Here is a 72089-nt window from a genome sequence, read left to right as displayed (position 1 = left end):
GCAAACAAAAGAGTTGAGTACAACCGCTCTGGAGCAATGATTCTTGAACTCCTGACATATAGCTGCCTTGAATGCCAAATGAATGACTTTCACATATATATTGATTTCAGAGAGGAAGGGCGAGGGAGAGAGAGATAGAAACATCAATGATGAGAAAGAGTCATTGATCGGCTGTCTCCTGCACGCCCCGCTACTGGGGAATCCAGCCTGCAATCCGGACATGTGCCCTTGACTTGAACTGAACCCGGGACTCTTCAGTCCACAGGCTGATACTCTATCCACTGAGCCAAACCAGCTAGGGCCCAAATGACTTTCTGATCCCAATCTCCATGCGGCCTAACCATACTTTCATGATGGGCTTATCAATCAAAGTTCTTCTTTACAGACAACAGAACCCATTCTAGTTTGTTTAGATGGAAAAAGAACGTATTAAAGGATATTCGTGGCTCACTGGATGTCTGGCAGAGTTAGAGAGTGGGGCGGGCGAGAGGCTCTGCAGCCTTGAACAATACCCAAATCCCTACTGGTCCGGTCACAGGCTTGATTCCACTGCCTTTGGCGCATGCTCCTGGGAGCATCTCTTTCTCTGCTGCCTCCATGGCTCCATATCCCCTGCCATGCTCTGTCCCCATCACCAGGATGCAGTCCCCCACAGCCATCGCTTCCTTGCTTTCCCCTCCTCCATATTGAAGTTTCATGTTGCCACATCTAATCAGCAGAGCCTAGCTCTGGCTGCAGAGTCAGTCAGGGAAACTGAATTCTGACCTCCAACCTGGTGAGGTAATGCCCCTAACATGACCACTTTTCCTTACTTAGGACGGCTATTCAAGTGATGCTGGGCAGGCATCAGTATGTCCACATCCACCATAGCGAGCTTCAAGTAGTCGGGTCTTCTGGGTTCTGGAGAGACCAAGCAATGGGCCAAGGCTCCTGATTTCCACATGCGGCCTCCCAATACATCTGTGAGTCTCTGATTTTTGCCACCAATGGAACCCAGTTAATGCAAGTAATTTGGCCAATGCAATTTAGCTTGGAAGTAGTGTTTCCTTCCCAGCAAAACTGGATCACAGAAGCTCAGGGTTTCTTCTTCAAAAGGAAAACCCTCAATGGGTCTTTTGAGGGAGCCTGTAAAGCAGGGCCACGTGGAGCCCTCCCAGGAGGGCCAACCCACAGCCACTTCACAGGCCTTTTTACAGAGCTCTACAAATGCCCACTGCGCTGCTGTTTAACCACAGACCATCCCCAGCCATTGACAAGAAGCTGAGTTGCCAGAAATAAAAATAGGGCTCCATGGCAAGGGTCTTCCCACTCTGATACATTTCCTTCAGAGTCTAGAATCCTATAGCTGCCTTTGCCAGGAGTTTGGATTCTCTGACCTCCCTCTTGTGGCTCCCACTGTCTCTAGTCATTCAATAGAGAAATAGTTTTTGAGTATCAGCTATGTCCCAGGCATTGTACTAACACTGGGCATACTCTGTCCCCAGGAAGCCTTCAGACACTAAGTTAGCCAAAGCTTAAATGGAGGGGGTGGAAGGAGGGCAGGAACAACAATGTTCAAGCATCATTATCTAGAAAGAGATGCCTACTTTGCATTTTTAAGCAGACTTATTGATCAGGGTCACTATGGAAGCCAAGGTCTTTGACCGAATATAGAAGTACAGTCATTTTATTTTCCGAACACAGTCTAGCAAAGAAATGTCTCGATTGGAGAATTCATTTGTGTAGAAGTCTTCAAAATATATCACTATTAAATACATTTTGTTATACTTAATAAGTGAAAAGAATAAAATCAGAGGAAATGATGACCACTTCAGAAAATCTAACCAGTGCAGTCAGTTGCATATACACTGAGTGGCCAGATTATTATTATCTCTGAATGCATAATAATCTGGCCACTCAGTATGTGTGTGTGTGTGTGTGTGTGTGTGTACATATATATACATACATGTATATATATATTTGAGGCCCAGTGTGTGTGTGTATACATATACACACACACATATATATGTATATATATACATATATACACTCAGTGTGTGTGTGTGTACATATATATATACATACATGTATATATATATTTGAGGCCCAGTGTGTGTGTGTGTGTATACATATATATACATATATATGTATACACACACACATATATGTATGTATATATGTATACACACATACATATATATGTATGTATATATATGTATACACACACACACACACTGGGCCTCAAATATATATATACATGTATGTATATATATGTACACACACACACACACACACACACACACACACACACACTGAGTGGCCAGATTATATATATTGTATATATATATATATATAAAATATATGTATATATATATGTATATATATATACATATATATGTATGTATATATATGTATACACACACACACACACACACACACACACACACTGGGCCTCAAATATATATAATCTGGCCACTCAGTGTGTGTGTATATATATGTATACATACACACACACAGGGCCTCAAATATATATATACATGTATGTATATATATATATATACACACACACACACACACACACACTGGGCCTCTAATATATATATATATAATGTATATATATATATTAGAGGCCCAGTGCATGAATTCGTGCATGGGTGGGGTCCAGCCAGCCTGGCCAGGGGGAGGGGACATGGGCAATTGGCCGGCCTGCCTGCTGGTCAAACTCCTGGTCGAGGGGACAATTTGCATATTAGCCTTTTATTATATAGGGTATACACTGAGTGGCCCGATTATTATGCGTTCAGAGATCATAATAATCTGGCCACTCAGTGTATATAACTGGTTATACTAGGAAGTCCAGTCTTTGACCAGTGTCCTGCCCCCAACACCTGGGAACCCACCCGTGGGGACATGCAGAACTCCCCTCAGAATATTGACATGTTCCACAAAGCAAAATATGGACTCTGACAGCAAGGGAAATGAGGAAATGTCGGCTCTAGACCTCAAATATTTTCTTCCACAGACCACAGACCTCTTTTCCACCGAGGTGGCAGGTGCCCACAGGGACCACTAGGTGTCGCTGTGAACCTGCGAGAGCGAGGCCTCACGCTGCAGGCACACACCAGCTTGGTCTGTTTTCAATCAACACGTTGTCAGTTTTTCTCCCCGAGGCCCCAGGAGTGTGCTAGGAATTTTGATTTCTTGAGAAATCCTGTGATCCAGCTGCCCTTTGTTGGCCCTGCTCTAGCTGTGCTAGCTCTACCAGCCCCCAGGCAGGGGGATCTCCCGCAAGCGTCTTCAGGCCACCAGCCACAGTGCCACCTCTCTGCTCTTCCTCTGAACACCCTTAGCCACTACCTTACTATCCCTCCCTTTTTGCCTCTTCACAGCCCTTATTCCCGGTGCCCAGTGACACCAATGAGTTCCCAGCTGCTCCGTGCCAAGGGCCCCATCCTAGCAAGGCTTGTCCAAACCCTGGTGAATTTCAAGGCACCTAAATCAGCTCCCACATAAAGCAAATTCCTCCTCACTTCCCCGTTCTGATTCTACCCCCAACCTTGTGCCCCCCCCCCCCGCCCCCAAAGCATCTAGGCAAGGTTTAGTGTTGAGATGGGAGCCACAAGAAGCTAAGCTTCTTACCAGCAATCCCAGACCCTAGTCCCGGCATAAAAGAGCATAGGAGCCACCCTGCTTTCAGACCCCACCTCCCCCTGCCCCTTACTGGGTGTGGGACCTTTGTTCAGGTCCCTCACCCTTTCTGAGTCTCCATTCTTCATAAGTTAAATTAGATAGCACCTCCAGATGCATGTATTAAATACAAAGGACCCACAGTATCTTGCACAGTATAAGCATTCAATAAATGCAAAGTGCTTTTTATTAGTATTACCCGGACACTTTCACAGACACATCAGCACTCACTCAACCAAACAAAGGCATAGCGTTTAGGAGCCTCATTCTCAGGAATCGGTTGGGAGATGGTATGTCAAGGAAACAAAAGCCCAGAGTACGCTGTATTCGGAGATACCAAGTACCAGGGCAGATTCTAACCCTCTCCACTTATGTCAACAGCAATAAAGTTGTTCTGAGCCCAGCCGGGAGCTGTCCTGGTCAATAACCATAGCTTGCTTGGCAAAATGCCCCATAGCTGCCCTGGGGCCTTCCGGAAAGAGGCCGCTTGTGGGTGGAGCCAGCACTCGCTCCCTTGCCCAGATTTGGCACTCCCTGGTGTCGAGCTATCACGTTGCTGCAGCGGGCTTTGTGGGTGCCCACACAGGAGGAATGCTGACCGTGGATGCCCTGCGGCTGCTCTCTGCAGCCCTGAGAATACAGACGCTGGAAAGCTTGGGGAAAGGTGGCAAGAAAGAGCCTGTCTTTTAAAGAGACTTTTCTGGACCACTCAGTGGAAGCTAAATGGCAAAGGAGCCCCTGCTGGCCAACGTTGGTTACTGCAGCCCCTTCCTCTTTGGGAGGAGGGGGCTGTTTCTGAGTGAGGAATCTTGATTTAACGTCTTTGAAAGGCGCTTGGTAACTCATGCTGAGGCGAGACTGCTTTTGTTGAGCAGTAGACAGGTAGGGAATGTGTGTAGAACAGAGGGAAGAAAGAACTTCGCCTTTTATCCAGCCCAAAGCCTTATGTGCTTGGGCTCACCAGGGCTGTGGGAGGACAGGGATCCCACACCCAAGCCAGGAAGAAGAGGACACTCTCAGAGCTTGTACTGATGCTGCACGGGAGAAGGTTTGATTTCTGTGGCCACGAGAAGCCTTGGGCTTTCAGGGAAGAGAGTTACTCCATCCGAGGACTCATCTGAGGGTTCGTCTGACACCTTTCCCCACCAGAACACAAATCAAAGGCCACAGCTGAGCCCTTCCCACTGGAGGGGACACACCAGGTTTCTGTCCCAGCTCTGGGTCCTCCGCAAGTTCCCTTATCTCTCCACCCTCAGCTTTCTCATTGGTAAAATGCAGATAACCAGACCATCCTCAGAAGAGTATTGTGGGGATTAGAGACAGGTAGCAGCTCAGCGCATGTTAGACACACATATTGCAATCCTGAGGTGTGTGGGGGCCTATATGCAGAGGACTCAGGTGCAAGGGAAGAGGCTACTGTGAAGCTCAGTGAGATGGACGAGCATCCAGACCACACCCAGAGTGCTCATGCCAGAGCTGACAACACTGGGGAAAGCTGAATGTCCCACTGTGACCTGGGCTGAGGCATCTCACCTGCCGATTCTAAAAGCTTTTCAAACCCTTAGGCATCGTTGGTGAGAACATATGTTTGCACAGGAACTTGTACATGAACATTTATTGCAGCATTATTCGTAAGAGCCAAAAGGTAGCAACAACCCGAATGTCTATCAACTGATGAATGGATAAACAAATGAGGTATATCCATTCAATAGAACACTATTCAGCCACGAAAAGGAATGAAGGACTGATATCTGCTACAACATAGATGAATCTTTTTAAAAAATATATATTTTATTGATTTTTCACAGAGAGGAAGGGAGAGGGATAGAAAGCTAGAAAAATAGATGAGAGAGAAACATCGACCAGCTGGCCTCCTGCACGCCCCCCACCGGGGATGTGCCCGCAACCAATGTACATGCCCTTGACCGGAATCGAACCTGGGACCCTTCAGTCCACAGACCGATTCTCTAGCCACAGAGCCAAACCGGTTTTGGCCATAGATGAATCTTGAAAACATGATGCTGAGTGAAAGAAGCCAGTCACAAAAGGACAAATATCATATTATTCTATTTATATGAAATATACAGAAGAGGCAAATTCATAGAGACAGACAGTAGATCACTGGGTGCCAGAGCTTGAGAATGGGGAATATCTATTAATGGCTACAGAGCTTATTTTGGGAGTAATAAAATGCTTTAGAATTCAACAGTGGTGATGGTTGTACAACTCTGCAAAACCACTGAATTTTATGGTATGTAAATTAAATCACAGAACAAACAATAAAGTCGTTACCAAGAATAAAATCAAAGACCGCTTAGCATGCCAGCTGGAGTGTGCTCTGACTGTGGACGAACAGATGAGATGGGCAGCGCGGGGAGTGAAGCTCTTATGAGCCTCACCTGTAAATCAGATTAACCAGCTTCCTTCCCTCAGTCCCGCCTGGTCCTGTAGGGGCCACAGCAGCCACAGACTGCTTATGAATACCCCTGACATTAAAGGGCTTCTGAGGACCTGGGCAGGGGGTGCTTACCTCCGAGCAGGCACCACACGGGAAGAATGTAAAACTCATAAGCACGCTTTACCCTGGTCTTCTTTTAAAATTTAAATTCTTTATTGTTTACAGTATTACATATTTCTCCTTTCCCCCCATTGTCCTCTCCCCTGCCTTGGTCTTAAGACTTACAAGAATCATGTTTTTCAAAGCAAAAATTAGGACTGATAATTATGGCTTATACTCATAGGAATGGTAGGACACACCATTTTAAGTAGGGACTGTCTCCGAAAATCTGATCATATGGCTCCAGGTTCCCAGGACACACTCATCTCCTTTTTCCCTCTAAAGAGAGGAGTTTCCTAAGAACTTAGCTTCTCTTGGGAGTCACAGGCAACCGTTTTTCATATAACACGGATCTCCTGGTGCAAGGTGTTTGATCAGAGCTGTGCTCTTTCAGATTGAGAGCTTATCTAATGCGCCGTTCAGGTTGAATGGGGTGCCTGCCACCTTTCCCACTGCAGGGGGCCGCATCCAGACCTAGAAAACACCGGTCAGGCCTGTTTCCTCTGTTTCTTTGAAGCCGGTTTGGAGTCTTGGCAGGAAGTTCGGTATGGCAAAAACTTTACTCTTTACTCCTCCAACACACACCTGACCACCGTCCCCCAGAGCAGTGGATTCCACAGAGGAGGCACGCGGCATTCAGGGAGAGCTGCCCCGTGTGATCTGAAATAGCTGTATCTGGTAATGTCCATTGAGCGGGGCGCTAACCCTGCAGGGCCCCTTTATCTAATTTGGGAAGAGGGCCCAAGAGAAGTCAGGACTCCTCTTACAGCTGGGGCCCTTCTTCTGGAAGGTCCTGCAAGGTTTTCACGCACCGGCTTCCACCATCCTCCACCTCTGCCACCCGGGACCAAGCCACTGCCATCTCATGTCCAGATGAATCCAATAGCTGCCTAATTGGTCTCTATTTCCACCCCTGTTCCCTGCCTCCCTGACGTCTACTCTCAAGTCAGCAGAGAGATGCTTTTACTTTTATTTTTAAAAATTGATTAATTGAATTTTTAGAGAGAGAGAAACATCGATTTGTTGTTCCATCTATCAAATGCACTCATTGGTTGATTCTTGTTTGTGCCCTGATTGGGGATTGAACCTTTAACCTTGGTATATCGGGATGATGTCCTAACCAACTGAGTGAGCCACTTGGCCAGGGCCCAGAGAGATGCTTTTAAAACATAAATCAAATTATGCCACTCCTCTTCTCAAAACCCTGCAGTGACTCCCCACCACACTCAGAGTAAAAGTCAAAGTCCTTACAACAGCTCCCCAGGCCCTCCGTGATAACCACACATCCCCACCCCCAGGTACTCACCCACTTCCCCTGCCTGGAGTCATCTTCTCAGGTCCATAGGCTCATCACTCTGTTCCTCCTACTGATTCTCAGCTCCTCCTTGCCTTGGACTCTCTGCTGGAAGATTCTTCCCAGTTACCTGCATGGCTCTTTCCCCACTTCCACTGCTTCCCTCTCACACTAATGGGGCCTTCCTTGACCATCCTACTTACCATGGCCATCCCCACCCTCCATCACCCTGACCCTGTTCACTTTTCTCAATAACATTTACCACCATTAACACACACACACACACACACACACACACACACACACACGCGCGCGCGCGCACAATCTATCATTCCAGTAGAAATAAACAAGGAACAACCATGTGAGAAAAGCAAAGACTACTTATTCATAGCTCACTATAGCCAGGGAGTCAGCCACTGTCACTTGCATTTCAGCAGAGACTCAGAGGAGAGCAGAGGAATGGAAAAGCCTTATCGTGGAAAGAAAGGAAGGCTCCAGGTGTGCCTGGATTGGAGGCTGTTGGCATGGGGCAGCTGTAGGTGGGTAAGTAGGAAGGGGGCACCCTGGGTAATTGGCTGTGGGTGCATATTTAGCTTTCACTGGTCAATCCTAAGTTGGAAGCAGAGACAAAAATTAGGGAAGCTCTTAATTATATTAATTAAGTTCTGGCCACTTGGGGCTGGTTGTTACAGAAGTGATGCTCAACTTCCTGGAAAGGGGGTTGGTCTCCTGGACAGGTTGCTGCAAGTTGTAGGTCAGAGTTCTATTTCTGTATATGGTCTGGCCCTTGTCTATTTGTATATTCAATGTCTCATCTCTCATTAGGATGCAAACACTAAGAACATTGTTTTATTTACTGCTGGGTCCCCAGAGCCTAGAACCATGCAGGTACTAGTAGGTACTTGGTAACTGTTGTTGATTATCATGATCTTTGTCTGGATCTGGTTAGAAAAGATGTGGCTGCTACATGACCTGAGTAGAAAACCAACTACACCCATGCTTATTTCAATCCAATTCTACGAATGTCTGCTGAGTACTTGCTGCATACCCAAGAGGCTCTGTATTGGGTTGTGGTTATTCATTCCAGGTTACACAGGACAAGTATTGGTGGAAAATGGATTAAAGATCAGAATTCAGAATGCTTTAGTCTTTGCTCAAATTTTCTCTTCTCTCCCACTTTGAACTCATCTCTACCTTTAAGATCCTTCTCTAAGGTCCCAGGTCTCCCATCAGAGTCTGGTCCAGCACTCACTATCTATGAAACTCATTTAGTTCTTTTGTCAATCAGCCTGTTCTCTTCTCAGCTGGTTTATTCCCTTAGAAGAGGAGCCGCATCTTGCACCAATATGGGTGACACATAGGAGAGTCTCAGTGATCTGAGTCTCCCCCCAAATTCTCCCACCTCTGTTTGACCTTTTCCCTGAGCTCAAATGTTTCACTGACCTCAGGATACTTCCATCTTCCCTGCTTCCAAGCTGCCATTGGAGGTGTATAAACAGGATGCTAGCCTGATAACCCTAAGGCTGGGCCCGTGTTTGGGCATCTCAACTATTTTCTGACAATGGCTACCCATTGCGTTTGTAGAAATATTTAAATGGTTCTGAATTATCTGTTCTTTCAGAAAGGAGATTCCAGGTTTTGGTTAATTTACCTTTCAGATAGAACACTCAAGGAACCAAGAAATAAATAGGCCAGGATGGACCTGGAAATAGAACCTTTGGGGATGCTTACGAGCAGGCTGCACCCAGTCTTAGCAGACAGGATGTAAGCTCCTCAAGGGCAGGGGTCTGGGCTGCTGTGTTTACTTATGAGTCTACACTTTGCGCACAGTAGATGCTCCATAAATAGTTTATTGAATGAGTGGGAGGTATAAACACGCACATGAAGTTTGAAATGAGAAACATCAAGTTTTAATAGCAGTCATTTTCTATATTCACTCATTTTGTTGCTTTAATTTTCTCAGCCATCACAAAACACATTTCATAAAAAGGCAAACGATAGAACTACAGATGTGAACGAGGGCTCTGAGGAGCGAGCGTGTCACTGCCCAGTTTCTGTTACTGAGCCACACGTGCTTTTAACACAGACAGAGATGTGGTCCCTGGTCCCTGCCTCCTATTGAGCACACGGAAAGCTCAAACTTGGGAATTCACCACATGGTTTTAAATCCCTCAACAATTAGGGATCCCTCTAATTGTGGTCTAATCCCTGAACGTCTTTGCCCCAATTTTATAATGACTCAAAATCAGACAGGTCAAAATTAGCTATAATAAATTCATTTGTGTGTAAGGCCTTGGGAGAGAAATGGGGGAAATATTTCACAAGATCTGCAATGATCCCTGGCTTCATTTCATTCAGATCACTACATATATATATATATATATATATATATATATATATATATATATAATTGATTTCAGAGAGGAAGGGCAAGGGATAGAAAAACAGAAACATCAAGGATGAAAGACAACCATTGATCAGCTGCCTCCCACACGCCCCCGACTGGGGATAGAGCCCGCAATCCAGGCATGTGCCTCTGACCGGAATCAAACCAGGGACCCTTCAGTCCACAGGCCAATGCTCTATCCACTGAGCCCAACCAGCCAGGGCCAGATCACTTTTATTTTTCCCAAACCTGGTCAATGTTAGAAACCAATGGCCTTAACCCTGGACCTCAGACTTCTGATTTCCACTAATTAAGTAGCCAAATGGGCAAAAGAAAAGGCAGGTTTTCTCTTGGCCAAAGCCTCCTGGTGCTCCCCTGACCCCACGTCTGGAGTTCCTCAGGGTTCACCTGTTGGGGCTGGGAAGACAGGAAGCTCTTCCTGCCCATCACCAGGGAAGAAAGTGAGGTCTTCACGCAGCCCCCAGCCTTCGGGAAGTCCCTCCCTCTCTGCGCTTAAATCTCTTCTCCTGGCCGAGAAGCACAATTCCCTCCAGCCCTGTCATCGCTGAAGAAAGGAGAACAGCTGCTCACCGCCCTCCTTCTAATCATCCTTAATGGGCTCATAAACAGTTATTAGGTCCCCCTTCAGCCTTCTCCAAGCCTCATTCTATTTGCATTGAGGCCGAGAGCTTCTGAGGAAGGCGTTTTACTCAGGGCTCCACAGACTTTCAGAGTCTTAAATGGGTAATCGGCCACTTCACCCACTTTAACCTCCACAAATGAACAGCTCTGCCTTCTTTTGCAAAATTTAAACCTATTCAAGGGAGTTCCCTGGCAACCAACCCTTATTAATTAATCATTGCCTGCTCTAGGCCAAGCATTTTTTGAAATGTTTCTTTTTCTTGAGAAGTCACATTGGCACGCAGGCACACAATAAACCAGCGGCGTCACCCTCTGAATTCTGCATTTGCAGGATGAATCTTGAGTGCCCCCTACCGGCCACTGTGGGGAGTCCCCAAAACTGGGCAGGGGCTGGTGCTCTGACAGACTCTCGCCTGATCCTATCTTGTGGGTGTTGGACTGAGGCCTCTGCCACTGGGGAACAGGACATGGAGGGAAACAGATTGCTCCGTCTCCACGAGTCACACGCTGAAAAGTTCCATTTCCTACCCCATCGTGGTCTGGTTTATTTTCAGGTCACTGCTCACCCCAGCTGCAGGGTTAGCTAGAGCGTCCCACTGTGTCCCCAGTCGACTCCTGGCTCCCTCAATCTCAGGAGGCAGGAGAGGAGCAGGGTAGGGAGGTTGCAAGGTTCATGTGTGTGTGTGTGTGTGTGTTGTGTTTGTTTGTTTTTTGTGTGTGTTTTTTTTTTTTTTTTTTGGCTTTAAGAAAAAAAGTGGCTCTAACTGGTTTGGCTCAGTGGATAGAGCATCCGCCTTTGGACACAAGGGTCCCAGGTTCGATTCCGGTCAAGGGCATGTACCTTGGTTGCGGGCACATCCCCAGCGGGGGGGTGTGCAGGAGGCAGCTGATCGATGTTTCTCTCTCGTCGATGTTTCTAACTCTCTCTTCCTCTTCCTTCCTCTCTGTGAAAAATTAATAAAATATATATTTAAAAAGAAAAAAAGTGACTTCATTTCATGAAAAATTTTAATCTGGATGGCTAAAATTAAAAGGACTGACAACACCAAGTGTGGACAAGGAAGGAAGGCAACCAGAACTCTCAGTCATTGCTGGTGGAAGTATAGAGTGGAGCCACCAACTTTGGAATTCTCAGCAGATTCCAGCAATGGCTCAAGCATGTCCACTCCTAGGAACATGCTCCCAAGAAACATGTTTGTGCTCACAAGAAGACATGCACGAGAAAGTTCACAGGACGAATTTATAACAGTGAAAAACTTAAAGCAGCCTCCACAACAGTGAAGAGAACTGGACTGCTGACCTACAGTACGACACGGATGAATCTCACAGACGTGATATACTCAGCAAGAGAAGCCGGGCACGAAAGGGCACATCTGTGAAGCTCAAATAAGCAAAACTAATCTATGATGATAAAGACCCTCCTGCCTCTGGGAGGAGCCTGCTATCGAGCTGACTACCTTGAATATAAGTTGTGCCTCAATAAAAAAATAAAAGCAGGTGTTTGCTGTGTTTTTTTTTTTTCTTTCCAGAAGAATAACCCACTATCTATTCACCCATTTCTTTTTTTTTTTAATTTTTTTTTTGTTTTTTTGTTGATTTCTGAGAGGCAGGGAGAGGGAGAGAGAGATAGAAACATCAACGATGAGAGGGAATCATTGATTGGCTGCCTCCTGCATGCCCCCTACTGGGGATCAAGCCCACAACCCAGGCATGTGCCCTTGACGGAAACGAACCCTCGACCCTTCAGTCCGAAGGCCGACACTCTATCCACTGAGCCAAGCCGGCTAGGGCTTCACCCATTTCTTTTTCACTGCATGGCTTCTTTTGAAAAAGATTTAAGGTGACTTACAAAGGTGGATGGTGTTGAACTGTATTTATAAATGAAGAATTCTGGGTAATGCTAAAAGGAAGGCAGGAAAAGAAGATGAAATCAGATGTGTGGGTAGTCCTCAGCATTAATATCAGAAAGTTCTGTGTTCTTCCTAGGGATAGACTGAATGGAGCTTCCTAGCAATCAATGGGAAGAAGAAACACAATAATTCCATGTCCAAAAGTTAGCAGCCCAGCTGATTAGAGGCACGGAGACCTGGGGCCAATTTCTCCTGTGCCGTCTCAGAAAAAGGGAACTATGCCATCAAACCCTTTTGTGCTGTTTTAAACAGCCCATTTGGGACCCCGGGTCTCCGAATCCCTTCAGGCCACATTTTTCCTCCCGTGGCACCTCATAGGCTCTCGTAGAATTTAGGGGGAGGCAGCATCCCTCAGAGTGTCGAGGTCCCTCTCTTGCTCTTCTGTGGGACCAGCAAGCACACAGTACTTACTTCCCTGGGTGAGGTTTGGGGGAAGCTCTGCTCTTGAGGGCGGGGTCTCTGTTCTTTGGGGTGCCCGGCCTGCCATCGTCATCGTTTCTGGAACCTGGGCCTGCATCCGCAGCCTGTGCTTGGCCGCTCAGCCCATCTCCTTCCTTGTCGGTGCTCCTCGGTGGCCCGGTCCCTCCCGCGGAGACAGCGCTGCTTGCAGCAGCTCCCTGGCGGCTGGACTCTTTCCAATTTGACATTTGCATTAAGGAACCTTTCCACTTTCTGGCTCCAGTTCTTGAGTTGAATTCATATTTTGCACCAGTAACTGGGGGGAGGGGGAGGAATACAATGACCATGCAAACAAATGACTCTCTCGTCCCCATCTCCACCCCGTCCATCCCCAGCCCCGGAGCAGGTGAAGAATGCCAGAAGGTGAGAATCTGAGAATCGCCGGGATGGAAAGCATGCTTGTGAACAGTGCAAACAGTCCTCACCAGCCTGCCCTTTCCGCGGCTGCGCGGCTCCAACCACACTGGTAGCAAATACTATGCCTCCGGGGGTCGGAAGGTTCAGGGAGTCTCAGGCCGTCTCAATTGCAAGATGAGGAGGCCACATAAATCTGGAACTCCATGGGAGCTTCGGACAAATTAGGTTCACTCCCTAATGGGGTTACCCATCTCATTCTGACTTGTTTTAAAAGACCCCAGAATGCCTGCTATTAAAAGGCATTCACCAAGGGAGGAGGAGAAGACTTTGATTTGTATTTATGTTCGCGTAGCAGAGGTTTGTGGACACAGACACACAAATCTGGCCCCCGTTGAGATGAAGCAGGGGAGCCATTTTTATTGTGTCGGAGCCAGCAGACGCTAATTGACGTGTCTGTTCACATTTGTCCGGTTGGCTCACTTCTTCCTTCTTCCTGCTTCAAACACACAAACACAGAGCGCCGGCTCTGGTTCCCCCCGGCCTTTCCCTCGGAGCTTCAGGCGAGCCCCTGCACCTGCCATCTCCATGCAGCGCGAGTGGCCTCTCCGCTGAGGATCCACCAGCACTTATGCTAATGTGGGCACATTATGGTAACAAGTACCTAATAATAGAGGGAAATTTAATTCCAGCAGCAGCGGCAGCAGCCCGTCCTGGAGAGGAGCCATCCTCCTTCCGAGGACGACCGAGCCCTTTGCATGTGAGCGTGGCAGGGAGCCAGCACACTTGCCTCCTGAATGTGGTTTCCTTCCCTTTATTCATGTCTATAATTGAGCCTTTGTAAGTGGAAGGATGTGTGTAAAGGAGCTAAATTTGGAGCTGATTTCATGGGGGTGAGGAGAGCTCTGGAGGCCAGCTTTACCTTCTGTTTATCTTGCCAACCAAGAAGAAATTCTTGGCCCTGGTCTAGGGAAAAAAAGAAGCCATCCGTCCCATTTCTCCATATCTCTCACTTCCACATAGGATGGCGTTGGAAGCATTCAGAAAGGATCAGGGGTGGAGGCTCAGTCCCAATGAGCATGGGGGGAAAATGGGGGTTCTTGAATTCACCAGTCCCTTGACTTGGTTTGTGATTTAGAAAGGGAGGCTAGACAGTGGCATGGTCCTTGAGTAGGAGCCTGGAGGTGGAAACCCTCTGAGGCCTCACACACGATCACGTGTCTGCAAACCAGCTCAGCTCAGAGCTGGTCCCACTTTGTACTGCAGCCTAGAAGGGTCAGCGCAGTATAGCTGACCAAACGGATCAAAACTGAGGTAAGGGCATGACCTGGAATATGCAGAGCACCCTAATGGGTGGCATTGCCCCTTAGTTACCTGGGTCTGTGGCTTCGCCATCAAAGACAGTGCTCATCTGGATTGTTTGCTACGGAGAGAAGAGAGACAGCTTCCAGCACAACCTCACACACTATCAAGCACAATCCTCCTCCCAGGCAAGGCCACGTCCTCACAGCCTCAGCTTCTTACCCAGGGCCTTCTGGGCACTTACTTACTCGATGGGCACCGTGCTAGATGCTGGGGACACAGCAGTGAACAGGCAGGAGTGGTTACTGCCCGCACAGAGCTTGCAATCAAGTGGAAGCCACTGACATACAAGCACTACAATACGGAGTGAGAAGGGCTAAATGAGGGGGAGGGTGATAGAGGAAGCTATGGGGATGCAGGTGGGAGTGGGAGGAGGACATTTAGCCCAGACTCGGGGGTCAGAAAGCATCCTGAGTAAAAGGTGTCTAAGCTGCATAGAAGAAAGAGCAGAAATGCCACAAACACCGGCTAAGATCTGCCTTGCCTAAGCCCGCTGTCGGGCAGACGTGGGAGGCAGGCACAGATGAGCACCCACGTGCTCCCACCCTGGGCTCTGGCTGTGTCCCTGAAGTCAGTGCAGCGTTGCATCAGGGCTTGGCCTGCCTTGCCTAAGCCCTGTGCTCCATATCTTTCTCTCCCCCTGATCCATTCTCTGTGCCACCCTCTAGGACCTGACCTCCGACCCCATTGAAACGCTCTCTTCCCTCACACGGTGTCCTCCAAGGGTGTCATTCTTTGGCCTGCTGATGAGGACTGTGTTTGGAGTTTCGTGGGCCCTTCAACCCCAGTATTTATCACTTACGCCAACACTTACTCACTTGTCCACCGCTCCCCAGCACGGAAGAGAGAGGAAAGCAGACTGGATGGGTTTCATCGATTTAATCAGCTCAGCAGCCCCACTTTTTATGGTCATGGAGATTTTTTTATTTAATTGATTAATTTAATATTACATAAGTCTGAGGCAGTCTCTGAATGAAGGGCACCTGCCTTAGACAATAAAACCTGGAAACAAGAGATCAACTCTTCTTCTTGTTTCTATCAAGACCGACACATATAAATACTTAGCTGATGAGCCTGAAGCAAAAATTCCAGTGCACTGAATTGCCCTCCTGGCTGTGCTTATCATTCCCCAAAGTTATGGGCCTGGGATCATAACAAAGTCTTATTATTAGAGGTTGGGGGAGGTGTGTGTGGAGGGGTGTCTTCTTCATCAAGTGTCATCATTCAGTAAAAGAAAAGCAAGGTGGTAAGCTGGGAGTAACTCTCCAGCTATCACACTTTGCATTTGTGTGACTCTTAGCATTTTCCAAAATATCTCCCCACCTGTTATCTCCGGGCAGGCATCCTCACTCCCATTTCACAGATGAGGAATCTAAAGCTTAAAGAGGCTGAGGGAGCCCTGGCCAGTGTGGCTCAATTGGTTGGGCATCGTCCCATGCACCAAAAGGTTCGATTCCTGATTAGGGCACATGCCAGGGTTGTGGCTCAATCCCTGGTTGGAGTGTACGGGAGGCAGCCGATCAATGTTCCACTCTCACAAAGATGTTTCTCTCCCTCTCCCTTCTTTTCTCTCCAAAGAATATCAATAAAAATATTTTTTTAAAAGGAGGCTGAGGGAGTCTGCAAGATCATATGTCCAAGTGGGCAGAGCTAGTCCTAGACCCAAGAACTGCACTTTCTCTATCACTTTTTCCACAAGGTTATGGAAGGGCAAAGGAAAGAAATCCTATTGAAGGCTAAAGCTTAAATATTGGTCTTTAAGCTCCTCTTCCCCAACTTACTCTCCTGGAGAGCTGGTGTAGATAATAAACACCACTATTCAATATTTATGAAATCCAGTTCTTCTGCAAATATATCAGCAGACATGTTCAGTGGAGGGAACAAATTCTACCAGGAGCACGTCACACAGCAATCTGTTCCAGTGGCCAAATACAAGCATCTCCCTGAATGATAAACACCCCCCGAGGCTGTGGCAGGGCCTGCCTGGGAGGGGGACAGGAGCCCCCCACAACCCTCCACCCAGCCAGGTGCCCCGTGGCCAGCCAAGCTTACCACCACCACTTCTCTCTTTGTGCTCTTCATTTCTGCAGGGAATAGAACAGACAGAAGTTAAGCTTCTTGGACACTAAATTGACCTTAAAATTCTACCTCCACATGGGATTTCTCTTAAACAGGCTTTGAAATCAGAATGGCAGACACGGCAAAAAATTTTCTCTGTAGACATGTTTGTTGATGGCTTTCCATCTCCTCAGAAACACACACACACACACACACACACACACACACACACTACACACAATAAGTAGAATTAAAAAAAAAACAAAAAAACATTTTTGCTCTTTTTCCAGCTTGTTATTATTATTGGACCTAAGAAATTAGTTTTTAAATGGGATTTAGTTTTAAATAAGTTATAGGTAAGAAAGAAAGAAAGAGTTGATATATTTGTTCATAATGTGGGGATTCCTTGTATCCGTTCCCTATGCCCTTTTAAAAAAGGAACTAGGGTGGGAGACCGTTTGTGAAAATCTCATTTATTTAAATCATCCCATTTGATATGATTAATAACCATTACAATTAAATTTCTAATCCTGCTCAGATGTGCCGTGTGCATGTCAAACACACAAACCTATGATTGGAGTGGTTAAAACAATCGTTTTTTAAAAACACATTTTCCAATTTTTTGTTCTGTCTCTCCCCATGGCCTGGGTTCTCCTTGAGGCAACAACTTGTTGGGACCAGGTGGCGACATCTCCTTAGGCTTGGAGTTGGTCAGATCGACCTTGCTCAATTCACCAACGTCCCCGAAATCATTCCGTTCTCCCAGCCCATATGACTGCACCAGCCCCCCCTTTTAACTAGCCTGACCTAAATAACTTGGGAAATAATAAAATCCATTACAATCTCAGAATAAAGTATCATTTGTCCTTTAAAAAGAGGCATCTGTCCAATAGAGAGCATGATCTGTCCTCAGGAGGGGTCAGCAGAGAGTAGATACCGTCTGACTTAACCCACAGAGAATTCTTCGATCCTGTCCCACCCAGTGGGCAACGGACCTCTAGGTGCTTAGGTTGAGCTGATTAGAAGTGACTCTGGGTAGGGAAGAGGCGGGGCCAAAATGAGTGACTTGAGTGGGCCAACGGCACCGTGTATCCTGACCTTCCTTTTCTCCAGCTAGGCCTGACCTCAGTTTCATTCCACCCATGGGTGATGAGGCTAAAAACCCACCCAGACAGGATTGCATCCTGATTCTCTGCCAAGTCAGACTCCTTTTATGTACTACAACAGAACCGGCAAAAATGATGATGATGCTAATAATAATAATAATAAAATAATAATGACAGCAACAAAGGGAGTAGGCACCATACATACCTCCTTTCTTCACCCTATGTGGGGGAAAAGGAATGGACAAGAATTAATCTGAGAGCATTCTGTACTCGTACACTCATAGCACGGGGGCCTTTGGGCAACTGTGTTCCCTGGGATTCAGGAGTTGACTGAAAGGGGCCAGGGATGGGGACTAAATTGGAGGCTGGGCTCCCACCCTTGCTCCAAACAGAGCAGCTCCATCACTCTTGGTTTGGGACTACGGAGGTTCTGAGAGTTCGGTAAGTTTGAAAATTATTGCTTTATAGAACTTCAGGGAAAACATCCTCTCTGACAACTGGATGAGGCTTAACAACCCCAATCAGATGGACCGGCAATTCTTCCTGCCCCATTCTTCTCCCTAGTAGCTAGCTGAGCAGAGGTGTTAGCTCACAGCAGGGTGGTTCAAGGGCTGGCAGCTACACCTTGGTTTCTGGTAACACAAAGAGCGGGCTTTGGACTCTAAGACCCTTTCCCTGATAACCTTGGATCCTCTGATTTTATTCTATTTTGCTATTGAACAAACGTTGGCTGCCACGTGGTATAACTAATTTCCAGAGAAAGCAGGTCTGAGTCTGAATAACTAGCGAGTTTTTCTTTTTTAAGTCAACCATGTTGAAAATGACTAATATTTAGAATGTAAGTTAAAGCAAACAGGTACACGGTGCATATTGAACATTTAACCATAAATTGCTTGTGAGTTGCAGCAATTTGGATAACTGACTTGCTTTAAGAACTTCTGCTCAAATCCCACTACAGAGTACCACCATCCTTACAAGTTTAAGCATCACTTTTTTGAGCCAATTTTTTTTTTTCCAAATCAATTTGTGAGTAGAGTCCAAACAAAAATGCCTTTTTTAATTTCAGCAGATGCTAAAGGAGTTCTTACCTTGAAGTCAAGGTTGCCAATAGCAACTTCCCCAATAAATATGGCAAAATGCAAAGCACATCTTTATGCTAATGCCTTATAGTTTTATTCTGAGTCTCTCATCCATAGATTTTAGATTATTTGACAGTACTAGTTAGTCTTCAAAATACCTTTAAAAGGCACATGAGTCTTATCACCCCTTTCTTTTGCCAGTGAGAAATTCTAAAACTCAAGTTCCCAACACCATAAGATTCTTGGGCTTATTGCTAAACTGGGAATCTAGAATCCTGAGCTCAATGAGCCATGAAAAATAATATAACAAGCTTTTAAAAAACAGTGTATTGAAGCATTTATATCAGGAACAGTACTAAGTGCTTTCTTTGCATTTGCTCACTTAATTGTTTAGTTTTCAAAAAAGAACACGGGCTGCCACTTGCCTAAAGACACATACCTAGAAAATGACAGAGCTAAGCTTTGAACCCAGGCCTTATCTAAGGCCAAAGCCCAGGCTCTGAACCACCCCGTTCTAATTGTAAGAGCTTCTGAAACTCAAGAAACTGGCTCTGGGGAAGCTCATAACAATCTAGTGATCTCTTCCTTCACTCTCGTACCTCACGTGGCCAGTAAAAGAGCCCCTGCAGGGTGTTGCAGTTAGAGGTGGGTTAGTGGAGAGTAGGCGGGAGAGGAAACAGGTCTGTATTTACAGCCCTAGAGAGTGAGGGATCAGGGCCACGTGTAAAAGAACAATGATTATTTAGTTACACGAAAGCCCAATTGAATCACTGGAGCCGAAAGCTTAATTTCCTTATCAGTTTTTTGTGCTTCCTCTAATTCTATTCCCTCCTTTAAATATTCTACAAAGATGAGCACAGCATATCTAACACTACTCACAGTTGGGCTTTTTTTTTTCTGAAGCATGTATCCCGGGCAAGTCGCCGAGGGGTTGAAACCCAATTTCTTTGGGAACAAACACACCGAGGACAGGGCAGTGCCCAGGAAAACCAAAGGAACTGTCTCCTGACCCAGCGGCTGAGGAAGAGGGTACACCGTGACTAAGGGCAGCTAGGATTCTTTCCCCATGTGTCCTTTTCCTTCCCTCACACCAGGCACCCTCTCTAACCTGTAAAGGAATTTGAATTCTCTATCTTTCCTTCGCCTGACCTCACTGGAAACAGTGTCCCAGAGGAAGTTGTGGGAGGGGCCCAGCCCACCGGCAACTCACAGAGGTTTCTTGTGCTTCCCAGTCTTGCAGGGACAGTGTCTGTGGATGGCTTTGGCCAACTGGACGATCAGAGCCACCAGGAGAACCAGAAGCAATGCGGAGCCCAACGTGATGACAAAAGGCACATACCATGCCGATGGAGAATAAACGTTTTTCCTCCGGATCTGGTAGGTGATCCTGGGCTTGAATGACAGAGACGCGGGAGGGGGGAGTGGAGGGCGGTGACATTCCTGACATCAGCACCTCCCCAGTGTTTATTTCACTCTTTGTTCTTGTTCTATAAATGGGACATCTTTGTGTGCGTAGTTCTTGTTGCTTCAACAACCCATTGCCCTATTTATAGCCTTTCCAGAAATCAATTAGATCAAAGCACAGAAAATTTAGGGAACTGGAAAGCAACTCTAGGCCTAATTTTATTCTCTGTCTTTCTTCCCCTTCCCAAAAGCTAAAAATTCCATTGGCTTTCTTCCCTGCCCCAAAATGGCATAGCTCAGGGACTAATAGCGCCGTTGTCTCTCACTGGGAAGGCATGAGCCACGAGAGTTGTTTTTTGTAACACTTTGGGAGGTTTGTTGGTGTTCACTCACTACAAGCTGCACTGCCAGGTGAGTGGGCTGATATCACAGTGAAACCTCAAGCTCAGCGCTTGCTTCTTAGAGTGGGAGACAGATTAACAAGCGATGGGGATTTCAGGAGTGTGCATGCCACAACTGGGTCACGCTGTAAGCCCCAGGAATGTGGCAATTCCTCACTCAGGAGCTTACTGACTCCTACTACAAATGAAAACCCTTAAGGTTACCTTATGCCTCCATTCACTGGGGTAATACGGACTCAAGCATCTGGAAAATGAATGTTAACCCGTTCTTGGTAAGACTGAGAGGCAAAATTTGACCATGTGTCATAGGTGATTTTCTAAGGTTTTGATTACCATTCCTTTGGCATACTGCAAGTGTGGGGCTGCCGACCAAGGGCGTGACTTTTACTGGGAACAGAAGGAAAGGGGACAAAAGAGTCAGCACAAATATAAGTCGGTCCCTCCACAGCGCAGGGGGAGCGGGTCCTGTTGTCAGAGTCCAGATCTCCCTCCCTTCGTCACACTGGTTCTCTTTCGGTGCCTGCTTATTTTTCTTCCTTCCACTTGTCACAACCTCTAGTTATTTTAATACATGCCTTTATTAAATTGCATGTATTTGTAATGTCTCCCCCTTTAAATCGGTTGCTCTCAAACTAGCACCCATGAGAATCCCAGAGTTTAAAAACACAGATTGCTGGGCCCCACCCCCAGAGTCTCTGATCTATCAGGTCTGGGGGTTCCAGGTTCCAGTGTCCTTTCCGTGAGGTTGTGGTGATGATCATGGTTGGGTGAGGTACAACTCTAATGTTCTGGAATGGGCCCGGGAATGTGCATTTCTAACACATGTCCAGGTGATGCGGATGCTGCTGGTCAGGGACCACACTTTGAGAGCAACTGACCCGGATTATAAATTCCATGAGAGCAGAGATCATGTTGGGCTTGTTCACCAAAATGAATGGGATATCGTAGGTGTTAAATCAATCCTTGTAGATTGAATGAACTAACTTTGATGGAGTGAAGATGGGGAGTAGGGTACAGATTGGTGCATGGTAACTCTTCAAAAGAAGTGGAGAAGAGCACCTGGCGGCTACCTGCTCTCACACACAGACTTCATGGCCCTTAAGAGCAAGCAGAGAAGGGCTTGTGAAGGTAGCAGCTAGCCACATGCCCATGAAAATTGTCTCCTGTACCACAGCCGGCCAGTACCTGATCTAGCACAAGTTCCTACACAAGTGTACTCCCTTATTTAGCAGAAGAGGAAAAGTTAATGGTTCTACAAGTCTCAGGCCTCACCCAGATCTCTATTTACCCACAGTGACTACTCCAATTTAGCCCATGGGTGCCATTTCTGGCAACATCCTAACACCTCAACTCTGTTCAGCCAACCCACATATTTATCCTGGGTCAAAGGGCTCCATCGACGTTAATCACAAGGATCTAACTGAGGAGTGCAGGTCCCAAAATCCTTACCCTGGGGGTCGTAGTGACAATCGTGGTTGGGTGAGGAATGACGCTAATACTCAGTGTCACTGTCCCTGTTTCAACCAGGGCCTCAGCTTTCTTCCTGCCAGACAGCAAGTTGTCATCAGTTATGTAGACAAGTAGCTTGTAGTCCCAGGTCTTGTCAAGCCCACCAGGATAGTCAAAACGAGTTGCAAGGACCAGGTGCGTGATGTTGGACCCAGCATTGGGAGAAAAGGTGAAATGACTGTTGACATTGCCTAAATGAGATTTGAGACAAGGATTTGGGGCAAAGGAAGAAAAGAGAGTGAGAAACAAATGTTTAGAGGAAAACTACATCCAGTCTTTTCCACAAACGTCCATACCTCTGTGTAGACTACTTCTGATGCCCCAGGGTTACAATATCGGCCTTGTCTGTACCAGAACGTTCCATTAGTATAAAGAAACTTGCTCACAACCAGTGTGGCTGCAACGAGGATGAGAGCAGAAAAGGACAACAGCACCCCTGTCCCAGGAGAATGGCTGCTATCTTGCAGAGCATCAGGCAGAGATTTCATAATCCTGGTGCGGCCTCTCTAGCCAATCCTTACCATGCAGCATTTATTTGGTAACCACATGTAACTTGCTCTCGGACCAATAAGTGGGCACAAGAGGGTAGAGGGGGCCACATCCCTAGCCATAGGCCAAGTTCACTTCATGCCTTTCATGGAAGTTGGTGGGCCACACAGAACTGGTGACATATGTCCCTGGAGTTCTGTGCTCTCATGCTGAAGGAAGGTTGTCTCCTGGCTTTGCAGGGATTGCAGTCCCGGGCCCTCCTGAATCTACCCCATTCCCACCTCCCCGCTGCAGTCTGTTAGGGCTCAGGGCTCACAGCTTAGGGAACAGGGCAGGAAGGCTGCCCGCCCAAGCAGCCCTTGCTCATTCCTCCAGTGGCTCCAGACTCATTACCGACTGAAAACCAGTAAATGGAGCAGGAGATGATGCAATTTTTACTCCCTTAGCAGCGAAGTGCTCCATAAAGGCCTGAGCGTTCTCAGTATGTGTTATTTCCATCTTTGGCAACTGCAGTCTCCAGGCTGCCTGTGCCCCTGGCTTTGTGACACAGCCTGCTCAAGAGGCTCCCTGCTGTTCAGAGTTCATGCTCACCAGGGCTCAGCAGGCGGCCAAGATGGGTTTTTAGTCTTTCACTTGGAATTGTTCTGCTTGTTTGGGTTTAAATCTCTGACCCCAGCACTTCATTAGATGAGCTATTTTGGTCTCATTTCCATTGAGGGGTGCTCTTCCCTCTCCCCACCACCACCCCATTTGCTACCCCCACCCCACAGTGGTATATTTTTAAAGAGAGCAAATGAATGGAGCAGAAGAGAATTCCTGAGGATACATTTAAAATGCATATAATCTATTTAATCTATTATTATCCAGAGTGAGGACTGGGATTCCCTGCCCCCATTATAAGCTTGCAGGTCAAGCAGTTGGACTAAAAAAAATTTTTAACTACACTAATAATACTCATGAATCATGTGATAGTCTTGGAATTTGGGGGTCACCATCAGTGGCATACACCCTCCATTGGGCCTCTGGGCAGCCTTGTGTGGGAATCTGGGAGGAGTTAGGTGAAGGGAAGGGGAAGCCAAGATGAGGACTGGGAGGCACTGGGACCAGTATGCTCCTTATCCCTGCTTTCCTCATTTACAACCCCACACCCATACACACTGTGCCCAGATCAGCATGAGAGCACAGACTCCCCACCCATTCTCCATGACCAGCCGCTAAGGCCTCCAACCCCAGGAGCCAGGCCACGTCAGGTCCCGTACCTGGGCCAATGGAGTAACGAAAGGACCTGGGGCTGGAATCACGATCGGTACACATCAGCTTGAAATTTTGAATGTTTGTGCCAACTTTCAGATCCACTGGGATGGCCAGGAAATAAGAGTTTGGGATACAAATTGGCTTTTCATCATTTTCTTCCAGGACGTTAACAGTAACCTGGAACAGCAAGAAGGTAGCCACTGTTAGCTGCTAAAACTGACTGAGCGCTTCCTGTGTGCCAGGCCCGGGGCTCTGCGCTTTTGTGGTCTAGCTCATTTAACCTTTCCGGAGGTGGATGATATGATCACTCCCATTTTACAGATGATGAAACTGAGGCTTAGAGAGGTTAGGTAATTGACCCAAGGCCATTCAGCTGTTGAGTTCCAGAACTGGGGTTTGAACACAGGCCTGTCCTACTCCAAGTCTTACACTTTTAACTTCTGTACTCTGTGTGTGTGCACATGTGCATAATATATGTATACATTCATAGAGCCCCACGTAAATGCACCTAAACACATGGGACTCATCCCCAGGTAATGCTGGGTTGTTTTTCCAGTAACCATGATGGGTTTACGGTGAGCCTCTGTACTTCCTTGCTCACTGCCCTTGTGAATTGGAAGTGGCATCTTTAACTTTGGAATATTGAGCAATGGTTCTCAACCCTGGCTCTACTTTCTTAGCCCCACTCCAGACTACATAAATTGGACTCTCTGCAAGGTGAGGCCTGGGTACCTTTTTTTATGTTCCCCAGCTGATTCTAATACACAGCCAGGGTAGAGAACCACTGGGATGAAACGAGAGAAGCTGGCTTAGCTGGGATCTCATCTGTAGCCTGGGCTGTTAGAGCGCACTAAGCGGGTGGTGATCACCTGCCACAAGCAGGGCCAGGCTGTTCTCTTTCACTGCTGTCTTCTATGCCTGGCGGATTGGAATATGGACTGGGACGCCTGCCAGCACAGAATCATCGACTGTCAGCCCCGAAAGGGACTTATGTGATCATCACCCTTTTGAAAAGCTTACGAATTTTGAGTCAAATTTATTCTACCTTTGAAATTTGGGGATTTCAACAATTTCCGAGACCTGGAATAAATTGAAATGTTCACTCTAGTCAGCTCCCAGAGTGGAGTCCATTCATTTCTTTTCAAAAAGCCGGCCTAACAAACACTACAATTACCTCCAGCTTAGCACGTCTCTCCCTCAGCAGGCAATGCCGAGCCTCACGCATCATTAAAACCATCGTCCAGTTAATTCAAAGCAAGTCATGAGAGGAGCTGGACTAGTCAGGCTTTGGGTGATCGGGTGACTTTTCATTTAAAAGATTGAGAAATTGGGACACGAAGATAAGCACGGCTCAGACCCCCCTTGGAAAATTGGGATCAAAGTTGAGAAATGAACTCTGTCTCCAGTCATTTTCTCTATCACACGGGGCTGCCTGCCGCTAGCTGAGAGCTCCTTTTGCCTTATGCTTTTTCACTTCACTAATGGGAAAGAGCAAGATGTCCTTGTGGCCATCATATTATTCCCAGATAACCCTAACCACTGACAGCACAGACCTGTTAAGCCTTGTTACTCCAAATGCGGGCCTGGACCAGGGGCAACGGCACCCCTTGGAAGCCTGTTGGGAATGCAGACTCTCAGGCCCTTCTCAGGCCGGAGGACTCAGAGTCTGCATTGAACCAGGTTCTCAGCATCCAAGGTTGAGAAGAAGGGTAGCCCCAGTCAAGCCACAGCATTTTAAGGTCTACCTCATCTGGTGTGATGGGGGTAGGGTAGGAACACAGCAAAGCTACTGGGACGGGGGAGGACATGCATAGCTACAAAACCACACCCCACTTCTGGCAGCGCGCATCTCACCGCCAGCCCACTGTGAAAGCACGGGGTTGTTTAAAGGGCAACAAGAGGACACTTGTCCCTCAGAGAGACCATCAATCTCAGCGCTCCTCCCAGTCACCCACACACATGGGCGTCAATCTTTATTTCCTGGACACCGCTCTGTGAGTCCGGTTGTGGTGTCCTGGACGCCACTAGTCATTTCCTGTCACATCTGGAGGGTGTGCCCTCTTAAGATGTCTTCACATCTGGAGGGTGCCAGAGACACCCTACGTCAGCCATTCAGGCTGGCGTGAACGCACTCACAGTGACTGAGCTGGTGTCCTCGTGGTTGGTGGCCTGGATGCTGAGAACATAGGTGGGGGTTGTTTCATAGTCCACTTTAGTCACCAGCTGGAGCTCTCCTGTTTGGGGATTAATCCAAAATATGCTCGGGTACTGGGGGCTGGCCCCCCCGGTGGAGATGGAATACACAGTGCTGCTCGGGGGGAAGTCTTTGTCAGCGGCCTGCACCTGTCCAATCCGGGCTCGGGCTGGAAGAACAAAGTACCCGCGATTAGTTCTGCTCTGGGGGTGCAGGGAGGGTCCAGGAGCAGACACCCTCTCTGCAAGGGCAGAAAGGCTTTTGGAGGTCCCTTTACTGTTCAAACTCTGTATGTTTTATATCTTCAGTTCTATTAAATTCAGATTATGCTAATAAACACCCACTAGGTCCCTGGTCCTGTGATCCAAGCCAGACCGGGAGGCGTAAGAGACAATCCACACCTTTATGTAGATTTCCAACATCGCCAGTCATTATGCTACCATACGCAACACTGCAAAGAGCGTTCTAAAAGTCTTTTGTATTTTTCACACTTTCTGTAATACATGAGATGAAAAATAAACAATTTTTTGTTTGTATTGTTTTTTGTTAATCCTCACCCGAGGATATTTTTCCATTGATTTTTTTTTTTAGGGAGAGTGGAAGAGAGAGGGAAAGACAGAGGGAAACATTGATGTGAGAGAGGCACATGGATGGGTTGCCTCCTGCACAAGCCCTGACCAGGGCCTGGGCCAGGGAGGAGCCTGCAACCGAGATATGTGCCCTTGACCGGAATCGAACCTGGGACCCTTCAGTCCGCAGGTCCACACTCTATCCACTGAGCCAAACCGGGCAAAAAATAAGCAATTTGTAAGAGTTTATCAAGGTAGGATGACAGAATATAGATTTTTTTTAAAGATTTTTAATCATTTTTATATTTTTCAATTAGTTGACATACAGTATTATATTAGTTTCCAGTGTACACCCTAGTGATTAGATATTACATTACAGGGTATCGGTTTTTAAATGCTGTTCCATTTTGTTTATTTTACAAACCTTGTTGGTGGGACTGCTGCAGTCCTGGCTTGCTTGTTGTGTGGAAGTCCGTTTTCATAAGTTTTACTCCTCAAGGGCAGAAACCTTCTCTCACCCAACTACATAACCCCAGCACCAAGCGCTTGACTCAAAGTAGGGGATCAATAACTGGAGGGAGATCTCTGAATTGATAAAGAGCCTATTCCTATTGCACTTGTTAGGCCCCGGGTAAGGGATAAAGAATTAAAACCATTTCCTTTAGACCCTCTTTTGATGTTTTTGCTTAAAACTTAATGTCAGGAAATAGAGACCATCATAACGAGAGAATAAAATGGAGAGGAGATAATTTTAGGAGTGTTTTGGTTTAGCTTTTTGTTTTAAATATAGAAGTGTCCATGATAAAAGGATCAAAAACTGAATACTGGAGTTAACCGGACCACTTTCAAACTGAAAGAAAAGGGGTGGGGGGTGGGTAGGGAGTCCCCTCTTTAAAGGGGAAGAGCCTGCAGAAATCCAGGCATTGTAAAGGGCAAAAAAGAGGCCTCCAGTGAACCCTAATAAGGGAGAGAAGATGCCTTTATTTTGTTTTTAAATGAAGGAACTCTAGAAATGGGAAACCTTTTCTCTAATTTTAAATTTCAATTCTCCGAATGAGCTAGATAAACATCACAGTGGAGACCCAGGGAAAACTTAGACTACAACAAAGGAGGATTAGGGGAATCAAGCACTCAGGTAAGCAATCAGGGGTTTCAGAGAAATGCAGTTTAATCAACAGTTTTCAAAATCTAGAGTTCACCTGAAGGGCTCCTCAGCAGTGAGGGCGATTTAAAAAGAATAAAAGATGCAATAAACTTGATTCAGCTGTGAATCGCTGTGCACAACACCACTCAGGGCCTCTGGAACGGAGCTTCCCCTCTGCCGAGTGCGCGTCTGGTTGGAGTCTGTCAAGAGCACTGTGGCCTGTTTCTCATCTATTACTCACCTGGACTTATTTCTGACACGTCAAAGACATAGGATGGTTGATCAAAGACAAGAGGAAACTCATTTTCTGGGCTTGTTAGGACATAAATGTAGATGTTATCTAAAAAGAGAAATAGAAAAAAATTAAATCACAGTATTCTATTCTCATTGACTTGTTTATTAAACACTGGAGAACCGGTGCACAAAATTTGTGCACTGGGTGTGTGTGTGTGTGTGGGGGGGGGAAACGGGACGGGTCCCTCAGCCCGGATTGTGAGAGAACGCAGGCCAGGCCCAGGGACCCCATTGATGCACGATCAGGGCCAGGGAGGGACGAGGAAGGTTGGCCAGCTGGGGAGGGACTGCGGGAGGGTTCCATGGTGTGTCTGGCCCATCTCACTCAGTCCCAATCAGCCGGACCCCAGCAGCAAGCTAACCTACCAATCAGAGTGTCTGCCCCCTGGTGGTCAGTGCACGTCATAGTGAGCGGTTGAGCAGTCTTAGCATATCATTAGCATATTATGCTTTGATTAGTTGAATGGCCAACCAGATGACCAGACACTTAGCACATTAGGCTTTTATTATATAGGATTTTAAAAGCATTTTCTGTGTAACAGGTGCTGTGCAAAATATTGAGAATGCAAGGAGAATAAGACCTAGAAGTTCCTGCCTTCAAGATGCTTCAGGCAGTTCCTTCTGATAAACACATGTACAAGTCACTACGGAAGCCAGAGGAAGTGCAAGCTGAGCTTCACAAAGATCATTAGAGCTAGACAAATGAGGGGAGGGGGGTTATGGGGGTGTGATTCTAGGCATGTGCGTGGATATCAAGGTATAAACTGCATGATTTACTCAGAAAAACGGCAAGTTGTTTGGCCTAGTTAGAAAAAAGGGGGTTTAGAAGCAAGCGGCTGGAGCTGAAGCTAGAGAGTTAGGCAAGGGCCGAATGATAAAAGTCCTTGTGTGCCAAAGAATTAGAACTTGAACTTGACAGCTATGGGGAGACACTCAAGAGCTTTAAGCCAGAAAGTAATATGATGACGTTCGCATTTCCTAAAAATCACTGTCAGAAATGTGGAGGATGCTTTGGAAAGGGACAAGACAAAGTCAGAGAGATCCTTAACACGTTAAGCGCCCAGCCTGTTTTGTCTTCCGGAAGGAAAGTATAGTCAGTCACCGGTGACTGACAGGGCCCTTAAGGTGTTAAAGATTCTCAAATGTTGTAATTCAGCCAAGAAAGAGGAGGTTCTGCATTAGAGCAGCACTAGTGGGATGGGGGCGGGGTAGGGGGGGCAGCAGAAGCTTGAGATTTTAGAAGGTGACACCGAAGAAAAGCTTGGAGACCACTTCAGTGTGCTTGGCGATGGACAGGAGGAAGCAGGGCTGATTCCCAAGTTTCTGGGTTTTTTGAAGTCTCCTCTTTAACACAAACACCTAGCCCAACACTGAGCTGAGTACTGCCTGGCAGTCTAGTCGCTGCTGCTCAAAGGAAGATGCTTCATGACATAAGTCAAAATGATACTTGCTTTTGTAGTAAGGAGGGGCAACATCCTGCACCTGGATTGTCACACTGTATTTATTGCCGGCTGCTAGATTACTTGGATTTTCATAATCGAGATCACCAATCAACTAGATTAAAACAGAGATATCAGATTACACAGAAAAGCAATCCTTTTAATTCAACTGATGAAGACATTTTTCTATCTATAAGTAGAAATGCAAATTGAAAAACCTTTCTGGAAAGCATTTTGCCTGCATAAGGAACTTTAAAGCGTTCCGCCCATGACTGTCCATTGTGTCCATTCTCTGCTCACTGCTAAAGAATTTATTGGAAAGAATCTATGTTTAAAGATGTTCATCAAGTACTATTGCCCAACAGGCTCAAGACTGCAGGTTAGTTGAAGAGAAGCACAATATAGAATCCTATATGCAGGAATAATTCCATCATTTAAAATACGTATGCATATGTGTAGAGAATATATATAAAATCTAGGTATAGTGAAGAAGGAAATATACCAAAATGTTATTCGTGGTTATCACTAAATGGCATGCTTTTCTATCTTTTCTACATCGAGCATGTATTAATTTCTTAAACAGAAAAAAATTAAAATTATTTTTTAGCTGACACTACGAATAAAATTGGTAAAGACGTTCTTGGAGACAGAAGAAGGGCTTGGGATGGGAGGTGGAGAAGGGGTGGGTGAGAATATGCCTCCTAGTGGGCTGCTTGCTCTCCTCCCTGAGGATTTATCTCTGATGCAAAGCCCCCTCCCCCCTGGAACCAGGACCACTGACCCCCAAGCTCCCCCCACAGCCTCCCTCTGCGCTTCCTTTTCCCTTCATACAGCTCCTTGAGATCTGCTTTTCTTTTCTTTTCTTTTTTTATATTTTTATTGATTTCAGAGAGGAAAGGAGAGGGAGAGAGAGACAGAAACATCAATGATGAGAGAGAATCATTGATCGGCTGCCTTCTGCACCCCCCACACTGGGGATCTAACCCACAATCTGGGCATGTGCCCCGACTGGGAATTGAACCGTGACCTCCTGGTTCATAGGTCAATGTTCAACCACTGAGCCACGTCAGCTTTTCATGCGAGATCTGCTTCTCATGCCCACCCTGCTTCCAAGTCTGCTTTTGCCCCTGTGGGGATGCTGTTGAGTGAGTCTACCTAAACAGCCTCGCTTTCTCATTCCCCTCTGGGTCTGCAGTGGTCTTACAAGGCTGCATTTAGCAGGGCACACTCACCTGCTTTCTCTCATCTCTAGACCTGCTTTCTCTCATCTCTCACCTCCACTGTCCAGAAGGAGCACTCAAATACACAAGAGTGCTTGAGCCCAGGGGGCACTAACGTGACTATCAAGGCAGCTAAGCAGGCACAGCAAACTGCAGCTACGCATGAGAAAATCCAGTCTTTAGCACCCCAGGCATAACTATGCATTACAGACGATTCCGGAACTTGGGTAAAATAAAGAGTGAATGGGGAAAACAGAGTCACGATTACATGTGTCAGTTACAACCGTGCAGTGAGGGAGTCACCTTGGAAATTTCTCTCTCAGGGGCAGCAAAAGCACTATGCATGTTAGACCAGCTTCCCCCATGCCCTCTCAACGATGCAATGACCATTAACTGACCACCATTTTCCCAGAGCCAGCTGGATCCTGTGAGAATCTGCGGCGGCTCCCCACTCCAGATGGCTCGGTGAAGTTGAACTGGCTGTTTGGTGCTTCGCTGTCATCATCAAAGCAGACCGTGTCCAGGTCCAGAAGCAACGTCCCCTTGGCTGCTCTTTCAGGCACCACAATGCTGGCGGAGAGACACGATTCAGTATTTCTCCCAACAAATGGCGACTGAGGCTTCCTTTGAATAGACCCAGGCTACACATCTCTGCTTTAGTTTCAGTTCAAAGCTAGTCCATGGCAATTGCAGTAACGGCCTAACTAGAGTCCCTGCTCCTTTCTGGCTGTCCTTAACACACCCGCCGGAGGGATCCTGATAAATGCTGTCAGGTCGGGTCCCTCATCTGCAACTAAATCCCACATGGCTCCTCACTGCACTCAATGTCCTCACTTTAATCTGTGCAACACCACCCTTCACACTTACCTGTCCGAACCCATCACTTCCTTGTCCCCTCTGCCGGCCTGGTGCTCCTTGAACACTCCCCAGGCTCTGCCCTCAGGGCCATTCCGCTTACTGTGGGATGCCCTTCCCACCAAGGTCCATGCGGCTGCCTTTTCACTTTCTTTAGTCTCTAATCCAATGTTACCTTCTCAGGAGGCTATCCCAGCTCTCCTATCTAAACTGTGAATGAGCCCTGCCCATGGCTTCCTCTCCCATTCCCCCTTTTATTTTTAATTCTTGGCACTTGTTGTTTTCCAATATACTAAATAGCTTACTTATTTACCCGGTTCACCATCTTTTCCCCCACTAGACTGTAAGCTCTACAGGGGCAGGGATCTTTGTCTGCTTCATTCTGGGCATGCTCAATAGATATTTGTTGAATGAATGAATGGTAGCTTATGAGACTAGCACAGTAATAAAGAAGAATATAAAGAAGAATATCAGAAAAATATAAATTCTTCCACTTCCTGTCAGAGTTTATAATCTGGTTAGGGGAAACCCTGCACCCCTCACCTTCCATGCTTTGAAGATTGGGAATTCCTCTACTTGTGTTCTAATAGCATCAGTATCATAGAAGGGTCTCCTAACACCTTAGTATTATTCATTCAATAGAGGTTTATTAAGAGTCAAATTCAGGGCTCCCAATCTCCAAGGATCCCAAGGTCTAAGCAAACAGCACAAGTAAAGCTGCCCCCAAACAAGAGCTATCTGGTCAAGCCCAGCTTGGTATGGGAGACTGAGGAAGCATGATTAACACTGAGAGGCTTCAATTCTTTGAGGAACTTTATGATGCTTCCAGGTTTCAGATTTCCCATCCATAAAATGGACGTGAATGATGCCAGTTAGCTTTTGTTACAGAACAAACCAGCCCCAACTTAGTGGCTTAAAACAACAGGCACATGTTATTTCTTACAATATTAAGGGTTATCCATTCATTCTTTGGGTTCTAGTTCAGCTTGGCTGTGGTCACTGGCAGCGTGGCTGGGGCTAGATGTCTAGGATGACCGTGTTCACATGTCTGGTGGTAGGAAGGCGGTCGGTCTGTTTATTGGTGTCTCCCATCCTCCAGGAGACGAGTTCGGGCTCTTCACATGAAGATCTCAGGTTTCCAAAAGTAGCAAAAGAGGGCAAGCCCCATGCACGTATCCTTCCCGGCCTCTGCTGTGCCACATTTGTGAATGTTCCAATGGCCAAAGCAACTGATGTGGTCAAGGGCAGATTCAAGTAGTAGAAAGAGAAACCCTAGCCTGATGGAAGGAATGGTGAAATCACAGTGCACGGGGCCCGCAGACAGGCAGGGAGGGATTTGTGGCTGGTGTTTTGGTTTTGGGTTTGTTTGGGTTTTTCGTTTTGTTTGTTTATTTGTTTTTGCTACCTACCTTCAATCATAGTTTGCCTCGGGCAGAATTTCTTACAAAAGCGTATTTGGCTGCCATGAGAATGTGCCTGGAAGACCTTCAATCACAGGAACATAATTGACCCCAGATGCCAGCTGCTGGGCTCTGAAACCCATTGCTATATTTGCAATGAGGCCACGTGCCCATGACTGGGCGTGGCAGAGATTAAGACAGGCTCATTCCTGTGCTATGACAGCTGACTTTGGCTTCAGGACTAGTGCCCTAGACGAACCTTCCATGGACAGCATGGCATGCTAGAACGTTTCTGCCCACCTCGCCCCCTCTTTCCTTCATTCAGGTCAGACTTGCGTCGTGGTCTGAGGACTCTCCCAGCCTCCTCATTGTCTTCTGCAGGCATTTTCCCTAATAGACCTTTAACATTTAATCCTATGGTGTTTTCTTCTCAGAGCACCCAGACTAATGTGTTCACTTCTTTCATCCTCTGAACAATCATCTCTCTACAACCAAATTGTGCTCCCTTCTACTATTGGCAGCTAAAATGGGCTCTGGGCTCAGCAAACGTGGAGCAAATTCTGACATCAAGGATGGTCTTAGGCTGCTGAGGATAACTGGGTTTGCTTCCTGGAAAGCACTTTTCCTGACAGGTGTAACTGAATCTCCATGATGCCTCATTGGCAAAGATCACCTCCGTGTTTCCGCAGGACTGGAGTCCAAGCATTTCCATTCCTGCCTTGCATACACAATGACATGGTTTTTATTCATAAGTATTTGGAATAGATGTCATTTATTAAACACCAACTATATGCTGTATCACTTTAAAAATATCATCTCCAATCCCCTCATCTCCAAAAGGTTTATATTCTTGTCCCCTTTTTATAGGTGAAGAAAGAGTCGTTTGGAGTGGTTTCAAGACCTGTCCAAGAGAGTTGATGCATACAGACACAATTCCCTATTGTCTGCGTTAGAGTCACAGTAAATATTACTTCAAGTTCCATGATTCAGTGAGTCTCCAGGCCCACAGATGGTTTGGGAATCTGAGCCTTGATTCTAACTCTGCAGAGACCAGGAGGTTGCATCATGCAAAGAATCCAGGGTCCCAAAGCCAGATGATTCACTATTCACACAACTCAGCCCCCTCAGGGCTGCCTGGCATGTGCTTTTCATTCGTCTCTGACACTTGGTATTTTCCTCCTAAACACTTGACTTGGAAAACCACTCCTCCTCATTCATCAATCCCTGCCTCAAAAGCAGGCTGCCCCCACTCCCAGCCATCTGATCACGGTTCCCGCCCCAGGCAAAGGTGACTGGCCCAGTGACATTTGAAATCAGCTGACCTTCTCCGGCTCTGGCTCTCAGTAAGCACTTTCAGCCTCATAGTTTACAACTAGAGTGGGGCTGTCACAGGCTTTTGATGCCTCCATCAGGGCCCTGCGCTCATTCATCACCAGCCTGGGAAAAGTAGGGGCCTGGGTCTAAGGGCCATTTCCCTCTTGGCCCAGCCTGAGAGCCTGAGACTCACAAGGCAGCCGGGAGCCAGGCACGCAGCCCTGCCTCCTCCCACCCTCTTCTACCTGCTCTCCCAAACTCCAATGCAGGGACGGCACCAAGAGCCTTGAGCCCGGAAGGAGTAAATATTCAGGGACAAATGTTGTCAGAGTCAGGTGGCAGCACTAGTTCTGTTGTCTGGTGTGCTTTTGACCTTCCTGTGCGCTTGGACTCTGGCATGGTGGGAAGGGGAAGGAGGTAAGGAGGGTGGGAGGTGATGCAGGGTCAGGATTCCCAGCCCCTGCAGTATGCAAATGAGGCTGGGTTTTGGAGTAAAGACCTCCAAGGAGCTTTTTGTTGTCCCTCCTCACATCTTGGCTGCGAGTTACTCTCACTTTAAAAGCCTGAGGAGGGACTTGAACATTATTTAGAGTTACCTTTAGTAATAAATACAATTAGTTCACTTACTTCTGGCATCGACTTCCAGGGCTAATTTGGAGAGAAGATTATCAAGAGTAGGATTCTGCATGTGTTTGCCTGGACAGTCTAGAACAGTGGTCGGCAAACTCATTAGTCAACAGAGCCAAATATCAACAGTACAACGATTGAAATTTCTTTTGAGAGCCAAATTTTTTAAACTTAAACTTCTTCTAATGCCACTTCTTCAAAATAGACTCACCCAGGCCATGGTATTTTGTGGAAGAGCCACACTCAAGGGGCCAAAGAGCCACATGTGGCTCGCGAGTCACAGTTTGCCGACCACTGGTCTAGAATATTTAAAAATGTGATTTTATTAGCCAATATGGAATGCTGTCTGCAAACGGCCATCCCATGCATCGGGTTCTCCAGAGTGCAGGAAGCCACAGTATGCATGTAACAGCACTGCACCAAGGAGGGACGCTGACAAGGAAGCGTGGAGAGAGCACAGTCCTCTCCAGTGAGTACTCAGACTTCTTACTCCTCAACCCCTGTCCTTGCCTTTAGGGCAGGGAACAGAAGAAGAGCAGCAGGGCCTAGCAGGGCAGCATACGAGGAGAGGAATTCCCCAGGATGCACTGCAGCCACCCAAGAATGCTAGCACAGATTTAGATTTTCAAAGAAAGTAGAGGTGTGACTCTGCATATCATCTCTACCCCATCCCCAGGGCCCAGACTTCTGGTAACAGTGGTGGATTCGATTTATACATGTACTGGGGTAGAAGTCACAATCCTAACTACCCATGGCACCATCTCCACCCATCAAACAGACTCTGAGGTTACAGTTGGAATAGGAACCTATCCCATGATCAAGGTTATTATTGACCTGAGGGCCTCAGCAGGAAGCGGATGGCAAATTAGGATAACTCTAGAGGAGGTTTAGTAAAGGGACTACCACAACGGTACACACAGGTATATGGGAATATCAATGGATGGTGCAATATCGCTGGCCTGGTAAGAGTGGATCTTCCATTTCTAGGTCGGAGGAGCCAGTACAAGGAGCAGTCCCTGAAACTGGAATCCAGGGATGGACCGTGCCATGTGCTGAGGGCTGCCTTATAGGAACTGAGACCTTCAGGAGGTGGAGGGACTCATCCAGCTGACGGGGAAGGAGCCAGGGGAATAAATATGCTGACTTCATGCTCCCCTCTCCCCCCTCCCTCCTACTGGCCAACCAGAAGCTGCAGGGCCAGGGAGCCCGTTGATATCTACACAAGTCAGCCTCCTGGGGCACAGAGCAGGGAGGGAGGCTGGAGGCTGGGTCTGAAGGGGCAATGGAATGTGTCCAGAACAGGGTTTAACAGTTTGATATCAGGCTCAAAGCCACACTTAATCCTAGCATGATGCTGGGCATGCCAATTGGGAGAACAGGGAGACATTCACCAACATAATAAAGGGATTTATATTTCTATTGCTTGCCCTAGACAATCTTTGTCCAGGGTCCTTTGCTCTTTCCACAGCCACACTATGGATTGTGCCTGTGTCCAATGTCCCCTGGAGTTTAAAAAGTCAACTTGCAAAACCAGTCAAAGATAAACTGACAAACTCCGAAGGAGACTCTCCATGTGGACATCTGAACATGGAACTACTCTGGTCGTCAGCTTGCTCCAGGGGGAGCTGCCTTCAGATTCCTAAGAAACTGGAGCTAGTTATTCCAAAAGCATTGTGGAGAGGAAGCTAACCCGGCAGTTGCTAATCTTGTGGCATTTTGACAAACTACTTAGTAGAAAGACAATACTGTTTTCAAAAAGGCATATTAACCCAGACTCACAAGGGACTTTATTGTAAAATAATGATGAATAAATTGTGAGACAAACAACAGATCAAAACACACGAAATAACTTGCATCCCACTTGTATCTGCATTTCCCCCTTTCTATTGCCTTTCTTTACATGCAATTAAGTTGCGTAAAGTGAATTAGATGCTTTGTTTTGTTTTAAGTAAATACTTGGTTTGATTTATGCATATTACTGGCAGTGTGCTTCTCTCTCAACTATATATTATAACCACTAACAGCACCATCTTTCCATGAATGGCAATAAATAAAGGGAAGGCACAGCCCAGAGAGAGTCTAACAAGTCCCCGTAGTACTTTTCACCGATGGAGATGAACAAGTTGTAGAAGAGAGCAAAATAAAAATATTTTTTAACCCAGTTAGAAAGTGGAGAAGGGAGACAACGAAGAGGAAAGAAAATGGAAGAGAGGCAAGGAAAAAGGATGATGGAAGGAAAACCTACCAACTAAATCGGACATTTCAAATCTACTTATTTCATGAGCCACGTCCTAGTGCCCGTAATTCTTCAGCTTCACCTGAGAATAACCAGAGCGGCCAAAGGGCTGAGGACCACTGAGGAGGTGAAATCCCCAGCACGTGTCTCAGGGTGTGAATACCTGAAGGTGAACTTGGTGCAAGTAGCAGGGTTGTCGTTAATGTCCTTCACCAGGAAGGTTATCTGCATGCGATTCTCCTGACCCCCGACGGGTCTGTCCTTCACCAGAACTTCCAGAGAAATGGCGGGATTTTGTCTTAATTCACCTGCATCTCGGTCTAGCCTGTGGGCCACTTGGATGGTACCAGTCACTACGAAGGCAAAGGTTAGAACATGACTCTTTGGAGAGAAATGAAGAGTAAAGGCAGATGGAGACCTATAGTACATTGAAAAGAACATTCTGATACAGGGATAGGCTTACACAGAGACTATCCTCATACAAACACATTTTTAAAAATTCATGTGTAAATTCATGTATTAGACATTGATTGGGGTATTTGGCCTGACCCTTCTAGAATTGTTCACCCCATACTTCAGGGTTGGGCCCATAGATGACTGGACTGGTAGGCAGCTGACTCCAGCCTGTCCCCCTGGGTTCCCTTCCTGGAGATTTTTGTAGCTGAGAGACATAAGTTGGGTAACCATTCAGATTAATTTTGTAGCTGAGAGACATAAGTTGGGTAACCATTCAGAGCTACAGGTAAGAGGCCAGAACTCTAGCTGCTGAGGTTACTGGAGCAGTGCTGGTCCCCAGCCTTTCTAGGTCCAGACTGCCCCACTCTTTCTCATGAGATCCCTAGCATCCTATTGATGTGTCCCTATCTTTATTTCCACCCCCCCTCTTGCTTGGTTTGATTTGCCTTAATTTCTGTTACTTGCGACCAAAGAATCTTAAATATGCTCCCCCCACAAAACACTATATTTGTTAAAAGTTCCGTTTTGCAATACTGGCATGAACGACATTTTAAACCGTGGTTGTCTGTCCCTATACTATCAGTTGAGGGAGGTCCTTGATGACAGAGAATTAGGAAGTTTTCAGAGGTAGAGCACAGTTATGGCCTTTGCCTATCTCTCCTGGGAGCAAGTATCCTTTGCCCTAAAGCCTATGGGACAACTAACACATTGACTTTCTGGGATTGTTCAATGCTGGCCTCCTCAAAACCATTATGTAAAGTGAGGTCTCTTTTGGTGAAGTACAGGAACTCTTGCTGTGATACAGTCTAGGAGTGGTGAAGAGGGTCAGATCTGAAGCTGGGCAGCTTCAATTTGTATCTCAGACTCACAACCTACAAGCTGTGAGAGCTTGGACAAGTTGCTTAACCTATCCGAGTCTCTTTCTAAGCCTCTGTTTCCTCATCTGTCAAGTGCAGGTTATGATTGTTGAGTTGCTGTGCTGAGTACTTTATTTTTTAATTATTTTATTGATTTTTTTTAGAGAGGAGAAGAGAGAGAGAGGACCATCGATGTGAGAGAGAAACAGTGATTGGTTGCCTCCCATACGCACCCAGCCAGGTATAAACCCACACCTGGGTATGTGCCCTGATGGGGAATCAAACACACTACCCTTTGGTGTATGCAATGATGCTCCAACCAACTGAGCCACACTAGCCAGGGTGTGCTGAGTAATTTAGATGAAAAGCATGTGGGTCACTCAACAGAGAGCCTGGTATATATGAAACGAAACTCCCCTTCTCTGCACCAAGACACCTAGATGGGAAAATAATGCCCAGCAACCCAGCAAATTGATGTAGATCAGTGTAGTCCAGGACAGTAACCACGAGCCACATGTGGTTAGCACTTGAAATGCGGCTAGTCCGAACTGAGATTTGCAGTAAATACAAAATACACAACAAACTTCAAAGTCTTGGTTCAAAAAAATATATATATATATATATATATATATATATATATATATATCAGTCATAACCTTTAAATATTAACTTCATGTTAAAATATTTTGGATCTGTTTGGTTAGCTAAAATGCCTTATTAAAATTAATTTCACTTGTTTCTTTTTAGTTCTTAAAAATGTGGCTACTAGAAACTTAAAATGGCTTATGTGACTTCTATTTCTATTGGACAATACTGACCTAGACCCTCTTTTCAGGCTAATGAACTCACCCATCCTATCTAATAAAAGAGTAATATGAAAATCAACCATCACTTCTCTACACCCACAAGCCACGCCCACCAGCCAATCAGGAGCGAGTATGCAAATTAACCCAACCAAGATGGCTGCGGCCACAGAGAGAGCAGGAGGCTTGGGTTTCCCCGGAAATGGAGGAAGCCAAGCTTTCTGCACCCCCTGGCCACCCCAGGCCTCCACTCAAGGCTACAAAGTTTCAATTATAGAAGATAAATAAATCCCAACAAAAATGGTGGCAGCCACAGAGCTGGAGAACGCAGAAGGCTTGAGTTGCCCTGGTGATGGAGGAAGCCAAGCTTCCGGAGCCCTGGCCTGCCTTAGCCTCTCTCAAGGCTACAAAGTTTCAATTATAGAAGATAAATAAATCCCAGATACCAGGGCCTCCACTTGGGTCGCCGGGGGGCGTGGCTGGCCTAAAAACCACCACAGGCCCCTGGCCCAGGCCACCCCATGCTCCAAGAGAACCCCCACCCTGATCTGGGACACCCTTGAGGGCAAACCAGCTGGCCCCCACCCGTGCACCAGGCCTCTAGCCTATCTAATAAAAGAGTAATATGCAAATTGACTGTCACTCCAACACACAAGATGGTTGCCCCTATGTGGTCAAAGATGGCTGCCCCCATGTGGACACAAGATGGCCGCCACAAGATGGCCAGCAGGGGAGGGCAGTTGGGAGGGACCAGGCCTGCAGGGGAGAGCAGTTGGAGGTGACCAGGCCTGCAGGGGAGGGCAGTTAGGGGCAAACAGGCTGGCAGGGGAGCAGTTAGGCATCAATCAGGCTGGCAGGGGAGTGGTTAGGGGGTGATTAGGCTGGCAGGCAGAAGCGGTTAGGGGCAATCAGGAAGGCAGGCAGGCAAGCAGTTGGGAGCCAGCAGTCCTGTATTGTGATCCTACTGGGATCAGGCCTAAATGGGCAGTCGGATATCCCTCGAGGGGTCCCAGATTGGAGAGGGTGCAAGCTGGGCTGAGGGACACCCCCCTCCCCAGTGCATGAATTTCATGCACCGGGCCTCTAGTCCTTACATAAGAACCTGCCTCAAGGGTGAAACAGTGATACATCCATTGACTGTTTAGTTTCTGTAACTGCCATGCCAGCTGGGATTTTTGTTGTTGTTTTTATATTTTTGTTAAACCTCACCAGAGGATATTTTTTCCATTGATGTTTTCTTTTTTAAGAGATAGCCAAAAGGAGGGAAAGAGAGAAAAAGAGAAACATTGATTGGTTGCCTCCTGCATGTGCCCAGACCAGGCCAGGGATCCAACCTGCCAGCCAGATAGACGCCCTTGACTGGAAATCGAATCCACGACCCTTCAGTGTACAGGCCGACACTAACCACTGGGCTACTGGCCAGGGTGATGCCAGCTGTTTTTAAGAGGCTTGTTACCCTATTAACTTATGATATTCTAGACCGAAAGGCATGCTCAGATCAGAAGGCACACAAACTATTTGAAAAACAACCCAAACAGCTGGCTGAATTAAAAGATGCACATAAATGATGTGCGTGTGTGTGACTTACACTGATTTATCACGAAATAGCTGTTAACGGTAGTGATGCTGTAGAGGAGGAAACTGGTCAAACCTTCATTATCAGGGTCCTCAGCTGTGATATTGGCTACGATGGTTCCTGGACCCAGCTCCTCCGGAATCACATACATTCGCGTTGGGCTGGAACAGAAATACAGCAGACACAGCTAATTTTCAGGGACACGGGAGGGTAGAGACTGGGAGGTGGGTATTTTGGTTCATGCTAAATATAGCTCTGAGCTGTTGAAGTTGCATCAGCATGCTCAGAGGGAGGACGCAGCAGCTGAAAGGATGGGAGGCTGGCTTTTGTGTTTCCAAGGATCACATCCCTGTGGATGCAAAGAAAGCGCCACGCAGTTACTGCAATGCTTTACATGGGCCGTGGTCTCTGATTTCACCTACACCTGATGCCATTTCAGATCAGCGTTAACTTGTTTTAAAATAGGCATAGTTGGTTTGTCCAGCCAGCTTCTCTTTTTCTTCCAATTCTTGTGCAGAATTTCCCTGAATGATGTTTAAAATCCATCTGGAAATAACGTCCAGAACGACAGATTTCTGATTCCCATCACAGGGCAGCCACCAAAAGCCAGACACGTTGTAAACCTTCTCTATTCTAGTTTGTGTGTGTGTGTGTGTTTTTATCTCTTTTCTGCTCAGTTTTTTTTTTTTTTAATTTCTTCCTTGTCTTTTTTTGTTTCTTTGCTTGAGGAGGCAGAATTTATGCACAGAACTTGTATACCTTCCCAAATAGCATTAATCATGAGGTCAGCCCTCTGAATGGAGAAATGAGTGCACCCCCCCTCCCACCTCTCCGCAGAAGCCAAGGTCAGAACACTGCCCTCCAAGGATGACTTCTACAAAATAGCCTCAAATCACCAATTTACCCATCTTCCTCAGACCTCCGCTGCCTTTAGAAAAGGCTGGTAATAAGACAGGGAGGTTTGAAGTTTTAACTACACAACTTGGGTAAATTGAGTGATTCTGAATGCACCAAGGGAGGCTTATTGTTTAAAATTACTCTGCAGGAAGTCCTACTGCTGAGGAAAAATCATTTCAGTGGGGCAAATAGTCACCTCTAATTTGCCAATTTCCTAAATGTGGCTTTTCCCACATGAGATCTTCTTTAAGAGGGAAGGCTACACCTCAGATCTAAATGATGGCATTCATTTCCTGAGCTCAGAATATTTCTGCAGCCTGGCCAGTGTGGCCCAGTGGTTGAACATCGACCCATGAACTAGGAGGTCATGGTTCGATTCCCAGTGAGGGCACATGCCTGGCTTGTGGGCTCGATACCCAGTAGGGGGCATGCTGGAGACAGCTGATCAATGTTTCTCTGTCATTGATGTTTCTGTCTCTCTTTCCCTCTCCCTTCCTCTCTCTAAAATCAATACAAATATACATATTTTTAAAAAGAATATTTCTGCATCTCTGTCTCATCATCCCTGGAGGGCAGGTGGGGCCAGAGCCAGGAAAAGGGAGAGGGAACCTCTGGTAGAGCCAGAGGCAGGAAGAGAAACCTGGGCCCACGCCCTCCCCAACCTCTTCCTCTGTGCACCCTGGCCCTGCCCAATCATGAAGTGACCTCCCAGAGGTGAGTCCACTGATGGGGGACAGTAATCTTGTTCCGATCAAGAAGCCACCTGGTGCTCTGGACTCCTCCTCCTCCAGTGTCCCACTGAATCAGCCTGTTAATCCATGGACTTACCTCACACACCCCCTCTCAGGGGATCTGTGCTGTGCCCACTGATGGGTCCAGGATTAGACAAGTGAGTAGGGCCGAGGAGGCAGGAACCAAACCAGAGCCAGAGGAGAGAGGGGCCAGCCCCAGCTCCTACATCGGGACTAAGCCCTTATGTCCATCATCTGAGAGCCCCCGTTCCTAACCTGTTAGAGTTTTCCTTTGGTTACTTGGAGTGGGTTCTGTTAACCTCCACTAAAGAGATTCCTGTGCCACCTGTGCCACCACCCCAGCCGTGTCCCTGCTACCCTCAGTCATGGTCCCTAACAGGCTCCCTGGGGGTGCAGACCTCAGCACACTCCAACCCATGGATTCAGAATCTGCATTTTCAAAAGACACCCGGGGAACTGACATGCACTTTAAAGTTTGAGCAGGACTATTGCAAGGAATCACCAGAGGTGACAAGCACAGACTCCCAGCTTCTCATAGGACAGGCCCAGGACACCTTGGGAGGAGAATGCCCCCCTTTCCCCTCCCCCTCCATCCTTCTCTAAGGCTGTGGTCTCTCTGGGGGTAATTATGTTGGTTGTCACAGTAAGGGAAGGAGGCCGCTATTGGCATCTAGGGGGTAGAGGCCAGGGATGCTGCAAAACATCCCACAATGCACAGGACAACCCCCCTATCACAAGGAAGTATCCAGCTCAAAATGTCAGCCGTTTCGGACTGTACCGCTTCTGAAGGCTCATCTGGTCCATGCCGGGCGCCCCAGGGAATCGGGTCCCTGGGAAGGGGACTGGGCATGCTCCTGGTGGTGGCACAGCTGCTCAGGTAAAACATTCTCCCCTTGGCTGACCGGACACTGAGCCTGGCAGAAGATGAAATCTTTGGTTTATTTGGTTTGGGAACCCAAGTATGAGTAAAATATCATTTAATGTAAAGACGTTACCCTCAGGCCACAGTTAAGATCCATTCAAAGCACCGTGAAACCAGGGGCCTTGCAGCCATCCCATAGGGTGGAGCTCTGACTCACTGCCGTACCTTTTTCCTCCTAACAGGATCTCCAGAGGCTGGGTGATGGGTAGACAAGGGCCAGTGGTCACGCTCAGGGGGAAGGGGGTGAATCCTGGGTGACCATGATGTGATGACTTCATCACTATGAATAAATATTCAGTAGGTGCATAAGGTTGTGCATATACTGCCAGGCACCAGGTTGAAAAGGACTGGGAGTAAATACCAAAAAAAGGGTGGAAGGGGAGAGAGACCTACTCTAAAAACAGTGCTCTGCAAAAATAGCAAGCACTGTGCTTGGCACGTGGAGAGTAAATGTAAGTCCAGTACTTTTATAATCAAGTGCTCCACTTGAATAATAGCAGAATCCCAGAGTGTACGCAGGAGTCCATAAAGCATTCAGATGTTTGTCACACCCAGGGAGACTCTTTCAACAACGGAAACAGTTCTTGCTTTGGTCTTAGTAGGACCTTAACGAACAGTAAAGACAGTTTACATTTTTACTTCACACTCAAATTCACTGTACTTGAGTCAGTTTGCGGATTTAATTTTGTTAATCCTGAATTAAGCAATTTATGGTTAGTCCTAGCTCTGATTCGGGGAGCGGGGGTGGGGAGGGAGGGAAGAGTCATGGCTGAACCATGAAAACCCTCAAAGTCAGCACCTAGTTTGAAACTAAGCAAACTCTTTTGGATCATGGATGGCTGAGGGACTAGGCTGACTGACTCTGAGGAGCTGTGCCACCCCCAGTAGTCCGGGCAATGCCAGGGCAACTCCTGCCCCAAATCCTCCTTCAGGAGGCAGACTTTCACAGACCCATCCCTACCAACAGCCATGGACCACTGTTTGAAATAAAGTCGACTGGTTTTTTTAAATGGTTAGATGGTCACATAGGTCATGCTCTCTGTCTGGGATGGAGCCTAACAGGTTCATCTTTCAAAGCAAAAGTGAGAACCAGAGTTCCAGATTGATCTCTGGGGCCCCAACAACCAGCCAAGGTCATGTTCTCTCTCTGCGGAGGTCAATTGCTTTATTTTGGAAGACGTAGTCCAAACCAGATGGTCTACAAGTTCTGCCCCTTGGGAGACATTATTTCCTCCTTTGCAACCCTATTAGCCTGTTTTCCCACCTCACAGACCGGGGGTGTGGGGAGGGCTGCAGAATGCTTCGGCTCCAGCCCCATCGCCATCACCTTCCTCTGGGGGTTACTGATGAATCCACGGCGCTGTGAGGCCAGTGCTGGAGTCTGAACCCAGGCTGGGATGTCGTAACTATTTATAAACTGCCTGGATTGTGCCCCTGGAGGAACCCGTCAGCAGAAGTGCACTGCCTCATGCTTTTGAGCTTAATCTGGCAACAGACATCGACGGGAGACATTACGTGGGAATGTATCTGCTGCTGTTCCCTCCACATCAACACCCAGCAACTGGGCTGTAGACTGTTAAAATCCAGAAGTTTCACAACTGTGCTGTGTTTTGCCAAATGGCACCAGGTTAGCCTGGGAGTGGGGTGGTCTTAATACCTCCCAACTTCTGAGAGATAAGAGGCCCAAGGTCATCGGTCAGTCGCAAGCACTCTGCATAGTGAAGCCTCCTGGCTGAATTTATTCACAGCCATTAATGCAGTTAACCCCAGGCAGGTGGTTTTGCTTGTGGCTGCCTCTGAGCCCACCAGTGACTGGGGCAGGCAAAGTCTTCTGCAGTAAGCCAAGCCGTTTGCAGGGTCATATGCTATCTCAGAACCCTATCTTCCCCTCCTAAATCCCCATCCATGACAGGCTCAGGTCTCCCCTTTGTGCCCGAGCTGGTGCTGGGCACATTCCCACAGGCTGCCTCCATCAGATTCACTTACCTTCTCACCTCTGCTGGATGTAGGAGCTGCCAGATCTCTTTACTGGACCCGCCATGGCAGGAAGGAACTCAGAGCACCCAGCATGTTTTACAAATGCTTGTGGCAGACCGTTTGAAAAAAATCACTGGTCTATCTGATAACCCAGAGGGCTCCTAAGTGATTAAGGGGGTGGAGAGGTTCATATACAGTGTGGCTACGCTGGACAAAGAGATGATTCATGTCCCAAGTGGAATGGAGCAGACATTGCAAGATTTCATCACGCCACTCAAGACTGTGTGCAATTGAAAATGTATGATTGTTTATTTCTGGAATCTTCCATTTAATGTTTTCAGTCTGTGGTTGACCCCAGGTAACTGAAACCACGAAAAGCCAAACTATGGAAACATTATACTGTATTTACCTGCTCCGTAAGCCCAGTGGCAAACCTCCAATGGGGGCATCGTGTTCAGTCATACCCACAATCCTTTGGTGCATGTGAATGTGGGGGTGCAGAGTCAGGGGGAGCAAAGGTGGAAGACGGAAGCCCAGAGACCCAGGGAAAGGACACTGATGATCTCAGGCCTCTTATCTGTCTTCCAGGCCAGAGCAGGACACCTCTCTGTCTTGTATTCAATGTGTCTGAGGAGGCTCTGCCACCTACGAGAGATGTGCCCGTGGCCCACGGAGCCCTGATTGCCCCAGGCCTACCTGGTAAAGCGTGGGATTTCGTCATTGATGTTCACGATGTTCACCCGCAGCCATGTGGAGGCTCTGAGCCCTTGGCTATCCCTCACTTCCACAGTGAGATGGTAACTGTCAGGAGAACAGTCCACGTGTGGGAGTCAAGCTTTGAAATGTGGGGTAGGAGGAGGGAGGAAAGTCTGTTCCCTTTCTGCCGCCTCCTCCAGGTGCTCCTGCGGAGTCCGGCCTGCTATGCCCACCCTTCTTTCCCCACCTCTGAAACCCCACTCCTGCATTTCTCATCCTGTAGGTCTCATTCATGGCCACCACCTCACATGTGCTCATGCCCGCCATCTTGCACACTCCATCTCCATCATTCCTCACAGCATCTCTGCAAAGTGTGTGCTGCACCCATGTGAGGGAACCGAGGCTCCTGTGGATTAAGCCACGAGCCCTGGTTCTCACAGCCAGTGCAGAGCCAAGAGCCCGTGTGTTTTCATCTTCAAACCCTGGCCTCTCCTCACGTCTTTTCTCGGAGGCCTGCTCACGTCCACCCTGCTGCTTTCATGTTAGCCAAGAGCTCTGGCAGCTGCCCCTCCCCATGCTTTGGGTGCCCTCTCCCACACCTTCATTCTTATTATCTGCAGATGAAGATTTTGGATGGGGAAGGAGGCCTTCCATATAACCGCCTTATTCCCTTTCCGGGGCTCCCTACCCTCTTCACTTGGCAGGAAGGCAGCAAACTGCTCAGGGCCTCCCTAGCTGCCCTCACTCAGGCTGCACTACGCCTGCTCCTTGACCCTCAGATAAAGGAACTTCAAGCAAGGTCATCGGCAAAGGCTACCTGTTATGCCCTGCTTCAAAGTCAAATCCTGTTGTGGAGAAGAGCGTCCCATTAGCAGACATGCCGAAGCTCTTTGAGGGAGAAATCAGGAAATACTAAAAAACAAGGACAAAAAGAATGTGACTGAGCACACTTATCTTTCCCCAGAAGACAGGTCTGTTCAGTTCCCGTTTTATATTCTTGGCTCATGGAACATTCCTGATGCATCAGGATGAAGCCCAAATAGTGAGTTCTCAGGCTTAATGGCTCTTGAATCAAGAAGCGTCTGGATCCGTTGGTCTGAGCCTCTGACCCCGATTTGCCACATCCCGAGGAGCTGGTCACTGGGTCCTGCTTTAGTTGCAGAATGCATATACAAGGCCCTGCCTGGCCTCCTGCTTCTGAGCCCAGTCTCCTTTTCTCCCATTCTCACCGCCGCTGCCCAGGCCCACTTCTTTAACCAACACTGTTTTCAACACAGCCACCATGCCCTCGGTAACAGGACAACACTCAAGTAAATGAGATCTGGTCTTTACACTTAACCGAACTTAGGGTAGAGTCGGCGTGCAAAAATGTTCATAAGCATCGTTCATTGAAATGATGGGAGGGCCAAGGGAAGGACAAGTGTGAGAGAAAATGAAACTTAACGGAGCCCGAGTTCGAAGCTGGTTTGGAGATATAGAAGGTCTGTTTCAAAATCTGATCTGAGGGTTGTGGCCACTGGTCAAGTCTTCCAGTGACTTGGGGACTTGAGAGTCTTCGTCCTTCTTGGCTTCCAGTGCCCAGTCCAGCTCTCCGGATGACCCTCTGCCCAGCACCTCTTGCTCTGACAGGAATATAGGCTCATCTGTCCCGTCCACAAAGGGCCTGCTCATAGGAGGACCACCCTCTGCTCTCCACAGTGCTCATTAAGACTGAGCCCGTGCTCCCCTGATGGAGTCAACAACGCAGGGGAAGGACCTGGATCAGAAGAGTTGAGTCCAAATTCTGGTTGGGACAAGTCCCTTCCTTGCCTGTAATTTAGAGATGATACCACCAACTGCTTGTTCAAGTCACGTGAGGATTAAATTCCAATGCATGCTGTGAAATGTGAAGGGCCGCACGTGTATGTCCATTTGTTCCAAAGGGATTTTAAATAAATATTTTTATTTATTTCAGAGAGGAGGAGAGAGAAAGTTAGAAACATCAGTGATGAGAGAGAATCATTCATCGGCTGCCTCCTGCATGCCCCCCCCCCCCCTACTGGGGATTGAGCCCACAACCTGGACATGTTCCCTTGACTGGAATCGAACCTGGGACTCTTCAGTCCGCAGGCCGATGCTCTATCCACTGAGCCAAACCAGCTAGGGCCCAAAGGGCTTTAAGGTTAGAAGGTTTTATTATTTCCTACACGGATAAGGAGGACCTCTCCTCCAGGAGCTTTTGCAACCACAGCCATGGCCCCTGAAGTCTAGAATCAAAGGCAACACCAGCCAAGGATTCCAACCCAGAGACTTGGTATTGTCATCACAGCTGAGCTCCCCATCAGAGAAGAGAGGATGCGCAGAAAAGACATTAAAGGTCTCCTTCGGGCATTTATAAGGTTTTTAAACCATTTAAAAGAGTGTTTGCTTTCCATTTCCTATTTAATAACATTTTCCTAGTTGTGATGAATATATCTTTTACACAAAAATTGGGAAAGACAGAAAAGTATAAAAAAGAAACTCAATTGTAGTCATCATTATTTTCATGGATAGCCTTATGCTGTTTTCTATGCAAACATACACCCTCCAAAAAATTGGGCTGATGTTATAATATCTGCGCTTTTCATTTATAGCTTGAGCATTTCCCCATAGTCATGTAAATCTTATTTTACAGCTTGGCTGGTTAATGATGGCACCGTGTTCTCCGGCAGGAGAGAGTAAAATTCCCCCTATAGAGAATTTTAGTGAGAACTGAGGTCTCTGACCTGGCTCCTGCTCATCCCTTTCTCCTGTGTTCTGACACATGTTGTCTTTGGTGTCCTGCCCCTTTCTTTCCTGAGTGACAACATTCTCAGTTCCTTAGAGAGGAAATATTTTTGAGGGGAACGATTTGGGCAGTACCAAGGAGTGCCCTTCTCCCAGCCCCCAAATTGCATATGCACTCAGAGGCATGACATTTAAATGCCAAGCTCCCTCCCCCTCAACTCTCCTGTTCATATCCTGGGAGCAGTGGCCTAGGCTTGCAGCTGCCTGCACACGGAGCAGTTCCATGTCTTTAAGCAGAGCCTTCCTGGCAGAGAATCCTCACATATCCACAGATCAGAGGTTCGCACGAGATGTGATACAAGGGTTTATAGACCCAAGGGGGGCATTTACCACATGCACCTAAATGGGGATGTCTTTTCACATGTTTTCAAATGCTCTGGAGATGGGTCTCCAGTTCTGGTTGGTCCCCCAACTGTGCAAGGTCTTGGGATATGGAGATGACAGTCAGGTCCTGCTGTGCAAAAGCTATGGTCAACTGAGGAAACATACGAAGATGTGGGAGAGGTAGTCCAAAAGGGATAAACACAGAGTGTGATGGGAAGAGGGAAGGAGGACTCTTAGACCCGTTTGGAATGGAAGCGTCACAAATTGGGGCCGTGGAGTTAAGTTCAGTGGCCTTTGGAGCCAGACAGCTGAATCTGAATCCTGTTTCTACCACTTTTCAGCTGTGAGAGCTTGCGCAACAAAGAGTAACAAAAAAGGGCATGCCCCATCGTGTAGCGTTCTAGAGCAGTGCCTGGTACAAGGTGAGAATGTAAGATCCAGGAGGAAAAGGGCTTCATCTTACTCACTGCTATGTCCCTAGTGCCTAACACGTAATAGCTGCTCAATAAATATTTGTTAAACGTTAAATATTGGGGTTTTCTTCTTGCCTGTTTCCCATCTAAGAGCAGCATTCCAAACTTAAAGGATCTTAAAATCTTTTTTGAAAAATCCTTGAAAATACAGCAACAAAAAACTTGTTAAACTTAAAAAAAAAAATCTGTTTGAATGCCAGTCTTGATTATGAAATCTTCTCCAGTTCTGTCTACAGTCTCAGCAAAAATGAACAAGAAGAAAGAAAAAGAAAAAGAAAAACAGAGCCAGATAGAGTAAAACTGTAGAACTAGGAGCATGGGGAATTTTTATTAAAAGTCTGATTTCCTGGAATCCTGATTTTTTTTTCTTTTAGCATCATGCTAATTTCCTTTATCCCTGAACCTATGAGCTTGTGTTAATGGGAATAGCAGTTTTGTGCTTAGAAAGGAGATAATATCCATAGACTAAAAATATTGTGTCATGTGGCCATTTGCCAGCAATTCCGAAAGCTTTCTGTAAAACCTGGCATTCTCTCCCCTTTTTAAAGGCTTGTTTAATCAAGGCTGCTCCCTTGATATTCATTCTTGGAAAACAGAAATTAAATAGAATGAAAAGCAACTGCAGCCCCTCTCTGCTCCAGGACTGGCTAAGGCAAGTCCTGAGTAATCAGATCAATTCGGTTAACAAATGCTTGTCAGACAAGCTCCACCGTTTCCCCGCTGGGAATATCCCTTTACCACCACCCCAGGTTCCTCTCTTTGCAGCCCCTTGGCAGCTGCGGTTTGCTCACGGACACAAAAGCTTCAGTGTGGAAGGCGAGGAGCCGTGCTTCCTGCCCCTTTCACCCTTTATGGTGCCGTTGCTGTAGGGAGAAAGGAGGGTGAGAGGGAGCTGGCCCAGTTTCCTGAAATGTCAGGCTCCCTGGGGAGGGCACGCCACCTCCGGCCGGCCGGCTCCCCCACTGCAGTTGGAGTCGCAGGCAAATAATGGGCCAACCTGTGCGGGTTTGCAGCCTTCAGTTGCTCTCAGGCCTGCAGTGGAATTGAGCTACAAGAATTCCGCCCCCTGTTTCCTCATAACAGAGCAGTCAACGTCCAGCGTCCAGCGGGAAGGAAGGACCCTTATTCCTCCCAAGTCCTGGGAGTGGCAATGACTCTAAGCCGCTGAGAACACGCCCCAGACCCACCCAGAGGACAAGCAGCACAGGGCACACCTTCCAGCGGGGCTGTCTCAAGTTATGTATATGATGCCACAATCCTATTATGTTTTTCACTGAAAGCTGAATATTTTATAAAAGCCTCAATTCCTCCCCTTTTCCCTTTTCCCATCCCTATCCCAACTCAGAAGTGGGAGGTAGGGGCGGAGGGGGCGGGAGAGGGTGCTTAGGAGAAAAAAAATTACCATAAAAAACACTACTTCAAGCCCTTAACTTGGCCTGCTCATCTTGTATTATTATAAAGGTGAGCTAAATAGGTTATAGGCAAGTATTTGAATGTTTTTAAAAGGGCCACATTTGTAAATGCAGAATGCTATCCATAGCAATCCTTTACTGTTAAAGCTGCAGAATCTATCTCATATTTTGTCATTCTTTTTTTTTTAAATAATCAGTCTGGGACCCGTGCTTTGATTTAGGCTTCACTAGTAGTAAGGACAATGATCCCTACCTATTCAAGAAAGTGTCTCTCACAACGCACACACAGTGGTCAGTGGTGATGTGTTTGGAGTGGGGGTTGTCCAATTCCCCTGCCTTCTCCTTTCTTCGGCATTTTAGTAAGAACCTGGAGCAGAATGTGTTTTGCAAAGACTTCAGTGGTGGCTTCCAGGTAGGTGCAGGGGGCCGCTGAGTGATTGGTGTGTGTCAGTGGAAGAGGGGGAGGGAACTGGAAGTGCCTGGGGAACAGGGAGGATGTTGTCACTCAGGAAAGAAAAGGGCAGGACACCAAAGACAACATGTGTCAGAACACAGGAGAAGGGGATGAGCAGGAGCCGGGTCAGAGACCTCAGTTCTCACTAGAGTGACCTGGCCAAGCAAGGGCCTCACTCCCTTCCTCATCCAGAAATCAGTGGCTCTGAGAAGTCCCATCTCCTGACAGTTACTATAAACTCAGGAAGATCAAAAGACACAACCCGCTGCCACAGCTCGGAGCCACGAGCAAGACCGAGGCGGGGAGAGAATTACTTTCCCTGTTGCCCTCCTGGTAGCCCAGCTACTAGCAAGGTTATTGCTCTTTTAATTTAATCCTTTGTCTGCCCTCGTGAAGACAAAGCACATTTCACTTTATGCAAAAGTCCTTCCCTAATGGAAAGGCCACGAGAAAGCCCCTTAATGGAGGAATTGCTGCACTAGATCACTTTGCTTCCAGCTGCGAAACTGATTAACGTCCTGAGAGTCTCTGAGGGGGCTGTGCAGCAGTTACAGAGCCATTTCCAAGCAGAGGGAGAGGAGGGACGTGGGAGTGGGTGGGAGGGGTTGGGTTGCAGGGAGCCTCCTTCAGGAGGTGGAGAAAGGGCAGGGGGAGGCGGTCCAGGGAAGAAATGCTGGTATATATAATTATTCATGTACAGACCATCCCGCGTGTCTTTATATTCCGAGCCCACCACTGACGCCTGCCTCTGAGCGTGCATCTCCTGCACCCCATCACAACACAGAAGGTGCGCAGGGAGGGGGTGCTGGCTCAAAGCCTGCACTGTCCAGCCACAGGCACCTGTGACTACCGAGCATTTGCAGTGCGGCTGGTGTGAAAGGAGAGGAGCTACACGTGTGCACGCACAACGAGCCCGAAGACTTGCTGTGAAAAAGGGTGTGAAATATTGCATAAACCGTTTTCATGTTGACTACATGTTGAAATGATAGTAGTTCAGACATACTGACTTAAACTGTATTAAAATGAATTCCACCTGTCTCATTTTACTTTTTGAATGGAGCCACGAGAACATTTAAAATTATATATATGCAGCATTCTTTTCTGGTCAAATTCCAGCTCGATGGAGCAGCGCTGGTCCCAACAATTTACAATCGCATGCTCTTCGAATTTCCCTAAAAATGAGGAAGCAACGACCAGTGGTTTCTGCATTCGCCCCAACCTTACTTCCTCTGTGACACAGCTTCACTTCGTTACGCCGGGTAAGGATTTGTCATTTTAAAGCAGCTGGGTTTCTGGACATGTCCTAGAGCAAGTTTTAATTCATCCTTTCTCCGCTAGTTGCTGTCACCAGCAAAGTGACGCCTGGGACACACACCGGGTAAGAGGACAGGCACAAACCAAGCGTAGGTGGCTTCATGTATTCAAGTATTAAAGTCCATACTTGTTTGTTCAGTTCGGTGGTTCTCAAAGGGTAGATGCAGCAGGAATCACCCGGGAAGTGTTCCAATTCAGCATTGTGATGTGGAGTCCCGGGATCTGCATTTAAAAATGCAGTCTATGTGTGTTCTCACACAGGGGCCTGACCCCTCTGAGAAACACTCATACACTGGTGTTCCCGGCCTCTCTGACCAGAACAATTGCCCAGGGTATTTGGCAAATTTGCAGATTCCCAGGCCCATCCCAGACCCACAGAATCCAAAACTGAGAGAATTGGGAAGTTTGGGAAACTGTTTCAAAGCAGCTGTTCTCAGCCCTGTTTGTACCTGAGATTGCCTAGGGGTTCTAATTATTATTATTATTTTTTAAATAATATATTTTATTGATTTTTCTCAGAGCAGAAGGGAGAGAGATAGAGAGTTAGAAACATCCATCAGCTGCCTCCTGCACACCTCCCACTGGGGATGTGCCCCGCAGCCAAGGTACGTGCCCTTGACCGGAATCGAACCCGGGACCTTTCAGTCCGCAGGCTGACGCTCTATCCACTGAGCCAAACCGGTTTCGGCTAATTATTATTATTTTTAAATATTTTATTTTATTTTTAAAATTTCTTTAAGTATGTTTTTATTGATTTCATCGATCAGCTGCCTCCTGCATGCCCCCACACTGGAGAACGAGCTTGCAACCTGGGCACGTGCCCCGACCAGGAATTCAACCGTGACCACCTGGTTCATGGGTCAACGCTCCACCACGGAGCCACTCTTTTAAAGCCTGACACCTGGGCCGCTCTCTGGGTCAGTTACATCAGACTTTCTGGGTGGTGTTTTCTTTAAGTTCCTCTGGTGGCTTCAGTTTACAGCCAAGGCTGAAAAGCACGGGTTTGATCAATAGCGCATTAACCCATCTCCTTTCTCCTTGTGCAGAGCAAAAATATGTCATTTAGTACCCCCAAGAGCCCAAAATAAAATGTTGAAGTACAAAGGCCACCGTAGGTTACTTCCCAAACTGTTATTACCTTTTTCTAGCCTGAGAAAGTTTCCTTCTAGATTATGTTTACTGCTCCAGCAGGCTGGCTGTCAACCTTCTGTGCAGCTGTTCATTCCAGCACAGGTGTTAAATACTCATTAACACTTTGCTGCAACTGGGAGTGCTCCCTCCTCCAACAACTCTGCAGAAGCCACTCCGTGCCAGGCTCCACATCCTTTTTGATTGCAGTACATTTTCTTTTACGGGAGCAACACCTGCTGCATTGCTCCCTACCTGGGCAGCTTCCCTTCATCGGAAAGGGACAGCTTGATCTAGGAGGTGTGTTGAAAGGGGCCATGACCTTGTTCCTTCTGCATAATTTGGAACAATACAGTACAAATGGATATCTAAAAATAAATATTTTTCTTTACAGCTGAGATTCCTCCCACTTTGCTCCTACTACATCTTGTACAAACTTCACAGTAATTATCTTATTAAATTATAATTATTTGGGGTATGCATGAATGCCTTCAATCTAGACTGTGAACTTCCTGAGGTACAAAAATAATGTGTCTTCGTCATCTTTGTATCCAAAGTAGCTAATAGAAAACCTGGCACATAGTGGATTCTTGGTAAATGTTGAAATGAACTAAATGTATAAGTGTATAACTTGGGGTTGCTGACCTCATCTCCATCCGAAATACCTTTTTCCCTAGTCACCATCAAGCAACAGTGGCCATGGGACAGAGTTCTGGACAGTGAGAAGTGAGCAGAAGTCTTCTGGTTAGGGGTTCCAGGAGGGTCTTTGTTTTCCTACCAAAAAAGGGACAGACTGGCCTGGCCTGCCCCCTTCACCCTCTACCCTTTCTTATTTTCTTTCTCCTCCTCTTACTCTTCCTCAGCCTCTTCCTCCTCCTTCTCCCGCTCCTCCTCTGCCCCTTCTTCCTCCTCCTCCTCCTCCTCCTCCTCCTCCTCCTCCTCCTCCTTTTTCCTACCTGGAACTTAGAAGTAAAGGCTGGAGATGTAGCAGCCATCTTGTAAACATGAAGTGAAGAAAAAGAGGACAAATCCCGTATGTTCTGGATGGAAAACCAGAAAGATAGGAAGAGCCCAGGTTTTTGATGGCAGCAGCTATGCTAGATCTAGACTGCCTGCCTGCCTGTCTCTGAACTTCTTATAGGAGAAGAAAATCCCGTATCTGCCACTGTGGTTAAGTTTTCTGTTCTTTTCAAACACATTTGTAACTGGTATAACAAGTATCCTCTCTAATAAATGGTAATATGCAAATTAACCATCACTCCGCTACATAAGCCACACCCACCAGCCAAGCCAAGCCCACCAGCCAATCAGGGCAAGTATGCAAATTAACCCCATCCAAGATGGCTACAGCCACAGAGAGCAAGGTTTCCCAGGTAACAGAGGAAGCCAAGCTTTCCATAGCCGTTGCAGGCCTAAGCCTCCACTCAAGCTACAAAGTTTCAATTATAGAAGGTAAACAAATTCAAACAAATGGCGGCAGAATGGAGCTTGAGAGAGCAGGCAGCAACAGGGGAAGCAAAGCTTTCCGCACACCCTGGCCAGGCTCACCCGCTTAAGGCTACAAAGTTTCAATTGTAGAAGGTGAATTAACTGCCACAGAAATGGCTGCCGCCCCGGAGGGAGCAGCAGGCTTGGCTCCGCTCCAGGCTACAAAGTTTCAATTGTAGAAGGAAAATAAATTCCAGATACCAGGGCCTCCCCTTGGGTTTCCAGGGGGCGTGGCCGGCCTGCAAACCACCACAGGCCCCTCACTCAGGGTGCCTCATGCCCCAAGGGAACCCCACCCTGATCCAGGTCACCCTTCAGGGCAAACCAGCTGGCCCCCACCCGTGCACCAGGCCTCTATCCTATCTAATAAAAGAGTAATATGAAGATTGATCATCACTGCAACACACAATATAGCTGCCCCCATGTGGTCAAAGAACCTGCCCCCATGTGGACACAAGATGGCCACCACAAGATGGCCAGCAGGAGAGGGCAGTTGGGAGGCACCTGGCCTGCAAGCGAGGGCAGTTATGAGGGACCAGGCCTGCAAGGGAGGGAAGTTAGAGGGACCAGGCTTGCAAGGGAGGGCAGTTGGAGGTGATCAACCCTGCAGGAGAGGGCAGTTAGGGGTGACCAGGCTGGCAGAGGAGGAAAGTTGGGGGCAAACAGGCTGGCAGGGGAGCAGTTAAGCATCAACCAGGCTGGCAGCGGAGTGGTTAGGGGGTGATCAGGCTGGCAGGCAAAAGCGGTTAGGGGCAATCAGGAAGACAGGCAGGCAAGCAGTTGGGAGCCAGCAGTCCTGGATTGTGAGAGGGATGTCCGACTGCGGGCAGTCGGACATCCCTCCAGGAGTCCCAGATTGGAGAGGGTACAGGCTGGGCTGAGGGACAACCCCCCGCCGTGCACGAATTTCGTGCACCAGGCTTCTAGTGTTATTAATAAGTATGCATATAAAGGACCTAGTATTGCTCTTAGCACATAGTAGAAACCTACTAAGTGTTTGCATATTCATTTACTTATTCCTGCAAATAGAATCTTAAATGAATGAATGGGTTGTATGGATCCTGAGAAGATTCATTTGATGTGATCCCAGAAAAGACATTTATCTGCTGAGATGGACTCCCCACAGTCAACTGAGGGCCCAACTTTTATAAATAATGAGAGTCTAGTGGCCATCTGCTGACAGAGGCTCTCACATATTCTGTACACCAGGAAGAACCTCAGACAGAGCTTTCAACCTCCTGCACTGGGCTCCTGCTGTTTGAATCCACTTTACAAGACAGTTCCTAGTTTGCGCTTTCAACCAATGAACTGAGACCTACTCCATCCAATCAGAACCTCACAGCTATATCCTCATTTGCATCTTTACTAACCAATCAGAATTGCTCCATAATGACCAATCAGAGTGCATGATGTCGACCAATTAGAACTGTGCAATTTGGATTCTTCATTTACATAAGATTGGACCAATTGGTGGGTCAGAAACTATTACTTGAATAAAGTCTCCCCTTTTCCTCTCCATTATCTTTTGGATTTGTTAACAGTTGCTTTTATTTTTTGACAGAAGGATATCTTCTAATAATAACATCGACTATGCTCTAACTTAAGATATATCCAATAATCTTAAACAGCATTATTTCAGACCCTGTGGACCACATTATATTGGTCCTGGAGTTTACTCCCAAGGCTCACTTCCTCCTCTTAGAAAAAGTAGTCCTGTTGAAGCTGCAAATCATGCAGCAAACAGAAAAAACAGCCTCCTGGTGTTACCAATTCCCTGAGTGTCATATTTCAAGTATTCTCTTCGCTGTAAGGCAGGGTTTGCAGGAGTGTAGCCTGCTCCGAGGTTGGTCCACTGGCATTATCTTCTCCCACCTGGGCTGCCCAGCTTCAGTGGGCAGAGCTAGGCATTGAGGCATCCTTGCCAAGCTAAGAGGCTTCTTTGCCTAAGGTTTGGTGGTTACAAGAGCTCCATAGAGAGAGAAGAGAGATCAGCTGTCTCAGACTGAACCATGAAGCAACTCTCCAGGACCTAATCTGCTTTTCTCTATGGAATTCCTCCTTTTCTTTGGAATTCCTGGGACTCATTTTTAATTTTTTTTTTAACTAGGCTCCAAGCAGCTTGGCTTCATCTCTGAAAAGGAAATGTTAATGTCTTTGGGGTATACATTTTATGCTTATTTTTAAAATAATATAGCTGGATTTTTATCACCTTCGAATTAAAACAAAACAAAACACTGAGTAATTTTAATATGCTAGGCAGGCAATTTTAATATGCTAAGTGGCTTTACATGCATTCTCTAATACTTATGATACCCCTACTGAGGTAAGTGCTCTTATTAGATGAAGAAATTGAAGCTCAGAGAGATTAAGAACTTGTCCAAGATCACACAGAGCCATGAATCCAATCTGAGGTGTCTGTCTCCAGAGTCCCCTTTCCGATTCCCACCTCCCCTGTCCTCTATGCTTTGGCAGTGGGCAGCATATTTCTCCCATTACCACTGCCCAAGCCCACCCTGCCACAATGCCAGGCTCCTGGGTCAGCCCCTCTCCAGTTGAACAAGGAGACTTACACTGAGGGGTATATTTTGACTTGTATCTTCTGGATCGAAGGCCTCAACCTGGTAACTGAATCCAGGGTTTGCTCCTTCCACTATGTAGAGGTCTAGACCTATGCCCACGTACACAGTGGAATAAGAAACATTTTATTAGATAAAGCAAATGAGAAATCCCCAAACCAGGTAAGCCAAAGGAAACCAAACACAGCCAAGGAAATGAAGTGTATTGGCACTGTGGGAAAAAGGGCCGCAATAATAAAGGCCATGAGTGAGACCATGGCCAATTTGCAGAGTGGATCCTTTTATGGGAATTAGTAAAGTATTAGGGTTGGCCTAGCTGGTAATCAAGTCTTCACATGTTTCCTCTAATGAGAGGTGTCCTGGGGTACTGTTGTTTGGTGGGAGAGAGGGAGGTGATAAGGGCAGAGAGTTGAAAAGTAACCTCCAGGGTGAGGCTGCTCCAAGTTCCAGAGCCCCTTTAATGTGTAAATTCCTCCCAACCTGAGCTGAGGTTACCCCTTAAACTGCACTTAGCCGCTCTGTTCCATTATAAGGCCTGTCATTGCAGAGACTCATTTCTGCTGAGAGAGGGTTGCAGAGAGAGGCTCAGGAAAGGGACGAAAAATTGATTTCATCTATTTCAGAGTTCTTGGCGATCATGCGGAGGGAGGGGCAGGCAGTGCCACTGGCACCACCAGCCCTGCCCATGTTCTCTGCCCTGGCCTCCCTCTTTCTGAGAATGTCTCTGATCAAGAGATGACCGAGAAGGCTAAGGTTAACTCATTCTTTTGTACGGCACTGTGCTGAGGACTTCATGTATAGGGTGGAGTAAAAGTAGGTTTGCAGTTGCAAGTACACAAAGCACATATTATTATTTATTAGCTATTGAATTATATTCCATACAAACGACTGTAAACCTACTTTGCCCCACCCTGTATGTTTCCCCCTTTAATCTTCACAACAGCCCTAGAAAGTAGGTATTGTAATTTTCTCCCCTTTATAAACAGGAAAACAGGTTCAGAGGAGTTATTTGGGTTGTCTCAGCTAGTAAGTAATAGAATCAAAGTTCAAACCCAAGCCATCTGACTTCAGTTTTCATTCATCTTCTCACTGCTCATGCTTTCATTTAAAAAAAGCATTTCCTGAGTTCTCACTACATAGCAAGCACTGATCTACACATTGGGAATACAGCAGTTCACAAAACCCTGCTCCCATGAACTTGAAGTCTAGTGGGAAGATATGGATAATAAATGAGTGAAATGTGTGAATGTTGCTGAACAATGTTATGGAGAAAAATCAGGGAAGCAGTGTTGTGAGTTGGGTTACAACATTAAATAGAGTGGTTATGGAGGTTCATTGACATTTGAATTAAGATTCTTAGAGAAATGAGGAGGAGCCTTAGAGATATGGAGTGGGAGGGGGCAGAGGAAACAGCAAATGCCGAGAGAGATGCCTGCGTAGGTTGTGCTTGGGGTACTCACAGATTGGTGAGGAGACTGGGACTGCTGGAGCAGCGATTGAGGGGGAGACATGTAGGAGACAACATGGTAGGTGGGGAGGGTGGTATGGGCGTGCCAGATTTGATGGGGCCTTAAGGAGATTCTGGCTCTCCTTTTGGGTGAGATGAGAGGTCCTCATAGGGTTTTAAGCAGAGGAATGCCTTGATTTGACTGATGTTTAACAGGATCTCTCTGGCTGCCGTATGGAGAATCAACTGTAGGAGCAAGGGCAGAGCAGTGAGCCCAGTAAGCTGGCATTGTAGTAGCTTACACCATGGAGGCAGTGGTGAAGAGGCTAGGGACGGTTGGATTCTGCATAGATTTAGAAGGTGACAACATTTCCTAATAGATTTTATGTTGGACGTGGAAAGACAGAAAAAAGTCACGATTGACTTCGAAGTTTTGGTCCAAGCAATTGGAAGGATAGAGTTGCCATTAATTAAAATGGGAAAGACAAGAAAAGCAGCTTTGGGTGGGGATGGTGGGGGTGAAGGGGTTGAAGTAGGAGTCAAGAGTTTGGATTGGGAGCACATTAAATTTGAGACAGCATAATCAGCAACCAACTCGGGTGTGTGTGGGTTTTTCCTACACCACCAAGAAATTCTCTGACATCAGCTGAAAATCCAACTGAATTCAAGTCCAGGTTGTCACCTAAGCTTCTGACCCACCAGCTATAAATCTAAGCTTCCCGAAACGCCCCCATTGAGTTTGATTCATATGCTAGAGTGGCTCCCAGAACTCAGGGAAACATTTCAGTTAGTAGATGACTGGTTTATTATAAAAGGTTGCAGCTCAGGAACAGCCAGATGGAAGAGTGCATAGGGGCATAGGGCGTGGAGTGCCCATGCTCTCTGGGCACGCCACTCTCCCTGAATCTCCACCAACCGGGAAGAGCTCTGAACCCCTTTTAGATTTTACAGAGGCCTCACAACCTGGGCATGATTACTGAAATCATTGGCCATTGGTGATTGAACTCCATTTCCACCTTCTCTCCCCTCTGCTGTGGTGGGGGTGGGGGAGAGAGTGTGTGTGTAGGGTGGAGGGGACTGAAAGTTCCAACCCTTAAATCACAGGATTGGCTCTGCTGGCCACCATTCCAGGCTTAGGTGACCGAGGGTCATTCCAAACATCACGTCATCAACATAACAAAACATATCTTTATCACTCTCATCACAGAAAAGCCAAGGGTTTTAGGAGCTTTGTGTCAGGAACGGGAGGAAAACCAAATATATATTTCTTATTATAAATCACACAATATTACAGATGTCTATTAGATATTCAAGTGGAGATGTTAGGTAAGATACCTGGATATTTGAGTGGAGTTCAGGGGAGAACCTGGACTAAAATGATAGACTTGGTGGCATCCACAGCCATGAGCCAGAGGGAGATTATTCAGGAATTTACGGTACCCTATGCTCCCATCCCTTAAAGTGTCATCCCTGCTCTGTAGCCGATTCCAGGCACACATTGCTTTCAAGGGGTCAGCGTCCTTGGGGAAATGAACAAGTCAGTCAATGACCAGTAGTACACAGTGATGAGCCTGGTGGGCTAGGCCAGATCCCTTCAGAAGGATCCACTTGCAGTCCCGAGCCTCCTTTTCCTCCCCAGGACTGGGAAAGACCCAAGAGAAACCACGGATGGGAAGGGCTTTTTAAATTGCTGGGCATTATTCCTGGGAGCCCTGGGCTGGGGGACATTTTGTTTATTTCCTGCGCATTAAGCACCTGCCTTTTCCAGGGAAACAGCTGCTTTTTCATTTACTTTTCTGGTTTGCTCTGTCCCCAGGGTCCTCCCTGATGCCACCGTCTGGGCTGCATAGCACACCCTGTGTATCTTACCTTTTGCCAAGTTGCCTAGAAACTGAGGCGGCTCATTCACATCTGTTACCTGGACAGTTAGGATCTGAAGGTCAGTGACACCAACGTCATCCTTAACATAAATCTGCAAATCAAATACGTTTGGTCCTGTTTCAAAATCTAGTTGTTCCTTCCCGGTAGTGACAACCTAAAAGTAAATGCAGAATTCTTAGCAATCCTGTGAAAGAAGGTCTGCTTTGTGCGCATGCATTTTGCAAATGGCTATTACTAGGAAGAAAGCAAACAGCATCCTGGAAACCACCTTTCACCCGCTGTCAGAGGAACTAGCTGTTTGCCTTAGTCCTTCCAACACAAGCCCCAGGACACTTCTCCACTAAAGGGACTGCTGTGGATGCTGCTGCTTTTCATAAAATAGAAAAATATTCAGGAGATACTCTGGTCCCACTGACAGAAAATGGAAAACCAGAGAATTAAAAAACTTATCACTATTTCAGTTAGGCTCCTAGATGAGTCCCTTAGCAACCCTGAATATACTGGATTTTCTAGTCTTTAAAAATGAGATGCTGCCCTACCCAGTTTGGCTCAGTGCATGGAGCATCGGCCTGCGGACTGAAGGGTCCCGGGTTCGATTCCCGGTCAAGAGCACATGCCCGGAGTTGTGGGCTCGATCCCCAGTAGGGGTCATGTAGAAGGCAGCCAATCAATGATTCCCTCTCATCATTGATGTTTCTATCTCTCTCTCCCTCTCCCTTGCTCTCTGAAATCAATAAAAAATATATTTTTTAAAAATGAGATGCTGCACTTTCCTGGGATTGCCATGAAATTACATTTTGACTCATCACTCCATTCTAATTTTCCCAAGGCCACTTCCAAGAATAAACAAGGGAAGAAGGATACATCTGCAGAAATAAGGAATGACATGTACTAAGATGAACATGTGTGTGTGTGTGTGTGTGTGTGTGTGTGTGTGTGTGTGTGTGTATACCTTTCTACACATTCTTCCACTGTCGGAAATTGTCCTCTGAACTACAGTGATTTGGAATTATGGAAGGGACACCAAGAAATGGGTCCAGAGATATCACTAGAATCTAGGTTGTTGCCATCAGGAGCCCACTGATCCACGGTGGGAGGGGCCTGCTGAGGCTAACAGGAGATCAGTCTGTGAGCTCTCAAATCTATATGCATATCCTTGACTGTGAGCTCCCATGAGGCCCCGAGTCCTTTGGGACTTCAAGGACTACATTTCATGACTGTCTTCATTGTGTTAGTAGAAACTTTTGGTTATTAACACAACTTGGGGCAGACAGCGAGGCATTCAGTATTCTGTAGTGAAGAGAGTACTCGGCTCCAATCCCACCTCTGCCACTGAACTTCTGTGTGGCCTCGGGAAAGTCACTTCAAGAGCTGGGTCAGGGTACTAAGGAGAATCAGAGGGAAGAAAGTTCACTGTGAGCTGTGTTTAGTCAGGGAAGCCTTCATGGAAGGAGAGGCTGTGGGTATTGTGCTTGACTTTGTAAGATCTGGACTGGTTAAGGGAAGAGAGAGCAGCCACAGGTGTGAATGAGTGTGAGCAGTGGAGGCAGAACTCAGGGAGGAGGGTTGAGAGGGAAAACGAGGTAGTCTTGTCTGCACCCATGAGCCAGGTCAGCCTAGTATCCACACAAGTGGAGATGACCTGTGTCTATGCTTAGCACGTGGTAAATAAGAGGCAGCATAACATAAGGGTCTAGAAAGCTTAGACTCTGGAGCCAGACTGGCTTCAAAGCCAAGCCTTCCCATTACTTAACCTTTCTGTGCCTCAATTTTCCCATTTATAAAATGGGAATAAGAAGAGCATCTACTTTATACAATTGTTGTGAGGATTAAATGAGTTCATCCATGGAATACTTAGATACTTGTACTTGTACTATAGTTTGATAACAGGTAGAGTGATACCTCCAACTTAAGACTGCTGTGGCTATGGGGTCTTTTGTGGTTCCACATAAATTTTAGCAATATTTGTTTTAGTTCTGTGAAAAACACCATTGGTATTTTGGAAAGACTCAAACAACAAATTAGAAAACAGAGCAGTGGTACGATGGCTCTTCAACATGAATGATTGGGTCTGAATTTTCCAAGAGGAAACATTCACACAGCAGCATTGGACATTGAGGCTCACGTTTTTTACTAAGGGCATGTTCTTCCATATTAAGTCTCCTCATAGTTTTCCTTCTGAAAAGTAACAGAATCCTAGAAAAGCAGAATCACCGACACAATTTCATCAGAACCCAGCTTTTAAGGAGATCAATACTCAAACTAAAACACCCAAAGAGTTTAGTTACTGTCAGCACACCTTACACCTGATATCATGTCAGGATGGTTGGCAATAAGAAACAAGACTTTTATTTATAACACTAGAGGCCCAGTGCACGAAATTTATTCAGGGAGGGGAGGGGTCCCTTAGCCCAGCCTGCACCTTCTCGCAATCCAGGACCCCTTCCATAGGCCCGATCCCGCAGCTCCCTTCCATAAACGGGCAGTCGGACATCCCTCTCACAATCCAGGGCCACTGGCTCCTAACCGCTGGCCTGCCTGCCTGCCTGATCGCCCCTAACCACTCTGCCTGCCTGTCTCATCGCCCCTAACCACTCTGCATGCCTGCCTCATTGCCCCTAACCACCTCTGCTTTGGCTCTCGCTGCCAGGGCTTCGTCCAGAATGACTTCTGGAAGGTCGTTCGGCTGTCCAGTCAAATAAGCATATTATGCTTTTATTATTATAGATTATTTGTAATGTTCAGTTGGACTAGATTAAATAGAGAAAAAAGATTTCAAGGCTAGAGGGGCACCTAGTGCAGCAGAAGGCTCTAGCATGCCCGAAAAGGACTTCTGGATATTAGAATAAAAGAGGTTAAACCAGGAAAAGAGGAAGAAATGATCACTGATCTGGGATCCCATGGGCTCTCATCTTCAGGACTCCTCTTCACAGGTAACTCCCATTGCAAGTAAGATGGTACTTACCTCAAACTCGGTGCCTGACAGACAGTTCACGTTGAAGGCTTCAGTAAGGGGACTGGTGTTGATTATCAGGGGAAACCCTGGCATCACAGGTGACAGTGATGCTGATAAGTTCACAGAAAACTTATGCACTGAAGTCCCAGGTGAAGAATTCTCTGCCACATTACTAGTAGCAGGTAAGTGAATCAGGTGTAGTGCCTCTCCCGCTGTGGATTTAAAAAGGATAAAAATTACATGTGCACAAAGCCTTGTGCTGGGAACAGGGACTTAACAGCTTGTTCTGTGGCTTCAAGTTGTAGCTCGGAGCAGCGATAGAACCTGGTCACTCCCCAAGAACAAATACTCCTGCCAAGACTTGGAGAGGGGAATGTGAGATCTTATAGCTAAGAAAACAACCACCACCAAACAACCATGAAATCTGCTCTTGTCATCCTGTTAATAAAGCTGCTGCTTTCCTCTTGTCTCCCTGCTTCCCTTCTCTTTTCTCCCAATCTTTGTGAAGAGCCAGGAGAAGAGAAACATCACCTTAGCAGGTAGACACCCACTTGAAGTATCTAGTCTACCCATGACATTCTCTTTTTCAAGGGTCCAATATTTTACAAGAGTTCATTTTCCTTCTCTGGGTCAGTGTTTCACTCATGATGTCATCTGAGAGTCGAGTGTGCATGACTGAAGAGCTCCTTGGTACACCTCCCCACAGTCATAAGTAATTTCAAGGACAGTTATTTGTTTTTATTGGGTGCTATCGGTATCATGTAGAGAGTCAGTCAGTACTTCCTAGTTGGTAGATTAACTCCTGTTTCACAGAGAAGGAAATGAGATACTTAGAGAAGGCACGTGAACTGCTCTGGACTTCATTACAGACAGGGAACTTTACCATTTAAGAGAAAGTATGTTTCTTCCAGGAATGCCTCAGGACATTCTCGAGTCTCCTTGACACTCTGCAAGACTTTGCCAATACGGAGGAGAGCAACAGGTCATGTTTTTTCATGCTTCCATAATAATGGTTACTGTAGGGGGTTGAATAGTGTCTTTCCAAAAATTCAGGTCCACCCAGAACCTCAGAATGTACCTTACTTGGGAAAAGAGTCTTTTCAGATGTAATTAGTTAAGAGGAGATCACACTGAATTAAGATGAACCCTAAATCCAACAGCTGGTATCCCTATGAGGACAGGACACAAAGACACACACAGAAGGAAGAAGGCCATGTGATGACAGAGGAGGAAATTGAAGTAATGCAGCTACCAGCCAGGGATGGCAAGCAACCACCAAAAGCTGGGAGGTAGGCAAGGAATAGATTCTCCCTCAAAGCTTCTAGAGTCTAGACGGAGCCAACCCTGCCAACACCTTTAGTTCAGACTCTGATCTCCCAAACTGTGAGATAATAAATTTCTGTTATTTTAAGCCATCCAATTTGTGGTAATTTGTTATAGCAGCACTAGGAAAATCATAAAATTATCATTTATTCAATGTTCCAAATAGGCGCATAATGTAAAATCCTTTTTCTCATTTACTCCTTAAAACCATCCTCTTAGATAGGTATTAATATCATTATTTTACAAATGAGGCAACTGGGCTAAAGGACATAAAGTGAATACAGTATCCTCCCTATTCACAGGGATAATGTCCAAGACCCCCAATAGATACCTGAAACCATAGTTTAACTATAAAATAAAATGTTTTTCCTATACATACATACTTATGATAAAGTTTAACTTATAAATTAGGCACAGCATGAGATTACCAACAATAACTAATAACAAAATAGAACAATTATAATCCTACCTAATAATAGACAAATATGCAAATTGACCGTACCTTCGCTATGCCCGTGATTGGCCAGGAGGTGTGGGGGGGCGGGACTCGGGGTGGCCGGGGTGGCCGATTGGGCTGGTGGGACGCTGAGCTCGCGTCGCCAGCGGCGGCTTGAGCTCAGCATCTGCGCCATGGCTGTGCTGCGGCACAGAAGGGGCCTCTGGGGTAGCGAGCTAATGTCCCACTGCGAACCATCAAAAGCGGGGGAGCTGGGTGCCTGTCCGCTCAGGCACCAGGCCTCTCAGAAGGCTTTGCCATGCCGGAGGCTTCTGAAAGGCCTGGTGCACCAGCGGACAGGCACCCAGCTCCCCCGTGATAGAAAGCGAAAGCGTGTAGGGGACCCTACACTTGCATGATTCAATCATGCACTGGGCCTCTAGTAATATCTATAATAATAAAAGTGTAATATGCTAATTAGACCAGACGTCCTTCCAGATGACCTTCCAGACGAAAGCTGGGGCTGTGAGAGTAGCCCAGGTCCTGGGTGCCTGCCAGCGGCCGGAGGGAAGCCAGTGCCAGTAGCCAGGGGAAGGAAGGTCTACTCTTGCAAGAATTTCATGCATTGGGCCTCTAGTACTGTAATAAAAGTTATGCAAATGTGATTTCTCTCCTAAATTATCTTATTGTACTGTACTTATATTTACACTTAAAGGAAGCACTTTAGGACTTCTCTTGGGCATATTCAAATTGCCAGCATCACTACTCTTGTGCTTTTGGCCATTATGAAGTAAGGTAAGGGTTAATTGAACACAAGCACTGCAGTACCTCAAGAGTTAGCTAGTGAGTGACTAATGGGATGGGGATGGCGGGGGTGGGGAGGGGTGTCTACAGCTTGAAGATGATGGACAAAGGAATAATTCAAGTGCTGGGTGGGGCCTAGCAGGACGATGTCGGATAGGAGATTTCATCATGCTACTCAGAACAGCGAGCAATTTAAAACTTATGAATTGTTTATTTCTGGAATTTTAGAAATTTTAGGTGTAAAATTTCTAGAAACAAACAGGACATGGAAAAATGTTGGTTTTATTAAAAAAGAATGCATTTATTTCAGATTTGGGGGAAGGGATGCAAAGAAATAATGGAAATGTAGGCAAAATTGAAATATAAATACATTCATTGATACAAGCTGTTATAAATCTAAAATCACCTTATTTAGATTAGAGACTGAAATGCATTATGCTAAGTTATTTTTACTCACAGAATTATCCAGGTTTATGGACAAGGACTGTGCAAGGACTCAGATAAATCAAAACAGCTGAGGCTTAAGGTAATGTGAATACGAATAGATTTTTTAAAATCTATTAAAATTGACTTTCGTATTATACTATTCTTGTGATAAAAACCCAAAGCAAAATAGTATACTGGAGTATTTAGAGGCAAAATGTTCCCAAAAATAGTTTTTCAAAATGAGCAAAATAATCAGTTGCTTTGGTGCTTGGGTTTTTTTTTAGGCATAATTTCCTCGTGCCCTCTTTTCCCACAATAAAAAAGTCAGCAAAGCCCACCTTGAGCTGTTCATGAACGCGTTTCCCCACCGTTCAGCAGGACAAGGACAGTCATAAGCAAAATGAAAGGTTGGCAATTTGTCTAACAATTTCCCACCTTCTCTTGGCCCGTCCCACCCACACCCGGGACTTGTACCCCTCCAGCCAAGAAGAAAGGACACCTCTGCTCAGATTTAACTCACTAAGTTTTTTCTCAAGATCGTATGGTGAGTGATAGCTTTGCTAAAACAAGAAACCACTTGCATTTACTAAGAACCTACTCATCAGGCATTATGCTGGCTACTTTAATGCCGGATCCCGTCCACTCTACACACAACATAGGTGTTGCTGCCTCAGTAAGTGTTATACTTAGTAAGGGGTCGCGGTGGGCCCTCGCTGCATCTGGGTCTTATAGATAACAGACTGCACATATTTACTACCGTGTCGTCACTCCATACTTGTCAGGTGACTGTGCACATGTGATGCATCATAGTTTTTCTATGACCAGGCAACAAAGCAGCAAAACGGTGCTGGGGCCTGGTGTAAAATTGGCCCTTCAACTCAGTTGTTAGATTTGGGTGATGTTCTCTGTAAGAGGTTGTTTTTGGAGCAACCTAAGCAATTGTGCAGGAATATTAGCTTGATGTGGGGTCCCTTGGCCTGGCCTGCACCCTCTCACAATCCGGGACCCCTCGGGGGATGTTGGAGAGCCAGTTTCAGCCTGATTCTGCAGGCATAAAAGGCTAATATGCAAATCAACTGAACAGTGGAACAACTGGTCACTATGATGCGCACTGACCTCCAGGGGGCAGACGCTCAATGCAGGAGCTGCTCCTTGGTGGTCAGTGCACTCCCACAGGGGGAGCGCCACTCAGCCAGAAGCCGAGCTCACAGCTGGTAAGTGCAGCGGTGGTGGCGGGAGCCTCTCCCACCTCTGTGGCAGCGCTAAGGGTGTCTGCTGCAGGCCTAAGCAGTCAGTAGGACATCCCCTGAGGGCTCCCAGACTGCGAGAGGGTGCAGGCCGGGCTGAGGGATCCCCCTGAGTGCACAAATTTCATGCACTGGGCCTCTAGTACAGAATAATGACTAACATTTACTAAGCATTTACTATGTACCAGTCACTCCTCTAAGTATATTACTAAAGTAACTCATCAAAAATGTAAATTATCTCTAAATTAACCTGCAAATTTAACATGATTAAATTCTATACATTATGGTATGCTACCTATCAAAAAATAAGATTTAATTTAAAAAGCTCAATTTCTGCCCTGACCAGCGTGACTCAGTTGGGTGGAGCATCATCCTGTACACCAAAAGGTGGCAGGTTTGATTCCTGATCAGGACACATGCCCAGGTTGTGCTTCCATCCTTGATCAGGTCATGTACAGGAGGCAACCAAGCTATGTTTCTCTCACACATCAATACATCAGTGTTTCTCTCTCTCTCTCTCTCTCTCTCTCTCTCTCTCTCTCAAAAGATCAATAAAAAGATTGATTTCTTTCAATAAAAAAATAATAAATAAATAAATAAATAAATAAATAAAAAGCTCAATTTCAATAATTTGAGCTGACAATATTAAAAAGATCTCCTAAGATTCTTGAAGCTCTTTAATAAGGACGAAGATGCGCAAGAATCTTTGGCTCTTCAACCAGAATGCATTTCCTCTACCCAAGAGTAAGACAATACCTCCTCAGTACCTCAATTTTTCGACAGGATTTGCTAAGGTCAAGTTGCCCCCAAAAGTCTCCAGAGAAAGGCCAGAATCTCCACAAAGACTAACTTGACATATACACTGAAGGGGTTCAGAACACATTTTCCTAGAGTGTGCCACTTTGACATAGGGACTATTTTGAGCCAAAGGCATGGAGACCCAAAAGATTCAGGAATAGCTTTTTTAAAATAATAATAATAATAATAATAATAATAATAATAATAATAAAACCTTCCCTTTAACTTTCTAAAAGAGTTTAGATAGAGGGCCTGGTCTAGGAAGAGAGCTATCACCAAAGATAACTACAAAGCATACGGGCTAGGTGTGGTGGGCAGGGGAGGCGGGGAGCTCAGCAGGGCCTGGAGCTCAATGTCCTCTCTGTGAGGCTCAATTGCCTGACTGCCTTAGGTCTCATATTCTTATAGGGCCTCCTTATGTACATAATTAAACTTGTTTTTCTATTGTTAATCTGTCTTACGTCAATTCAATTAGTAGACCAGCTAAAACGACCTAGAAGAGTAGAAAAAAAAAAATTCCTCTTCTGCAACACTAAGCTCTGCTATGAAAATTATTTTCCCAACTTTGGGTCTTGGAAGGACTTCCAGCTCAGGCCAGTTAACACCAGAGGGAAAGTGAATTCTGTACAGACATGGACTAGATTGTGGCTTCTATAGGCACCCCGTTCTCTGGGTTACCCCTACCTCCTGCAGCTCCTGTTGCTACATCATTTCATTCATCAGTGCAGATAAGCCCACAGTTAATCTAGACCTCCCAGAGGCAATTTCCTTTTTCAGGACTTTATCCTACAATGACATCCTGTAAACTGAGTCGAGCAAACAAGGTAGCAAAATGAGTTCCTACCTGACATCGCCCCCAGGAGAAACAGGAGGAGGGCTGCTTCCTGCATACTTGAGAGTTCACCTCTGTGCACACTTCCAGCAAATCACCCAGGAGCGGAATCCCACCTTATATCAAAGTGCATTCCAGATGCCGCTCATCTTCCCCTCCCCGTTTCGTTGCTATGCAAGAAATCAAACAGATGCCTGGTGGTAACTAAGGGAGACTCCAAACACCGCAGGAATGTTTGTTCTTCGATTACCTGCTTCTGTGACTGCACGGTACCCAAGAGGCCAACCAACTCGTCCTGGTGAGCTCAGAGTCCATCTCAAAATTCCACACCTACTGTGCGGATGGAGAGGCCCCAAAAGGGAAGTCAAAGAGCAAAGAAAAAGAAGAGACATTGAGATGACAGTAAAAGCTGGACATGAGCGCAGTCATCCAGGATGGTCTCAATAGCCAGGCACTCTGTCCTTCTCAGAAGTAGGGTGGGGGGAAGTGGGACTTTTTCTGCTGACAGAATTGATGAACTGGACTCGGAATTGGGACTAGACCCCTCTTCAAGGCGGCGATAGACATGGCCCTTTGACTCCCATCACCACCACTGCCACTATAGCCCTCAAAGAAGTCTGTGGAGGAAGATTATTGGAGTCGCACGAGGCTTCTGCCCAGCAGGGAGTGATGTGCCCGCCCCTCAGAGGCAGGTGCTGCCCTAAATAGTGCTTTCATGTCCCATGCAGCCCATGCCAGCTATAGGCCTGGTGTGTGAAACACAGCTGGGCTGGAGTCCAGCCTCCACTCAGAGAAGGAGCAATGGCAGCAAAGGGGGCGGATGGCCATGGAGCAGCCTGCCCCCTTGACACGGTGCAGTAACAATAGCAGTGGATACAGTGGAAGGAAGTCAGACTTGGACCATCTCTCCTCTTCCTTTCACTCAAGAACTGCCCACTGGGGGAGGGAAGCCCGGAAGCTCAAGGCTAGTGGCAGGAGGAGGGTGGGGGGCATTGAGCCAGACCCTCCCCACCAGGAGCATGAGCAGCAGGAGTCCCTACAGGAGCTCTGAAGACCACGTGTGCCCCACAAGCAAACCCGCATTTGGTTCCTGCTGGCCAGTTAGTCAGTCTGAGCCTGTAGCTGCCACAGTCATGGTAAGATCCAGCAACGTAGGCCAGCAAAGGGGGCACTCACCACGTTTCCTCTCCCTCCTCCTTAACCGTCCTGCCCAGGGCAAAGAGGAGCCTCTTGGAGCCAGACCTCACCACTTGCCCAGGCTCCAAACTGGCAGTCCCAGCTCTTCCTGCTGCAGCAGCCAGTAGCAGGGGGGTAGCAGGAAATGAGATCTAAGTCAAGTTTGAAATAAAAGCCTTAGAAACTGTGGTGGACCATGAATAACTGAAAATGACCGGGAAGCAAGATATTAAGGGAGAGTTAACAGAGGCGGGTCAAAAACACAAAACCATTTCAGTTTATGTGCCCCTGAATTGAGACTGTTAAGTTAGCTGGGTATAGCACCTTTCAGGCACACAGAAAGCAAGGCTCAGAGAGGCTGAGTGACTTGCCCCAGGTTAAGCCACTAGTAGTGGCCAAGCTGGAACTTTGTGTCCCCTGCTTCCCAAAGTCAGGGCAGCAAGGCTGTCTTCCTTCCCTGCCCACCACACCCAAAGCCTTAGCAGGCCTCTTCTAGCCCCCAGGGTGCCTCCTACAGCCCCTTTTCCCAGTCTTGCTGCCACCATTCTGGCTAAGATCCCGGCCTGTGGCCTGGACCATCTCAGTAGCATCCGATGCATCGCACAGACAACTGTCAGGTTAATTTCCCCAA

General features: G+C 46.8%; 1 protein-coding gene across 1 annotated transcript; it reads right to left on the bottom strand.

Annotated features, from left to right (window-relative positions):
- Window positions 1-12862: 12862 nt before the first annotated feature.
- CDHR3 (cadherin related family member 3) lies at window positions 12863-70340 on the bottom strand. Its single transcript, XM_054726334.1, has 19 exons — window positions 70295-70340; window positions 64426-64628; window positions 61449-61614; window positions 58127-58224; window positions 46976-47070; window positions 46159-46263; window positions 40927-41075; window positions 37386-37575; window positions 31189-31360; window positions 29583-29685; window positions 28079-28177; window positions 26067-26293; window positions 23936-24107; window positions 22128-22378; window positions 20084-20265; window positions 18000-18013; window positions 16683-16714; window positions 14643-14691; window positions 12863-13170 (listed from the first exon to the last, which is right to left on the bottom strand). The coding sequence occupies exons 1-19, from the start codon at window positions 70338-70340 to the stop codon at window positions 12863-12865; spliced, it is 2661 nt and encodes an 886-aa protein (XP_054582309.1).
- Window positions 70341-72089: the final 1749 nt, after the last annotated feature.

This window comes from Eptesicus fuscus, chromosome 14, assembly GCF_027574615.1.
Source record: "Eptesicus fuscus isolate TK198812 chromosome 14, DD_ASM_mEF_20220401, whole genome shotgun sequence".
NCBI classification, from domain to species: Eukaryota; Metazoa; Chordata; class Mammalia; order Chiroptera; family Vespertilionidae; genus Eptesicus; species Eptesicus fuscus.
This window is presented reverse-complemented; position numbering and strand designations above follow the sequence as displayed.

What these genes read in the sequence shown, in the direction of transcription:
- CDHR3 (XM_054726334.1), bottom strand. Translation starts at nt 70,340, where the DNA reads ATGCAGGAAGCAGCCCTCCTCCTGTTTCTCCTGGGGGCGATGTCAG. An exon ending in TGCACCAAGTTCACCTTCAG is followed by an intron (nt 31,361 to 37,385) that starts GTATTCACACCC and finishes TCTCTCCGCCAG; the next exon opens with CATTGTGGTGCCTGAAAGAG. An exon ending in TTGTCACTACGACCCCCAGG is followed by an intron (nt 20,266 to 22,127) that starts GTAAGGATTTTG and finishes CTGTCATTCAAG; the next exon opens with CCCAGGATCACCTACCAGAT.